Source organism: Scylla paramamosain, chromosome 3, assembly GCF_035594125.1.
Source record: "Scylla paramamosain isolate STU-SP2022 chromosome 3, ASM3559412v1, whole genome shotgun sequence".
Classification (NCBI taxonomy): Eukaryota; Metazoa; Arthropoda; class Malacostraca; order Decapoda; family Portunidae; genus Scylla; species Scylla paramamosain.
The window spans coordinates 22,367,085-22,439,173 of record NC_087153.1 but is presented as its reverse complement, the minus strand read 5'-3'; the positions used below and the strand labels follow the sequence as shown (position 1 = coordinate 22,439,173).

General features: G+C 33.5%; 1 protein-coding gene across 1 annotated transcript; it reads left to right on the top strand.

Annotated features, from left to right (window-relative positions):
• Positions 1-48,307: 48,307 nt before the first annotated feature.
• Positions 48,308-48,778, top strand: LOC135096458 (uncharacterized). Its single transcript, XM_063997963.1, has one exon. It carries the CDS (start codon positions 48,308-48,310, stop codon positions 48,776-48,778), a length of 471 nt encoding a protein of 156 aa, XP_063854033.1.
• Positions 48,779-72,089: the final 23,311 nt, after the last annotated feature.

Below are 72,089 nucleotides of genomic sequence, written 5' to 3'. Positions count from 1 at the left end.
GACCGTTCTATTGCTGCTGTGGTAGACGGTCACTGTTCTTCTCCTAAATCTATTAACAGTGGTGTTCCTCAGGGTTCTGTCCTGTCACCAACTCTCTTCTTATTATTCATTAATGATCTTCTAAACCAAACTTCTTGTCCTGTCCACTCCTACGCTGATGATACCACCCTGCACTTTTCCACGTCTTTTCATAGACGTCCAACCCTTCAGGAGGTAAACATAGCACGCAGGGAAGCCACAGAACGCCTTACTTCTGATCTTTCTAAAATTTCTGATTGGGGCAGAGCAAACTTGGTATTGTTCAATGCCTCAAAAACTCAATTCCTCCATCTATCAACTCGACACAACCTTCCAGACAACTATCCCCTCTTCTTTAATGACACTCAACTGTCCCCCTCTTCTACACTGAACATCCTCGGTCTGTCCTTTACTTATAATCTGAACTGGAAACTTCACATCTCATCTCTAGCTAAAGCAGCTTCTATGAAGTTAGGTGTTCTGAGACGTCTCCGCCAGTTTTTCTCACCCACTCAGCTGCTAACTCTGTACAAGGGCCTTATCCGTCCATGTATGGAGTATGCTTCACATGTCTGGGGGGATTCCACTCATACTGCTCTTCTAGACAGGGTGGAATCAAAAGCTTTTCGTCTCATTTTAGCTAAAAAAAAAAAAAAAAACTCGTAATACATGTTTCTAATAATGTCTTCTCGTTTCCCTATAGTTTGTACTTTCTATGAATTTTGGCGTTTTTCTACGTATTAAAGAACTAAAACACTCAAAATATTTGTTTTAGTAATTTTATTCTATTTCTCCATCAGGGGTCTTTTGCATGTGTTCTAGCATACACAAGTAGCGGACGAACGCAGACAAGAGACGTTATTGGTAATGATGTTTTGTTTTTCTGTATAGGGTGCTTTTCCTAGCTTTTAAGTGTTTTGGTGCCTAGCACGCGCATAAACACTCAAAAGACACGTTTCTGGAAATCTTTTTTTTTTTTTTTTTCCCATATAGGGTGCTTTCCATGCATTTTGGCGTTTTTCTAAATAACAAGCTCAGAAACTCAAAATATTTATTTTTTGATAATGTTATTTTCTTCACGATGAAGGGTCTTTTACTTGCGTTATTCCACTTTTGTACGAAAGTAGCTGATTAATACTGAAAAGTGAAGTTTTTGGTAATGTTTTGTCTTCCCATAAAGGAAGGGTTCTTTCCATACATTTTTTTTACCGATCTGGTACCTAACACGCTCAAAAAACACCCAAAAGACACGATTTTTGGAAACCTTATATGAAGAAACGATAAGATATTACGAGAAACGTGTATTGGCGAGTGTTTTTGAGCTTCTTTGGTACCAAAACGGGAAAAAGCATGAAAAGCACTCATTATGGAGAAGGATAACAACATTAAGAAAAAACGGGTATTTTTAAATTATGACACATTGTTAGGTAACAAAACGCCAAAATGCATGTAAAGCACCCAATATGAGAAAAGAATCGAGATTTGCAGAATTGTGCATTTTGAGTGTTTATGAACGTTTTAGGCACCAAAACGCTTAAAAGCTTGAGAGTATTTTACATTGTTAGGTACCAAAACGTCAAAATGCTGGAAAATTACCATATATCATGAAACAAAACGATATCAGAAATGTATATTATAAGTGTTTTAAAGATTCTTAGGCACCGAAATGCTAAAACGAGTGAATACCATTCAATATGAAGAAACAAAACACCATTACGAAAAAACGTGTACTTTCACTGTTTTTTTATTTTTTTATTATTATTATTAGGTAACAAAACGACAAAGTGCATGTAAAGCACTCTATGTGGGAAATGAAATGATATTACAAGGAAAGTGTGGAACCTATTCAGGAATAAAAGTCAAAATTAACAAAAACTTTTTTTTTTTTTGTGGGTGTTTTAATGCTTGTTTCATAGTACAATACTCAAATGCCTGCAAAATACCCTTCATGGACAAACATAATAACATTACCAAAATCGTGAATTTTGAATGTTTTTGAACTTCTTACGCCAAAAGACATGTGAAGTACCCTATGATGGGAAACGAAACGATTTTACCAGAAACGTGTATAATGATTGTTTTTGAGCTTCTCAGTTAACAAAACGCTAAAACAAGTGAACAGCACTTTATATGGAGAAAGAGAACAATAATACCAAAAACGTGTGTTTTAAGTGTTTTTCACCTTGTTAGGTAACAAAACGCCAAAATGCATGCAAAAGCACATCATTTGAAAAGAAGAACGTTACCAAAAACGTGTATCAAAACGCGAAAATGCATGTAAAGGACTCTATATGAGGAAATTAAAGAACATTATGAGAGTTATGTATTATAAGTGTTTTTGAGCTTCTTAGGTACCAAAACGCAAAAATGAATGAATAGCACTCTATATGGAGAAACTGAAAAAAAAAAAAATAAAAACTTGTATTTTGAGTGTTTTTCATAATGTGAGGTACGAAAACGTAAAAATGCACGAAAAACACCCTATTTTGTGAAACAAAACGACACCATCAGAAATGAATATTTGAAGTGCTTTTGAAAGTATTAGGTACCAAACGCTAAAAGAAAAAAACGTGAAATAAAACGATACATCCAAAATAACGTTTTATTTTATTGTTTTAAGCTTCTTAGGAACAAAAAAAAAAGTGTGAATAACACTCTATATGGAAAAAAAAAAAAATAACATCACGAAAAGCGTATATTTTTGGGTCTTTTTGAGCTTCTTAGGTATCAAAACGTTAAAAGCATTCAAAACACCCTATGTCGGGAAACAAAATAACATTACCGAGAATGTGTATTTTGAGTAATTTTGAGCTTGTTAGGTACAAAAATGTCAAACAAGACGTAATTACCAGAAATGTTTATTATGAGTGTTGCTGACCATAGGTAACAAAACATTAAACCGCGTGAACAATAGAACAATACAATCAAAAACATTTTTTTTTTTTTGTGTGTGTGTGTGCTTTTCGCATAGGTAACAAATCTCCAAAGTGCATGCAAAAATCTTTCAATGGAGAAACGAAAGGACATTGCCAAAAACTTGTTTATTTTACTATTTTTCATCGTTTTAGGCACCAAAACGGTAAAGTATAGAAATAACCAAAAACAAGTTTTTTTTAAGTGTCTTTACATAAAACGCAAAAATCCATTCAAGCACCATTTATGGAGAAATTTAATAACATTACCAAAAACGTATATTTTTCAGTGTTTTTTTTAGGTTCTTACGTACGAAACGATATTAGAACGATATTACAACGATACTACGAGTGTTTTTGAGTTTCTTAGGTACAAAACATTAAAACTACTGAAGAACACTTAACACGGCGAAACAGAACATTACTAAAAATGTCTATTTTGAGTGTTTTTATAATGTTAGGTACCAAAACGGCAAATTCATGGAAAGCACATTATATGGGGACACGAAAGTATACTACCAGAAAGGTATATTGTGCTTTGAGCTCCTTAATTACCAAGACTCTAAAATGCGTCAATATCTCGCTATATAGAGGAACAAAACATTACCAAAAACGTATTTTTCACAATGTTAGGTCCCAAAGCCCCAAAATGCATGCAAATTACTCTATATGATGAAAAGAAACGACATTACCAGAAAAATGCATTTTGGTGTTTTTTTAGTCTCTTACGCACCAAAACAATAAAATGCATGGAAAGCACTCTATATTGGAACACAAAAACAAAACAACAAAAGCGTGTCTTTTAAGTGTTTTTGATCTTTATGTACCTTATCGCTAAGACGCATGGAAAAGCATTCTTTGTGGAGAAACAATATAACATTACCAAAAATGTGTATTTTGAGTGTTTTTAAGCTTGTTGGCTACATAAAACGGGAAAAAGTATGCAAAGTACCTCATATCGTGAAATAAATCTCTATGAACGGAAACGTGTATTGTAATTTTTTTTGACCTTAGTTAACAAAATGCTAAAACGCGTGAATAGCACTCTATATGCAGAAACTGAATAGTATTACCAAAAACGTATGTCTTGATTATTTTTCACAATGTTAGATACCGAACGCAAAAAAAAAAAAAAAAAAATGTAAAGAACTTCATATGGGGAAACGAATCGACATTATCAGATACGTGGCTTTTCAGTTTTTTTTTTTTTTTTTAGTCATGGGCACAAAAACGCTAAAATATATATTGCACCCTATATTGAAATACAAAACAACATTATGAAAAATGTGTCATTTGATTGTTTTGTGTTTTAGAACATATTACGTACCAAAACGTTAAAAGGCATGCAAAACACCGTTCGTGGAGAAACAAAATAATATTACAAAATCGTGTATTTTATAATGTTTTGTGCTTGTTACGTACAAAAGTGCCAAAATTCATGGAAAGTACCCTATTTCGCATATAAAAAGATATTAAAAGAAACGTGTATTATAAGTGTTTCTGAATAGCACTTTATATGGAGAAACAGAATAACATTACCAAAAACCACTATTTTGAATGCTTTTTACATCAGTACCAAAACGCTAAAATAGATGCAAAGAACCCTATACGGGGAAAGGAAAAGACATTACAAGAAACGTGTATTATGTTTTTTTTTTTCAGATTTTTAGATACTAAAACTTAAAAACGCGTGAAGAGCACTTTATATGAAGAAACAGAACAAAATTACTAAAAGCGTTTATTTTCCGTGTTTTTCACTTTATTACGTACCAAAACGCAAAAAATGCGTGCAAAGCATACTGAAACGTGTAGAATGAGTGTTTCTGAGCTTCTAAGGAGCCAAAAGGCAATAGCGCGTAAAGAGCACTATATAATGAGAAAAACAAAACAATAAACAAACAATAAACGTTTATTTTATTTTTTTCAAATAGGTTCCAAAACGCTAATATCTTTTTTTTGAAGAACTCTTTATAAGGAAACGGTGTTTACTTATATACAAAATTAAGTTACCAAAAACGTGTATTGTGAGTGCTTGGAAACCTCCTTTAATGGGGAAATAAAAGGAGATTATGAGAAAAGTGTTTAATGACTGTTTTTGAGCTTTTTAGGAAGGAAAACGGAAAACAGTTCAGTAGCATTCTATATGGAGAAAGAGAACATTACCAAAAAAAAATGTGTATTTTGAGTTTTTTTTTTCTTTTTTTACATTATTAGATACCAAAAAGCCAAAATGCATGCAAAGCACCCTATGTGGGTAAAAGAAACAACATTTCTAGAAACCTGTCTTTTGAGTGTTTATGAGTTTCTAGGATCCAAAACACAAAAAGGCACAGAAATCTCCCCACATCGGAATACAAAATAGCATTAAGATAAATGTGTCTTTTGAGTGTTTTGAGCTTACATACCAACACGATAAAACACATGCAAAAAAAACCCTTTATGGACAAAGAATAACATTAATAAAAACAAGTATTTGAGCTTGTTAGCTACATCGGAATAGGAAAGTGTTAAGTGTCTTTTGAGCGTTTTTGAACTTCTTACGTACCAACACACTAAAATGCATGAAAAAAAAAAAACACTTAATGGAGAAAGAAAAATATTACTAAAAAGTTTTCTGAGCTTCCCGGATACGAATTCCGCCAAAATGCATGTAAAGTACCCTTTATAGGGTAACGATCATTACTAGAAATACGTATTATGAGTGCATTTGAGCTTTTTAGGTACTAAAACGCTAAGACGCATCAATAACACTCTATATGGAGAAACAACATTACCAAAAACGTGCATTTTGAGTGTTTTTCAATTTGTTAGCTATCTCAGTGCTAAAATGCATGCAAATCTCTCTGTAGTATATTAAAATCAAATTTCAAGAATCATGTCTTTTAAGTGTTTTTTGGAGTGTGTTAGGAACCATAACCCTAAAAAGCATGGAAAGCACCATATATGAAAAAAAAAAAAAAATTGTTTTTATTGTTTCTTAGGAATTTACGTAAGAAAATGCTAAAAGACACATGAAACATCCTTTACAGAAAAACAAAATAATTTACCAAAAATGTGTGTTTTGAGTGTTTTTGAGTTTGTTATGTACAAAACCACCAAAATGTATGGAAAGTACACTATATGGAGAAATAAAAGAACATTACGAGAGGTGTATTTTGCATGTTTTTTTTTTTTTTATTACCTTCTTAGACAGCAGTACGCTAAAAGGCATCAATAACACTCTATATGGAGAAATAGTACCTAACAATGTTTTTTTTCACATTATTAGGTACCAAAATGCCAAAATGCATGGTGAAACGAAAAGATATTTCCAGAAATATGTCTTTTAAATGTTTATGAACACGTTAGGCATCAAAATGCTGAAAAACATGGAAAGCCCCCTTAAAGGAAAACAACACTCCAAAAACGTGTCTTTGGAGAGATTTTGAGCTAGTTACGTACCAAACGCTAAACCACACGCCAAACATCTTTTTATGGAGAAACAGAATAACATTACCAAAAAAAAATATTTTGAGTGTTTTGGAGCTTGTTGCGTGCAAAACTCCAAAATGCACGCAAAATAACCTATATGGGAATACGAATGGATATTACGTGAAACGTATTTTTGAGGTCCTTAGGTACCAAAATCAGAAAACTTGTTAACACTCTACATGGAGAAACAGAACTTTACCATATACGTGTATTTTGAGTTTTTTTTTTTCACATTGTTAGTAAGAAAACAGCAAAATGCACGCAGTTCCCTAAATAGAAAAAAAAAAAAAAAACGACATTACAAGAAACGTATCTTTTAAATGTATTTGTGCATGTTAGACAATAGAACGCTAAAAAGCCTGGAAAACAATATAATATAGAAAAGCAAAACAACAATACCAAAAAAAGTGTCGAGTCTTTTTAAATCGCTAAAACACATTCAAAACACCCTTTATAGAGAAACAGTAACATTATAAAAAAAAAAAAATATTTTGAGTGTTTTTGAAACTGTTACGTACAAAAACGCCAAAATACATGAAAAAAAAACTATACATGGAAACGAAAAGAGATTACGAAAAAGATGCATAATTAGTGTTTTTGAGTTTCATAAGTACCAAAACGCTAAAACGCATGAAGACCTCTTTATATGGAGAAACAGAACAACATCACCAAAAATATGTATTTTGAGTGTATTTGTTAATGTTAAATACAAAAAAAAAATGCACAAAGAGCACCATATATATGAAAAGGAAAGAACATTTCAATTAAAGTGTCTGTTAAATGTTTATTTGATGTTAGGCACCAAAACGCTAAAAAAAAAAAAAAAAAAAACATTGGAAATAGCGTACATGGAAAAACCATACAACATTACCAAAAACGTCTTTTTTCAATGTTTTTAAGCAATTTACGTACCAAAACGCTACAACGCAGGCAAAGCACGGGTTATAGAAAAACAGTATAACTACCAAAACGTTATTTTTTTATAACTTGTTATTGAGAAAAATACTATAATACATGGAAAGTACTCGGAAATGAAAAGACACTAAGAGAAATCCTAAAACACATCAATAGGAAGCTATATGGAGGAATAATACATTACCAAAACACAAGTAATTTGAGAGTTTTTGAGATTGTTACGTACAAAAACGCCAAAATACATCCATGACATAAAAATGCAGTACTAGAAACGTGTATTATGAATAATTTTTATCTTCGTAGGTACGCAAAGGTGAAAGCGCATTAATAGCACTCAATATAAAGAAAAAAATATTAAAAACGTGTATTTTGAAAGTATTTCACATTGTAAGGTGCCATAACGCAGAACTGGTTGGAGAGCACTCTATAAGGAAAAAAAAAATAGATAAACGATATATCCACAAAACGTATCATTTGAATTTAAATAAGCATGTTAGACACCAAAACCGTAATAAGTAAAGAAAACACCCTATATGACGAAAAAGAACAAAACGAAAAACGTGTCTTTTGAGTGCTTTTTAGCTACTAAAACGCTTGCAAAACTTCCTTTTTACAGATGCACAATAACATTACCAAAACAAGTAATTTGAATGTGTTTGAACTTGTTACGTACAAAAACGCCAAAATGCATGAAAAGTACCCTATAATGAAAAACGAAAGGACATTATGAGTAGTGTATTATGAGTCTTTTTGGGCTTCTTAGGTGCCAAAATTCAAAAGCGCATGAATAGCACTCTATATGGAGAAACAGAAGAACATTGCCAAATCGTGTATTTTGAGTGTATCTCACATTGGTAAGAAAACATCAAAATGTACGAAAAAACACTCTATATAGGGAATATTTCGAGAAACGTTTGTTGTGAGTGTATGAGCATGTTATGCATTAAGAAAAAAAAATGGAAAGCACCACATATGGGAAAGGAAAACATTAAAAACACGCATTTTTTTCGGTGTATCTAAGCTACATACATACCAAAACGCGAAAACTCATGGAAAACACTTTTTTTTCTTTTTTGGAGAAACAATGAAAACGACTAAATGTATGCGAACTACGAAAATACGAATATATGGGAAAACGAAAAAACATTCCGAGAAAACTGTCTTACGAGAGTTTTTGAGATTCTTAGGTACCAAAACGCTAAAAACAATTGAATAGAAACCTATATGGAGAAGGAAACGAAATTTTCAAAAACGTGTTTTTTAAGTGTTCATGAGCGTGCTAACCACGAAAAAAGTTAAAAAGCATGGAAAGCACCCTATACTTGAAAACAAAACGACACTACCTAAAACGTCTCGTTTCAGTGTTTTGAGCTACTCACGTACCATAACGCTAAAACGCATGCAAATCATGTTTTATAAAGGAACAGAATGACACTGTCAAAAAGAAGTATTGTGAGTGTTTTAAAGATTGTTAAGTAGTAAAACGCCAAAATACATGCAAAGTATCCCATATAGATTCTTGAAATTTGATTTTAATATACTACAGAGAGATTTGCATGCATTTTAGCACTGAGATAGCTAACAAATTGAAAAACACTCAAAATGCACGTTTTTGGTAATGTTGTTTCTCCATATAGAGTGTTATTGATGCGTCTTAGCGTTTTAGTACCTAAAAAGCTCAAATGCACTCATAATACTTATTTCTAGTAATGATCGTTACCCTATAAAGGGTACTTTACATGCATTTTGGCGGAATTCGTATCCGGGAAGCTCAGAAAACTTTTTAGTAATATTTTTCTTTCTCCATTAAGTGTTTTTTTTTTTCATGCATTTTAGTGTTGGTACGTAAGAAGTTCAAAAACGCTCAAAAGACACTTAACACTTTCCTATTCCGATGTAGCTAACAAGCTCAAATACTTGTTTTTATTAATGTTATTCTTTGTCCATAAAGGGTTTTTTTGCATGTGTTTTATCGTGTTGGTATGTAAGCTCAAAACACTCAAAAGGCACATTTATCTTAATGCTATTTTGTATTCCGATGTGGGGAGATTTCTGTGCCTTTTTGTGTTTTGGATCCTAGAAACTCATAAACACTCAAAAGACAGGTTTCTAGAAATGTTGTTTCTTTTACCCACATAGGGTGCTTTGCATGCATTTTGGCTTTTTGGTATCTAATAATGTAAAAAAGAAAAAAAAAAAAAACTCAAAATACACATTTTTTTTTGGTAATGTTTTCTTTCTCCATATAGAATGCTACTGAACTGTTTTCCGTTTTCCTTCCTAAAAAGCTCAAAAACAGTCATTAAACACTTTTCTCATAATCTCCTTTTATTTCCCCATTAAAGGAGGTTTCCAAGCACTCACAATACACGTTTTTGGTAACTTAATTTTGTATATAAGTAAACACCGTTTCCTTATAAAGAGTTCTTCAAAAAAAAGATATTAGCGTTTTGGAACCTATTTGAAAAAAATAAAATAAACGTTTATTGTTTGTTTATTGTTTTGTTTTTCTCATTATATAGTGCTCTTTACGCGCTATTGCCTTTTGGCTCCTTAGAAGCTCAGAAACACTCATTCTACACGTTTCAGTATGCTTTGCACGCATTTTTTGCGTTTTGGTACGTAATAAAGTGAAAAAACACGGAAAATAAACGCTTTTAGTAATTTTGTTCTGTTTCTTCATATAAAGTGCTCTTCACGCGTTTTTAAGTTTTAGTATCTAAAAATCTGAAAAAAAAAAACATAATACACGTTTCTTGTAATGTCTTTTCCTTTCCCCGTATAGGGTTCTTTGCATCTATTTTAGCGTTTTGGTACTGATGTAAAAAGCATTCAAAATAGTGGTTTTTGGTAATGTTATTCTGTTTCTCCATATAAAGTGCTATTCAGAAACACTTATAATACACGTTTCTTTTAATATCTTTTTATATGCGAAATAGGGTACTTTCCATGAATTTTGGCACTTTTGTACGTAACAAGCACAAAACATTATAAAATACACGATTTTGTAATATTATTTTGTTTCTCCACGAACGGTGTTTTGCATGCCTTTTAACGTTTTGGTACGTAATATGTTCTAAAACACAAAACAATCAAATGACACATTTTTCATAATGTTGTTTTGTATTTCAATATAGGGTGCAATATATATTTTAGCGTTTTTGTGCCCATGACTAAAAAAAAAAAAAAAAAAACTGAAAAGCCACGTATCTGATAATGTCGATTCGTTTCCCCATATGAAGTTCTTTACATATTTTTTTTTTTTTTGCGTTCGGTATCTAACATTGTGAAAAATAATCAAGACATACGTTTTTGGTAATACTATTCAGTTTCTGCATATAGAGTGCTATTCACGCGTTTTAGCATTTTGTTAACTAAGGAGGTCAAAAAAAAATTACAATACACGTTTCCGTTCATAGAGATTTATTTCACGATATGAGGTACTTTGCATACTTTTTCCCGTTTTATGTAGCCAACAAGCTTAAAAACACTCAAAATGTTATATTGTTTCTCCACAAAGAATGCTTTTCCATGCGTCTTAGCGATAAGGTACATAAAGATCAAAAACACTTAAAAGACACGCTTTTGTTGTTTTGTTTTTGTGTTGCAATATAGAGTGCTTTCCATGCATTTTATTGTTTTGGTGCGTAAGAGACTAAAAACACACCAAAATGCATTTTTCTGGTAATGTCGTTTCTTTTCATCATATAGAGTAATTTGCATGCATTTTGGGGCTTTGGGACCTAACATTGTGAAAAATACGTTTTTGGTAATGTTTTGTTCCTCTATATAGCGAGATATTGACGCATTTTAGAGTTTTGGTAATTAAGGAGCTCAAAGCACAATATACCTTTCTTGTAGTATACTTTCGTGTCCCCATATAATGTGCTTTCCATGAATTTGCCGTTTTGGTACCTAACATTATAAAAACACTCAAAATAGACATTTTTAGTAATGTTCTGTTTCGCCGTGTTAAGTGTTCTTCAGTAGTTTTAATGTTTTGTACCTAAGAAACTCAAAAACACTTGTAGTATCGTTGTAATATCGTTGTAATATCGTTTCGTACGTAAGAACCTAAAAAAAACACTGAAAAATATACGTTTTTGGTAATGTTATTAAATTTCTCCATAAATGGTGCTTGAATGGATTTTTGCGTTTTATGTAAAGACACTTAAAAAAACTTGTTTTTGGTTATTTCTATACTTTACCGTTTTGGTGCCTAAAACGATGAAAAATAGTAAAATAAACAAGTTTCTGGCAATGTCCTTTCGTTTCTCCATTGAAAGATTTTTGCATGCACTTTGGAGATTTGTTACCTATGCGAAAAGCACACACACACACACACAAAAAAAAATGTTTTTGATTGTATAGTTCTATTGTTCACGCGGTTTAATGTTTTGTTACCTATGGTCGGCAACACTCATAATAAACATTTCTGGTAATTACGTCTTGTTTGACATTTTTGTACCTAACAAGCTCAAAATTACTCAAAATACACATTCTCGGTAATGTTATTCTGTTTGCCGACATAGGGTGTTTTGAATGCTTTTAACGTTTTGATACCTAAGAAGCTCAAAAAGACCCAAAAATATACGCTTTTCGTGATGTTATTTTTTTTTTCCATATAGAGTGTTATTCACACTTTTTTTTTTGTTCCTAAGAAGCTTAAAACAATAAAATAAAACGTTTTTTTGGATGTATCGTTTTATTTCACGTTTTTTTCTTTTAGCGTTTGGTACCTAATACTCTCAAAAGCACTTCAAATATTCATTTCTGATGGTGTCGTTTTGTTTCACAAAATAGGGTGTTTTTCGTGCATTTTTACGTTTTCGTGCCTCACATTATGAAAAACACTCAAAATACAAGTTTTTAATTTTTTTTTTTTCAGTTTCTCCATATAGAGTGCTATTCATTCATTTTTGCGTTTTGGTACCTAAGAAGCTCAAAAACTCTTATAATACATAACTCTCATAATGTCCTTTAATTTCCTCATATAGAGTCCTTTACATGCATTTTCGCGTTTTGATACACGTTTTTAGTAACGTTCTTCTTTTCAAATGATGTGCTTTTGCATGCATTTTGGCGTTTTGTTACCTAACAAGGTGAAAAACACTTAAAACACACGTTTTTGGTATTATTGTTCTCTTTCTCCATATAAAGTGCTGTTCACTTGTTTTAGCGTTTTGTTAACTGAGAAGCTCAAAAACAATCATTATACACGTTTCTGGTAAAATCGTTTCGTTTCCCATCATAGGGTACTTCACATGTCTTTTGGCGTAAGAAGTTCAAAAACATTCAAAATTCACGATTTTGGTAATGTTATTACCATGAAGGGTATTTTGCAGGCATTTGAGTATTGTACTATGAAACAAGCATTAAAACACCCACAAAAAAAAAAAAAAAGAAGTTTTTGTTAATTTTGACTTTTATTCCTGAATAGGTTCCACACTTTCCTTGTAATACCATTTCATTTCCCACATATAGTGCTTTACATGCACTTTGTCGTTTTGTTACCTAATAATAATAATAAAAAAAAAAGACAGTGAAAGTACACGTTTTTTCGTAATGGTGTTTTGTTTCTTCATATTGAATGGTATTCACTCGTTTTACCATTTCGGTGCCTAAGAATCTTTAAAACACTTATAATATACATTTCTGATATCGTTTTGTTTCATGATATATGGTAATTTTCCAGCATTTTGACGTTTTGGTACCTAACAATGTAAAATACTCTCAAGCTTTTAAGCGTTTTGGTGCCTAAAACGTTCATAAACACTCAAAATGCACAATTCTGGAAATCTCGATTCTTTTCTCATATTGGGTGCTTTACATGCATTTTGGCGTTTTGTTACTTAACAATGTGTCATAATTTAAAAATACCCGTTTTTTTCTTAATGTTGTTATCCTTCTCCATAATGAGTGCTTTTTATGCTTTTTCCCGTTTTGGTACCAAAGAAGCTCAAAAACACTCGCCAATACACGTTTCTCGTAATATCTTATCGTTTCTTCATATAAGGTTTCCAAAAATCGTGTCTTTTGGGTGTTTTTTGAGCGTGTTAGGTACCAGAACGGTAAAAAAATGTATGGAAAGAACCTTTCCTTTATGGGAAGACAAAACATTACCAAAAACTTCACTTTTCAGTATTAATCAGCTACTTTCGTACAAAAGTGGAATAACGCAAGTAAAAGACCCTTCATCGTGAAGAAAATAACATTATCAAAAAATAAATATTTTGAGTTTCTGAGCTTGTTATTTAGAAAAACGCCAAAATGCATGGAAAGCACCCTATATGGGAAAAAAAAAAAACAAGATTTCCAGAAACGTGTCTTTTGAGTGTTTATGCGCGTGCTAGGCACCAAAACACTTAAAAGCTAGGAAAAGCACCCTATACAGAAAAACAAAACATCATTACCAATAACGTCTCTTGTCTGCGTTCGTCCGCTACTTGTGTATGCTAGAACACATGCAAAAGACCCCTGATGGAGAAATAGAATAAAATTACTAAAACAAATATTTTGAGTGTTTTAGTTCTTTAATACGTAGAAAAACGCCAAAATTCATAGAAAGTACAAACTATAGGGAAACGAGAAGACATTATTAGAAACATGTATTACGAGTTTTTTTTTTTTTTTTAGCTAAAATGAGACGAAAAGCTTTTGATTCCACCCTGTCTAGAAGAGCAGTATGAGTGGAATCCCCCCAGACATGTGAAGCATACTCCATACATGGACGAATAAGGCCCTTGTACAGAGTTAGCAGCTGGGTGGGTGAGAAAAACTGGCGGAGACGTCTCAGAACACCTAACTTCATAGAAGCTGTTTTAGCTAGAGATGAGATGTGAAGTTTCCAGTTCAGATTATAAGTAAAGGACAGACCGAGGATGTTCAGTGTAGAAGAGGGGGACAGTTGAGTGTCATTAAAGAAGAGGGGATAGTTGTCTGGAAGGTTGTGTCGAGTTGATAGATGGAGGAATTGAGTTTTTGAGGCATTGAACAATACCAAGTTTGCTCTGCCCCAATCAGAAATTTTAGAAAGATCAGAAGTAAGGCGTTCTGTGGCTTCCCTGCGTGCTATGTTTACCTCCTGAAGGGTTGGACGTCTATGAAAAGACGTGGAAAAGTGCAGGGTGGTATCATCAGCGTAGGAGTGGACAGGACAAGAAGTTTGGTTTAGAAGATCATTAATGAATAATAAGAAGAGAGTTGGTGACAGGACAGAACCCTGAGGAACACCACTGTTAATAGATTTAGGAGAAGAACAGTGACCGTCTACCACAGCAGCAATAGAACGGTCAGAAAGGAAACTTGAGATGAAGTTACAGAGAGAAGGATAGAAACCGTAGGAGGGTAGTTTGGAAATCAAAGCTTTGTGCCAGACTCTATCAAAAGCTTTTGATATGTCCAAGGCAAAAGCAAAAGTTTCACCAAAATCTCTAAAAGAGGATGACCAAGACTCAGTAAGGAAAGCCAGAAGATCACCAGTAGAGCGGCCTTGACGGAACCCATACTGGCGATCAGATAGAAGGTTGTGAAGTGATAGATGTTTAAGAATCTTCCTGTTGAGGATAGACTCAAAAACTTTAGATAGACAGGAAATTAAAGCAATAGGACGGTAGTTTGAGGAATTAGAACGGTCACCCTTTTTAGGAACAGGTTGAATGTAGGCAAACTTCCAGCAAGAAGGAAAGGTAGATGTTGACAAACAGAGCTGAAAGAGTTTGACTAGGCAAGGTGCAAGCACGGAGGCACAGTTTCGGAGAACAATAGGAGGGACCCCATCAGGTCCATAAGCCTTCCGAGGGTTTAGGCCAGCGAGGGCATGGAAAACATCATTGCGAAGAAATTTAATACGTGGCATGAAGTAGTCAGAGGGTGGAGGAGAGGGAGGAACAAGCCCAGAATCGTCCAAGGTAGAGTTTTTAGCAAAGTTTTGAGGAAAGAATTCAGCTTTAGAAATAGATGTGATAGCAGTGGTGCTATCAGTTACGTACAAAAACGCCAAATGCATGCAAAGTATGTGGAAGTATGCGGAAACGAAAAGACATTAAGAGAAACGTGTATCATTATAAATGTTTTTGAGCTTCTTTTGTATCAAAATGTTAAAATGCCTGAATAGCACTCTGGAGAAACATAATAATACTACCAAAAACGTGAATTATCAGTATTTTACATTGTTAGGTACCAAAACGCCAAATATATGCGAAGTGCCCGATATTAGAAAATAAATTATATTTGAAGAAACGTTTCCTAAGAGTGTTTATGAGCGTGTTAGGCACCAAAACACTGAAAAGCATGGAAAACACCCTCTAGGGGAAAACAAAGTAACATTACTAAAAATGTCTCTTTTCAATCTTTTCGAGCTACTTTCTTTCCCAAACGCTAAAACGCATGCAAAACACCCTTTATGGGTAAAGCGAATAATATTATAAAAAAAACGACTGTTTTCATTTTTTTTTTTAACTTCATACGTACAAAAACACGAAATGCATAGAAAGTACACTATATGGGGAAACGAAAGAACTTTACGAGAAACGTGTATTATGAGTGCTTCTTATGTACCAAAATGCTTAAAAGCATAAAAACCACTCTATATGGAGAAATAAAACATTACTTAAAACGTGTAATTTCATAGTATTTCACAGTTAGGTACCAAAAAGCGCCAAAATGCATGGAATACGCCATATATGTGGAAAGGAAACGAGATTTCCAGATACGTATCTTCTGAGTGTTTAAGAGCGTGTTAGTCACCAAAACGGTAAAAAAAGCATGAAAAGCTTCCTATTTGGGAATACCCTACGAAAAACATGTCCTTTGAGTGTTTTGAGCTACTTATGTAATAAAACACTAAAACGCATGCAAAATATTCTTTATGAAAACAAAACTACATTTTTTTTTTTTTTGAGGTTCATACGTACAAAAATTCCAAATTTCATGAAAAGTACAATGTGGAAACGAAAAGACATTTCAAGAAACGTGTATTATGAGTTTTTTTGGGCTTCTTAGGTACCAGAACATTAAAATGAATGAGTAAAATTTTATATGAAAAAAATAAACTACAACATTACCTTTTGGTAATGTTGTAATGTTGTATTTTGAGTATTTCACTGTTACGTGCCATAACGTCAGAATGCATGGACAACTCCCTATATGGGAAATGGAAACATTTCCTGAAATGCGTCTTTTGAGTGTTTGTCAGCGTGTTAGGGGCGAAATCACTTAAAAACACGGAAAGAAATTATATTCGGGAAAAAGGAAACCACATTACTAGAAACGGGTCCTTTGAGTGTTTTTGAGCTACGTACGTACGAAAACGCTAAAATGCACGCAAAACACACATTAAGGAGAAACACAGTCACCTTACTAAATACCTGTATTTTTAGAGATTTTGAGCTTGTTACCAAAACGACAAAATGCATGAAAAGTACCTTATTTTAGGAAACGAAAGAACATTACTATAAACATGTATTACAATTTTTTTTTCAGCTTAATAGGTATCAAAACAGTAAAACGAATGAATAACACTCTATATGGAGAAATTGAACAACATTAACAAAAACGTGTATTTTGAATTTATTTTACATTATAAATTGCATGCAAAGCACCCCATGTTTGGAATTGAAAAGAAATTTCCAAAAATCGTGTCTTGTGATTCTTTATGAGCGTGTTATGCATCAAAACACCAAAAAGTATGAAAAGAGCCATATAGGAAAAAAACAAACAAACTAAAAACGTCTCTTTTCAGTGTTTTTGAGCTAATTACGTACCAAAACGCAAAAAAAAAAAAAAAAATTCAAAATCATTATGAAGAAACAGAATAATATTACCAAAAACAAGTATCTTGAATGTTTTTGAGCTTGTTAAGTAAAAAGAAAAAAAACGTCAAAATAAATGCAAAAGTCAAAGGTCCGAGTGATGATTTATAAAATAGGGATATAAATCTGATACACATAAGAATGCAGAACACTTTATTTCAAATTACAAGTACACAACTTTAAACTTTAAAGTTATTCATAATTCCAACTTCAGAAAAAAATCAATTCTACAATAATAATAATAGTACTATTACTAAGTTTGCAAAGAAATCCTTTCTAATTGCCAAAGAGAAATCCAAAGAAAATACCTTTTAAACTCATTATAATGCCGGTACTGCAATAACTGAAAACGTAAAGTTTGTAAACATTACTCAAGTACATTTGTCACAGAATGACTGAACTTTGCAAATGCTCATTAATGTGAAAAGTTACATTTCTTGTTCTTTGCAATGTCCTTGAACTTTGGAACAAAGGATGTGACAGCCAATCTCAGACATTGGTGAAGGTGTTCATTGGTCAGTTCTAGAGCGGTATTTGGTTTTCACAAAATTCATTGTAGAAAAAGCAGATTCACAACTGTAAGTAGATCCAAACATTGTCGGAACATGCACTGCAACTTTATGCAGACTAGGAAAAGAATCGTGTGATACCTTCTGTGTCCAGAATCTGACAGGATCATACTGAGCACTCTCCTCTTTTAGGATCATATTTTCATGCAGATCAATTAGTTCCATTTGAACTGATGCAGCATTTACCCATTTGAATGTCTGTTTTGCTTCGTGTGAAAAAAAGGTTACATTTGAAACCATGAAGGGGTTTTGAATAAAAAGCAACAGCAGACTTACTAGTGAAAAATTACCAAAACGATCTTTGAAGTTGCCAATCAGTTTATCAATAAATTCAGTATAATTATGACCTTTCTTTCCCTTGGTATGCTCCAAAAGTCTGGGAAAGTGATGAAGTTCTCCCTGCAAGTCATTTTTGAAAAGTTCCAGCTTCTTCTGGAAAGCTTGAACAGATGAAATAAGATCACACACTGTGTTGTTTTTTCCTTGTAGTTTGACATTGAGAGCATTGAGATGAAAAGTGATGTCTGTTAAGAATGCTGTCTCTTCCATCTCCTTTTCGTTTTCCAAAAAGTCTAAAAACTTATTTGCTTTGGCGGCACTTCGTTGGCTTCTAAGGAATTCTTGTACTTCTTTTCTGATACTCCAAAATCTTTCCAAAACCTTGCCCTTGCTAAGCCACCGTACATTGTTGTGCAGGAGTAGATCATCATAGCTGGCACTAACCTCACTTAAAAAGTTACGCAGTAGCCGATGCTGTAGTGATGATGATGCTCTCAAGAAGTTGGCTAACTTCATAATCTTTTCCATGATCACAGCATAGTCCCCTCCAAAACTAGCACAGAGGATGGACTGGTGAATTATGCAGTGGTATGATATTAAGTCAGGATGATCCTCTTTTAGCCGTCCAACTAGTCCCCTTTCTCTTCCAATCATTGATGGAGCGCCATCTGTAGTGATTGAAACTACGGACTTCAGATCAAGCCCCCGTTCTGTTAGCATCATTTTCATAGCCTCATAGATATCTTCTCCACGTGTTCGGGCTTCCAGGCTTGTCACACCAAGCAGATCCTCACGGAATCCCTTCTGTGCAATATCATAAAATCTGACAAAGACAAGAAGCTGGGCACTGTCAGTTGCATCTGTTGACTCATCTACAGCCAGAGAAATGCATGATGCATTTTGCATTGCATTATCAAGTTGTGACGTCAAATCTTCAGCTAGTATTGCAGTCCTTCTCATTGCTGTGGAATCTGACAGTGGGATCTGCTTAATTTTATCTTTAATGTCATCATTTTGTTTGCCCTCAAACAGTGTTTCAGTAACCTCCAGCATACATTCTTTGACCGTCTCTGCATCAGAAAATGTTTTTTTTGTGTCTTCCTAAAATTCACGCTACTTCCAGTGAACATTCAACTGCTCTTTCTTGGAAAGTCATGGAATTAGTGAGAACATTAGTAGACCTCTCGTACTGTAATTTGAGCTGATTTCTTTTTCTTGTGCGTGTCTCAGTGTTCTGGGATAATTATTTTCAAAGTTACTCTGTTTCGTTTCATAGTGGCGTTTCCCATTGCCACTTTTCACAACAGCAATGGATTCACTGCATATCAAGCAGACTGGCTTTGAACTTTTTGCAGGGAGAATGAAGGCATAGTTATCTGTCCATTCGTCTTTAAAGGATCTCTTTACCAAGCAAATCCTCCTGAAAATGGAAACAAATAGGAGATGTTAACAACAACTGTGTTTCCGCGTCTTTTCTCATGCCACAATCATCACCACCGTAGCACGCAAACCCCCATGATGATATCATACCAGTTTAGCAGTTAATTTTATCAAATTATTTTGAATACTGATGAGCTTACATACATAACACCGTTCTGCAAGTAAACAAACAGGTATTGGACCTGTAGTACGATTTTCTATTATCTGTTGAGTCATAGAAAACGGGGTGAATATCGATATTTCAGGTATAACTGAAGTTTTAGAAATTGTCGTGAACTACTTCATTAAGTTGCAATGCTTAATAGTTGCAAAGCAAGTGTCCTATTTTCGTCGTGGATGTGTTTCCCAAAACCAAGAGAGAGAGAGAGAGAGCGAGAGAGAGAGAGAGAGAGAGAGAGAGAGAGAGAGAGAGAGAGAGAGAGAGAGAGAGAGAGAGAGAGTGTGTGTGTGTGTGTGTGTGTACCGGGGTTCGCACAACAGCTATCGGCGGTCCGGATTTGGACCGCGGTCTGCCAGTTGAGTACCACTGCTATAGAGGGAAAGGAAACGAGATTTCCAGAAACCTGTCTAATGAGTTTTTTTTATGAGCGTGTTAGGGATCAAAACGCTGAATAGCATGAAATCTCCCTTTATGGGAATGTAAAACAACATTAGGAAAATCGTGTTTTTCGAGTGTTTCTCATCATTATTGTCATTACGTACGAAAACGCTACTACGCATGCACAACACATTTTATGGAAAAAGCAGAATAACATTACTAAAAACAAGTATTTTGAGTGTTTTTCAACTTGTTACGTACAAAAAAGTCATAATTCATGAAGAGTACCATATATATGGAAACAAAAAGACATTACGCTTATTATGAGTGTTTTGAGCTTCATAGGTATCAAAACGCTAAAACGCACGAATGGAAATATGGAGAAACAGAACAATATTACCAAAAACGAGTATTTTCTGTGTATCTCATATTATTATGTCCCTAAACGCCAAAATGTACACAAAGCATCCCATATGACGAAAGGGAAAGAGATATCCAGAAACGTGTCTTTTCAGTGCAAATTTTAAATTTACTCCATGAATATACCAAAAACGTGTATTTTGAGCGTTTTTGAGCTTGTTACGTAGAAAATGCCAAAATGCATGCAAAGTACTCTATACGGGTAAACGAAAAGCCATTACGAGAAACTCAAAAATATATGGAAAGCACGTTGATTGATGAAAGAGAACAAACTTATCAAAAACGTGTATTGAGAGTGTGTTTGACCTCGTTTGGTACCAGATCATCAAAATCCATGCAAATAACCAAATATAAGAAAACGAAAACTAATTACGAGAAATGTTAACAATATATATATATATATGTGTATATATATATATATATATATATATATATATATATATATATATATATATATATATATATATATATATATATATATATATATATATATATATATATATATATATATATATATATATATATATATATATATATATATATATATATCTTTTTTTTAGCTTCGTATTTACCAAACCGCGAAAAAAAAGAACACGTGAATAGCACGCTATAAGGAGAAACATAACAACATAACCAAAAACGTATATTTTAAGTGTTGTTGACATTGCTAGCTACAGATACCAAAATGCACGAAAAACAATGTATCAACAGCAACAATGTATCAACAACATTATCAGAAACGTGTCTCTTAAAATTTTTTTTTTTTTTTTTAGTGTTAGGTACCAAAACGCTAAACTGTATTGAAAGCACCATATATTAGAATAAAAAAAAAAAATTGGCTTTTGAGTGTTTTTTGAGCTTCATATGTACAAAAACGCTAAAACGCATGCACAATAATAACAGAATAACACTACCAAAAAAACGTGTATTGTGAGTGTTTTTTAACTTGTTAATTGCAAAAAACGGCAGAATGCATGCAAAGAACCTTATATGGTGAAACAAAACGTACTTACCAGATGCGTGTATGAACTTAGGTAACTAACGCTAAACGCGTGAAAAGCACTCTATATTTTGAAACTGAACAGCTTTGCAAAAAACGTGTGTTTTGAGTGTTTTTTTTTTCTCGCATTGTTAGGTACCAAAACGTGAAGAATGGATGAAAAGCACCTTTTATAGAGAAACGAATCAACATTACCTGAAACGTGCTTGTTCAGTTTTTAGCGTTTTAGGCACCAAAACGCTAAAAAGAATGGAAACCATTCTATATTAAAATACAAAATAATATTACCAAAATCGTGTCTTTTAGTGTTTTTGAGCTTCTTACGTACCAAAATGCTAAAAAGAATACAAAAAACCCTTTATGTCGAAACAAAATAACACTACCAAAAACGTCTTTTTGAGATTCTTACGTACAAAAACGGCAAAATGCATGCAAAATACCTTTTATGGGAAACGATATAATATTAAAGAAACATGTATTACAAATGTTTCTGAATTTCTGAGGTAACAAAACGGTAAAACGCATGAATCGCACTTTCTATGGAGATAAAAGAACATTGACAAACACGACTTTTCACTTTTTTTTTTTTTTTTTACATTGTTATGTATCAAAACGCCAAAATACATGCAAAACATCCATTATGGAAAAAACAAAAGGACATTACGAGAAACGTGTATTGTGAATGTTTTTAATCTACTTAAGTACCAAAATTCTACAATACGTCAATAGTACCCTGTATGGAGGAATAAAACAACATTATCCAAAAAAATCATATTGATTTTTTTTTTTACATTGTTAGGTACCAAAGAGATAAAATGTATGCAAAGCACTCTATATGGGGAAACGAAACGACATTACCAGAAACATGTGTTTAGAGTGTTTATGAACACCAACATGTATGGAAAGCATTCTATATTAGAATACTAAAGCACATTATGAAAAGCGTATATTTTGAGTGGTTTTGGCTTCTTACGTACCAAAACGCTAAAATGCATGCTAAACATCCATTATGGAGAAACAGAATAACATTACCAAAAAAAGTGTATTTTATATGTTGAAACAAAACGACATTACCGGAAACGTGTATTATTGTGTTTTTGACCTTTTTAGTATCAATATCCTAAAACGCGTGAACAGCACTCAATTGTAGAAACTGAACATTACCAAAAATACGTGTGTTTTGGGTATTTTTCACAATGTTAGGTACCAAAATGCCAAAATACCTACAAATCACTTTATATAAGAAAAAGAAACATTACCAGAAAAGTGTCTTTTCAGTGCTTTAGGCACTAAAACGATAAAATGCACAGAAAGCACTCTATATAGCAATACAAAAGAACATTACAATAAAAAAGTGTCTTTTGAGTGTTTTGTGTTTATGAGCTTTTTAAGCACCAAAACGTTAAAAAGAACGCAAAGAAGTTTTTTTTTAAACGAAATAGCATTACCAAAAACGTATATTTTCAATGTTTTGAGCTTGTTACGTACAAAAATGCTATAATATATATATATATATAAAAAAAAAATCTATTTTGGAAATGAAACGATATTGAAAGTGTGTATTATAAATGATCCTGAGCTTCTTTAAAACGCGTAAACAGCACTTTATACTGAGAAATATAAATTTTCCAAATGGTTTGTTTTGAGTGCATTTTACATTGTTAGGCGCCAAAACGCCAAAATATACACAAAGCACCTTATATGGGGAAACGAAGACATTACGAGAAACGTGTATTATGATTTTTTTTTTTTTTTTGAGATTTTTATGTACCAAAACTCTAAAACACATGAATATCACAGTATCTGAAGAAAGAGAACAACTTCACAAAAAAAAATAAATAAATAAAACTTTTATTTTTTGGTGTCATTTCGTTTTATTAGGTGCCAAACAACTAAAATGCATGTAAAGCACTGTATATGGTGAAACAAAAAAATCCATTACCAGAAACGTGTTGTTTGAGCGTATTAGGCACCAAAACATTAAAAAGCATGGAAGCCATCCTATATGAAAACATAAAACATTGCCAAAAACGTGTCTTTGGAGTGTTTACGAGCTTCTTACGTACCAAAATGCTAAAATGCATGCAAAGCATTTTAATGGAGAAACAGAATAACCTTACCAAAAATGTGTATTTTCAGTATTTTTAAAATGCATGCAAAGTACTCTATATGATGAAACGCCACGATATTATCAGAAACGTGTATTATATATATATATATATATATATATATATATATATATATATATATATATATATATATATATATATATATATATATATATATATATATATATATATATATATATATATATATATATATATATATATATATATATATATATATATATATATATATATATATATATATATATATATATATATATATATATATATATATATATATATATATATATATATATATATATATATATATATATATATATATATATATATATATATTTTATTCTTAGGTATCAAAATGCTAAAACGCGTGAAAAGGATTTAACATGGAGAAACAGAACATTACGCAAACGAGTATTTTGAGAGTATTTCACAGTCAGTAATCAAAACACCAAAAATGCATGGAAAGCACTCTATATTGGGAAATAAAAACCAGAAACGTGTCTTTTGAGTGTTTTTGAGAATATTAGTCACGAAAACATTAAAAAGCATGAAAGCACCCTATATGGGAATACAAATCAAGATTAACAAAAACGTATCTAATATGTTTTTAAGCATTTTGGCGTTTGGTACCTGAGAATGTCAAATACACTCGAAATACACTTTTTTTTCTAATGTTGTTCTGTTTCTCAATATAAAATACTATAAATTTATCGTTTTCAAAGCTAAAAAAGCTCAAAAATACTCATAATACACGTTTCTCGTAATGACTTTTCGTTTTCCTATGATCTGCATGAATTTTGGCCCTTTTTTACGTAAGAAACTCAAAACATTCAAATTTCTTGTTTTTTGGTACTGTTATTCTGATTCTGCTTAAAGAGTGTTTTGCGTTCGTTTTTTTTTTCTTTTTGCGTTTTGGAACGTAAAAAAGTTGTAAAACACTAAAATGACAAGTTTTTTTCTAATGTTTTGTTTTCCTTATACAAGGTAAATTTCATTTTTTTTGTTCTCTCATTTTGGTGCCTCGCACCCTCAAAACCACTGAAAAAAACGTTTTTGGTAATGTCGTTTTGTTTCTCTGTATAGGAAACTTTACCAGCATTTTTCATTTTAGTACTAACAATGTGGAAACTACTGAAAACACACATTTTTCTTAATGTTGTTCTGTGTCTCCATGTTGTGTGCTATTCATGCGTTAAAGCGCTTTGGTAGCTGAGAACCTCAAGAACATTCATAATACACGTTTCTATTTATGACTTTTCTTCATATATTGCATGTTTAAATTTTTTTTGGCGTTTTTTTTTTTTACGTAAAAAGCTTAAAAAAAATGAAATTTTGGTAATGTTATTCCCTTTATAAAGAGTGCTTTCCATGCGTTTTAGTGATATGGTATTTAAGTATCTCAAAAACACTCAAAAAGACATGTTTTTGCTAATGTTTTCTATCCCCATATAGAATGCTTCCCATGATTTTTAGCTTTTTGATGCCTAACATGCTAATAAACTCTCAAAATATACGTTTCTGGAACTCTCCTTTCATTTATCAATATAAGGTGCTTTCCACGACTTTTGGCTTTATTTGCGACTATAGACGTGAAAAAAACACTCAAAATACGTTTTTATTTATTTATTTATTTATTTTTTCATATATTCATATTTTTTTCCGCTATTCATGCGTATTGGTGCTTAAGAAGCTCAAAAACACTCATAATACACGTTTCTCGCAATATCTTTTTGTTTCCTCATATAAGTTACTTTGTATGCATTTTTGCGTTTTGCTACTTAAGCTCAAAAAATTTCAAAATTCTTGTTTTTGGTAATGTTATTGTATTTTCTCCTTAAAGGGTGTTTTGCATCACTTTTAGCGCTTTGGTAAGTAAAAAGTTCGAAAATACTCAAAAGACATTTTTTTTCGTAATGTTTTGTATTCCCATATGCGGCGATTTCCATTCTTTTTAGGATTTTGATGGCTACCACGTTGTAAAACACTCAAAAGATACATTTATGGTAATGTCGTTTCATTTAACCTTTTTTCATTCATTTTGGTTTTGATACATAATTACATGAAAAAAAAACTAAAAATACACGTTTTTGTTAATGTTTTGTTTCTCGATATAAAGTGCTATTAATACGTTTTAGCATTTTGGCCCCTAAGAAGCTCAAAATACTCTCATAACACGTTTCTCGTGATGTCTTTTCGTTTCCTCATATAGGGTAATATGCATTCATTTTGGCGTTTTTATACGTAGCTCAAAAATACTCAAAATACACGTTTTTGATGAAGTTGTACTTTTTCTCAATAATTTTTTTTTTTTTTGCATGCGTTTTAAAAACAGTAAAAAGACGTTTTTGGTAACTGTTTTGTTTTTTCATAGTGTGCTAACCATGATTTTTTTTTTAATCGTTTGTTGCCTATCTCGCTCTTAAACACATAAAAGACACGTTTGTGGTAATGTCTTTTCGTTTCCCCATATAGAAGGCTTTATATGTATTTTGGCGTTTTGATACCTAACAATATGAATTACACTAAAAAAAAAGAAAACACTTTTTTTTTGGGGGGGATGTTCTTTCTCGATATAGAGAGGTATTCATGTGTTTTAGCATTTTGGTACTTAAGAAGCCAAAAAAACACTCATTATACACGTTTCTCATAACGTCCCTTCGTTTTCCTAAATAAGGTAGTTTGCGTGTATTTTTGCATTTTAGTACCTAATGTGCTCAATCACACTCACAATACACGTTTTAGGTAACTTTGTTCATTTTATTCAAATCACTTTCCTTATATGCATTTTGACGTGTTGGTGTTGAATTAGGTGAAAAACACTTAAAAGAAACGTTTTTGGTAATGTTGTTCTCCATATAGAGTGCTTTTCACGCATTTTATTATTTTGGTATGTATGTTAAAATATTAAGTTTAAAAACACTTATTATATATATGCTGTGATTTGCATGCTTTTTAGCGTTTTGCTACGCAGGAAGCTCATAAACACAAAACACTCAAAAGACACATTTTCGTAATGTTCTTTTGCATTAGAATATAGGGTGTTTTCTGTTTTTTTTTTTTCTTAATTTGTCGACAAAAAGTCAAAAACATTGAAAATACACCTTTCTGGTAATGTCGTTTTGTTTCTCCATATAATGTGGCGTTTTGGTACCTAACATTGTTAAAACAAAAATATAAAAAAACACATTTTTTAGTAATGATGTTCAGTTTCTACATATGGAGTGCTATTCACGCGTTTTATAATTTTTTTTTCTTTTACCTAAAATCAAAAACTTATTATACATGTTTCCGGTTATATCGTTTTGTTTCACCATATGTTACTTTTACATGCATTTTTTTCCATTTCTGTACCTAACAAGCTCAAAAAAAAAAAAAAAAGTAAAAATACAAAGGAAGTTTTGCATGCGTTTTAGAATTTTGGTACGTTAAAAGCTCAAACAACACGGAAAAAAAAACACGCTTTTTGTAATGCATTTTTGTATTCCAGTATTGAGTGTTTTCCATGCATTATAACGTTTTGATGCCTAACAGGCTGAAAACACTAAAAACACATGTGTCTGGTATTGTCGTTTTTTTTCCTTCATTTGCCTGCATTTTGGCGCTTTCCTACCAAACAGTATGAAAAATATTCAAAATAGACGTTTTTGGTAGTTTTTTTTTTGTTTGTTTCCCCATATAGAATGTTATTGACGCATTTTAGAGTTTTAGTACTTAAGAAGATCAAAAACACTAACAATACACGTTTTTCTTAATGTCCTGTCGTCTCATATAGGGTGTCTCGCATGCATTTTGGCGTTTTAGTACTTAACAATGTAAAAAACACGCACAAAAAAAAGATGTTCATGCAATGTCGTTCTGTTTTAATAATAAAAAATAAAATAAATAAATAATAAATAATAAATAATAAATAATAAAAAATAAAATAAAATAAAAAAAATACTATTCACGGGTTTTACCGTTTCGGTATGTAAGAAGTTCGGAAACACTTGCAATAGGTAATTCTTGTAACACTTGTACGTAAGAAGCTCAGAAACACTCAAAAGACACGCTGGTGTTTTTGTAAACCATACAATATTTTTGTAATGTATTTTGTATGTATTTCATGCATTATTCCGTATATTTTAGCGTTTTGGTACCTAAAAGACTCAAACCACTCAAAAGACATGTTTCTTCTAATATCGTTTTGTTTCCCATATAGGGTAAATCACGTGAATTTTGGCGTTTTTGTACGTAAGAAGCTCAAAAACACTGAATATGCACGTTTATGCCATAAGGTGTGTATTGTAGTTGTTTTAGCGTTTTGGTACGTAAGAAGCTAGAAAAAAAAAAGCAATCAAATTTTTGGTAATGTTTTGTATTCAACATAGACTGCTTTACATGTTTTTTTTTTTAATATTTTAGTGCTTAAAACGCTGAAAACACTGAAAACGTACGTTTCAGGTAATGTCGATTCGTTTTTCTATAAAAAATTTCTTTGTGTGCATTTTACCGTTTTGATACCTAAAAATGAAAAAAAAACCCAAAACACGTTTTTTTTTTTTTTTTTGTGAAATTGGTCAGTTGCTACTTGTAGAGTGCTCTTAACGCGCTTTAGAGTTTATTTACTTAAGATCAATAACACTCATAATACACGCGTCTGGTAACTACGTATTTTTTCACCATATAGGGTACTACACATGGATTTTGCCGCTTTTGTATCTAATAAGTTCAAAAGCACTGAAAATGAACATTTTTGGTAATGTTATTCTGTTTTTCCATAATGTTTTTTTTTTTTTTTTCATGCGTTTTAGCATACTGATATGTAGGAAGCTCCTTATCAATAAAAAGACACTTTTTTTGGAAATATTGTTTTGTATTCCAATATTGGGTACTTTCCATGGGTTTCAGTGCTTTGTTGGAAAAAAAAAGAAAACGCTAAAAACACTGAAAAGACACGTCTCTTCTAATGTCGTTTCGCTTCCCAATACACAGTGCTCTGCATGGATTTTGGCGTTTTGGTACTTAACAATGTCAAAAAAAATAAATAACAAATAAATAAAAAAAAAAAAAAAAAAAAAACACTTATAATACACGTTTCTGATGATATCGTTTATATCATCATATAGGGTAATTTGCATGCATTTTGAGGTTTCTCTACCTAATAAGCTTAAATATACTGAAAATATACATTTTTCCTTATGTTATTCTGTTTCTTTATAAAAGCTCTTTTGCATGCGTTTTAGTGTTTTGATAAATAAGAAACACAAAAACACTCAAAAGACACGTTTTTTGGTTATATTATTTTGTATTTTTTAATGTGGGGTGCTTTTACATGCTTTTCAGCGTTTTCGTGCCTAACACACTCAAAGACACTCAAAAGACACGTTTCTGGTAATATGATTTCTTTTCCCCTGAATAGTGTTTTGCATGGATTTTGGCGGTCTGGTATCTAACAATGTAAAAAAAAAAAAAAAAACTCATATGTTTTTGATGATGTTCTGTTTCTCCATATAAAGTGCTATTCACGTCTTTTATAGTTTTGGTGCCTAAATAGCTCAAAAGCACTCATAATACACGTTTCTCATAATGATCTTTTGTTTCCCTTTATAGGGTACTTTGCAGGCATTTGGTGTTTTAGAACCTAAAAAAAGTTATTTCTGGCAACTTTGTTTTGTTTCTCCCTATTAAGTGCTATATATGCTCTTTAGCGTTTTGGTACCAAAGAATCTAAGAGACACTTATAATACACGTTTCTTATGATATCACTTTATTTCCTAAATAGGGTTGTTTCATGCATTTTGGCGTTTTTGTACGTAACAAGCTCGAAAAAAAAAAAAAACGTTTCTGGTAATGCCGCTTTGCTTCCCTTTATAGAATGCTTCGCATGCTTTTTAACGTGTTGGTACTTAACAATGAAAAAAAAAAAAAAACACAAAATACATATTTTTGTAATGTTCTGCTTTTCAGTATGGAGTGATAATCAAGCGTTTTTGTGTTTTGGTACCTAAGAAGCTCAGAAACACTTATTATGCACGTCTCTCATAATATCTTTTCGTTTCCCAACCAGTGCTTTACTTGCATTTTGGGATTTTTGGTACCTAACAAAGCGAAAACACTTTAAATAAAGTGTTTTTTTTTATATATATAATTGTTCTTTTCTTTATATAGACTGCTATTGACGCACTTTAGAGTTTTCCTAAGGTAGAAAAATATTTACAAAATACGTTTCCGGTAATGTCCTTTTCTTTCCTCATATAGGGTGCTTTGCTTGCATTTTGGTGTTTTAGTACTTAACAACGTAAAAAAAAACACTCGAAATAAATGTTTTTGGTAATGTTGTTCTCTTTCTCCACTAGTTTTAGCGTTTTGTTACCAAAGAAACGTTTCTTGTAATATCGTTTCCTTTCCCATAAAGGGTACTTTGCATGCATTTTGGCGCTTTTGTACGTCACAAGCTCCAAAACACTGAAAATACACGTTTTTGGTAATGTTATTCTGTTTCTCCATAAAAGGCTTTCGATGTGTTTTAGTGTTTTAGTTCGTAAGAATCTCAAAAAACTCAAAAGATACGTTTTCGGTACTGTTGTGTGTATTCCAATAAAGGCTACTTTCCATACATTTTAGCGTTTTCGTTGATAAAATGCTGTAAAACACTGAAAAGACAGGTTTCTGGTAATGTATTTTCGATTCTCCATAAAAAAAAGTGCTTTGGATGCACTTTGGCTTTTTGATATTTAACAATGAGAAAAAAAAACGTTCTTATTAATGTTAATATTAATGTTCTGTTTCTTTTTTTCTTTTTCCATATAAATTACGATTCAAGCGTTTTAGCATTTTGGTACATAAGAATATGAAAAAATACTCACCATACAATTTTCTGGTATTATATATATTTTTTTTTCGCCATATAGAATACTTTTCATGTATTTTGCCGTTTCTACACATTATATAGCTCAAAAACTGCTTTATTTCTTTCTCCATAAAGCCTATTTTGCATGCGGTTTAGCGTTTTGATACGTAAGAAGCTTAAAAACATTAAAAGACACCTTTGTTTTGTATTCTAATAAAGGGTGCTTTCCAAGTGTTTTAGCGTTTTGATGCCTAAAACGCAGAAAAAACGCTAAAAAGGCACGTTTCTATTAATGTAATTTCGTTTCTTTATATTAACCATGAGATTTAACGGTTTGTTACTTAAGAATGTGAAAAAAACTCTCAAAGCACAATTTTTTTTTAATACTGTTTTGTTTCTCCAAATTAAGTAAGTTTCACGCTTTTTAGCGTTTTTTGTACGTAAGAATCTCAAAAAAAAAAAAAATAAATAAAAACATTTATAATACCCGTTATATATATATATATATATATATATATATATATATATATATATATATATATATATATATATATATATATATATATATATATATATATATATATATATATATATATATATTTTTTTTTATGTTCATCATCTAGGGTACTTTAGATGAATTTCGCCGTTTCTCTACCTAAAAAGCTCAAAAATATTCAAAATACACATTTTTGGTAATCCTTTTTTGTTTATTCATAAGGTGTGCTTTTCACGCGTTTTAGCATTATGATACGTTAGAAGCTCCTAAACACTTAAAAGACACTTTTTTGGTAATATAATTTTCTATTCTAATATAGGGTGCTTTACACGCATTTTAGCGTTTTGGTGCCTAAAACGCTCAAAAACACTGAAAACACACGTCTTCGGTATTGTCGTTTCCTTTCCCCATATACAGTACTCTGCATGCATTTTGGTGTTTTGGTATCTAACAGTGTGAAAAACACTGAAAATACACGTTTTTGGTATGTTGTTCTGTTTCTTCCTATACAAAGCTATACAGGCTTTTTTTTTTTTTTTTTAATATTGGTAACTGATAATCTGAAAAACTCTCAGAATATAGGTTTGTGATAATATATATATATATATATATATATATATATATATATATATATATATATATATATATATATATATATATATATATATATATATATATATATATATATATATATATATATATATATATATATATATATATATATATATATATATATATATATATATATATATATATATATATATATATATATATATATATATATATATATATATATATATATATATATATATATATGGAGAAACTGACTAGTATCATAAAAAATGTGTTTTTGAGTAATTTTGAGCTTGTTAGAGAAACGTCAAAATACATGCAAATTACCCTATGTAATAACAAAATTATATATATATATATATATATATATATATATATATATATATATATATATATATATATATATATATATATATATATATATATATATATATATATATATATATATATATATATATATATATATATATATATATATATATATATATATATATATATATATATATATATATATATATATATATATATATATATATATATATGCCTAAGAAGCTCTAAAACAGTAAAAATACACGTTTTCGTTAATAAAGATTTGTTGAACAATATGAGGTACTTTGCATACATTTTCACGTTTCTGTAGGTAGCAAGCTTAAAAACACTGAAAATACACATTTTTGGTAACGTTATTCTGTTTCTCCACAAAGGATGTTTTCCATGTGTTTTAGCGCTTAGGTACAAACACAAAAAAAAAAAAAAAACACTGAGAAGACACGCTTTTTGTAAACTCTATATTGAAATACAAAATGTGTTTTTGTATTTCAATATAGAGTGCTTTCCATTCATTTTATTGTTTTGGTGCCTAACAGGTTAAAAAGAAAACAGTCAAAAGACATTTTTCTAGTAATGTCGTTTCTTTTCCTCATATAGAATGCTTTACATGCAATTTGGCGCTTTAGTACCTAAGATTGTGAAAAAAAAAATGTTATTTTGTTCCTCCATATACCGTGATATTGACGCATTTTAGTTTTGGTACTTAAGAAGCTCAAAAGCACAATACACGTTTCTCGTAATATCCTTTCGTTTCCCCATATAGGGTGCTTTCCATGTATTTTGGCGTTCTGGTACGTAACATTGTAAAAACACTCAAAAAAGACATTTTTTGGAATGTTGTTCTATTTCTCCATGTAAAGTGCTCTTCATCGTTTCGTACCTAAAAAAACCCAAAACAATAAAAAGAACACGTTTTTGGTAATGTTATTCTGTTTCTTAATAAATGGTGGTTGCATGCATTTTTGTGTTTTCCTACGTAAGAAGCTCAAAAACACTCAGAAGACACGTTTTTTCTTTAAAGACACTCAAAACACATGTTTTTGGTTATTTCCATACTTTTTAGCGTTTTGGTGCCTAAAACGATGAAAAAACACTAAAAAGGCAAGTTGTCATTTCGTTTCCCCATAGAAAGTTCTTTGCATGCATTTTGGCGTTTTGTGAAAAACACACACACAAAAAAAAGTTTTTGTTAATGTTGTTCTTTTTATACATATAGATTATAGAGCATTATTGACGCGTTTTAACGGTTTGTTACCTATGGTGAATAACACTCATAATAAACGTTTCTGGAAGTTAAATTTTGTTTCACCATATCAGGTATTTTGCATTCATTTTCCCATTTTTGTACCTAACTAGTTCAAAAGTACTCAAAATAAATCTTTTTGGCAATGTTATTCTGTTTGTCAATATAGAGTGTTTGCATGCTTTTAACTTTTTGATAACTAAGAAGCTCAAAAAGACTCAAAATACGCGTTTTTTGTAATGCTGTTTTTTTTTTTCTCTCCATATAGGGTGTTATTAAGGCGTTTTTGCGTTTTATTTTTTTTCTTGGTACATAAGAAGCTCAAAAACAATGAAATAAGAAGTTTCTGGAAGTATTGTCTTATTTCACTTTTTTTTTTTCTTAGTGTTTTGGTACCTAGCACGCTCAAAAGCACTTAAAATACTCTTTTTTGATAGTGTCGTTTGTTTCCCAATATAGAGTGCTTTTCGTGTATTTTTACAGTTTGGTACCTAACATTGTGAAAAAATAAAACACTCAAAATACACGTTTTTGGTAATATTTTTTGTTTCTCCATATAGAGTGCTATTCACGGATTTTTTTTTTTTTTACCTAAGAAGCTCAAAAATACTTATACACAATTTTCATAATGTCCTTTCGTTTCTTCGTATAGAGTGGTTTGCATGCATATTCGGGTTTTGATATCTAACGAGCTCAAACACAATTAAAATACACGTTTTGGGTAACTGTTTTATTTCTTCAAATGACGTGCTTTGCAATCATTTTGGTGTTTTGGTACCTGCTAAGGTGAAAAACACTTAAAACGCATGTTTCTTGTATTATTGTTCTCTTTCTTCATATCAAGTGCTCTTCACTTTTTTTTTTAGCGTTTTGTTACCTGAGAAGCTCAAAAACAATCCTTATACACGTTTCTGGTAAAATCGTTTTATTTCTCATTATAGGGCACTTTACATGCATTTTGGCGTTTTTATACGTAAGAAGTTCAAAAACATTCAAAATTCACGATTTTGGTAATGATATTATGTTTGTTCATGAAGGATATTTTGCATGCATTTGAGCATTTTGCTATGAAAGAAGCTTGAAAAACACACACACAAAAAAAAAAAAAAAACACGTTTTTTGTTAATGTTGATTTGTATTCCCGAATAGGTAGCACACTTTTCTGCTAATGCTATTTTATTTCCCCTCTTAGAGTGCTTTCCAACCATTTTATCGTTTTGGCACCTAACAAAAAAAAAAAAAAGTCAAAATACAATTTGTTCGTAATGTAGTTTTGTTTATCCATATTGAATGCTTTTCACACGTTTTGGCATTTCGGTACCTGAGAATCTAAAAAATCATTCACTTTCTGATAATATCGTTTTGTTTCATCATTTAGGGTAATTTCCAACTATTTTGACGTTTTAGTACACTGTGAAATGTTCTGTTTTTTCCATATATAGTGCCATTCATGTGTTTTAGCGTTTTGGCAAGAAGCTCAAAAACACTCAAACACACGTTTACCGTAATGTCTTTTAATTTCCACATATAGTGTACTTTGCATGCATTTTGGCGTTTTTATACGTAACAAACTCAAGAACACTCAAAATACTTATTTTTGGTTATGTTATTTTGTTTCACCATGAAGGTGTTTTTGCATGCGTTTAAACGTTCTGATAGGTGAGTAGCTGAAAAACACTTGAAAGACACGTTTTTTTTTTTTTGTAAATTTGTTTTGTTTCCCTATATAGGATGCTTTCCATGCTTTTCAGAGTTTTGGTGCCTAACACCCACGCACTCAAAAGACACGTTTCTGAAAAGGTCGTTTCTTTTTCAGATATAGGTTGCTTTACATGTATTTTGGCATAATGCTACCTACCAATGTAAAAAACACTGAAATTACATGTTTTTCGTAAAATTGTTTTGTTTCTTGAAATAGAGTGATACTAACGGGTTTTCGGGTTTTGGTACCATAAAAGCTCAAAAAACATTTATAATACCTACATGTTTCTGGTAATATCTTTTCGTTTCTTCATATAGAGTTTTTTATATGCTTTTTGCCGTTTTTCTACGTAACGACCTCAAAAACACTCGAAAATTGTTGTTTTTGGTAATGTTATTCTTTTTTTGCATAAAGTGTGTTTTGCATGCGATATATCGATTTGGTACGTATGAAGTTCAACAGCACTGAAAATACACGTTTTTCGTAATGTTATCTTGTATTCCCATATATCGTTTTGCTGCGTAACAGGCTCAAAAACAATCAAAAGACATATTTCTGGTAATGCCGTATTGTTTAACCACATAGGAGACTTTGCATGCATTTTTGCGTTTTGGTACCTAAAAATATGAAAAATACAAAAAATACACATTCTGTTTCTATTTATAGAGTGTTATTTATGCGTTTTAACTTTTTGACACCTAAGAAGCTCTAAAACAATCATAATACACGTTTCTCGTAATGTATTTTCGTTGCCCCATCTAGGGTACTTTCTATGGATTTTGCCGTTTTTCTACGTAAGAATCTAAAAAAAACCACTAAAAATACTTGTTTTTGGTAAAATTATTCAGTTTTTCCATGAAGGGTGTTTTACATGTGTTTTAGCGTTTTGGTACGAAAGACGCTCAAAAACACTCAACAGAATCTTTTTTTTTTTCTTTTAATATATATAGGGTGTTTTCATGCTCCTTTTCGTTTTAGTGCTGAACACTCATAAACATTCAAAGGATAGGTTTTTTGGAAATTTCGTTTTCTTACCTCATATATGACGTTTTGCATGTATTTTTGGCATTTTTATATCTAACATTGTGAAATACACTTAAAATTTGGTAATGTTCTGTTTTTTTTATTTTTTTCGTATAGAGTGATATTCATGCGTTTTAAGAACCTCAAAAACGCTCATAATACACGTTTCTCGTAAAGTTTTTTCGTTTCCTCATATAGGAGTGCGTTTTTTAAGTTTTTGTACATAAGCTGAAAACATTCAAAATACTTTCCATATGTTTTACATGCGTTTTAGCGTTTTCGTATGTAAGTAGTTGAAAACACTCGTCACTTTTTTTGGTATATTTTTTTCGCCATATAGGGTGCTTTTTCTTCATAAACACTCAAAAGACATGATTCTTGAAATCTAGTTGCTACTGATAATGTTTTATTTCCCCATATAGAGTTCTTTTTCATAGACTTTGGCATTTTGGCAGCTAAAAATGTGAAAAAGAAATAAAAATATAGATTTTTGGTGGTTTAGTTTCTCCTTATAGAATGTTGTTCACGCGCTTTTACAATTTGGTATATTATATTATACAATTATATTATACAATTTGGTATATTATATATATATATATATATATATATATATATATATATATATATATATATATATATATATATATATATATATATATATATATATATATATATATATATATATATATATTATAAACGTTTCTCATAAATTCTTTCCATTTACCTATTTTGGGTGATTTGCATGCATTCTAAGGTTTTGGTACCTAACGAGCTCAAACTCATTCACAATACATGTTTTTGTTAACTTTGTTCTCTTTCTTCAAATCACGTGCTTTGGATACGTTTTGGAGTTTTGGTACCTAAAAAGGTGATAAAAACTCAAAAGACACGTTTTTACTAATGTTTTTCTTTTTCTCCATATGGATTGCATTTTACGCGTTTTAGTGTCTTGGTACCTAAGAAGCTCAGAAGCACTTATAATACACGTTTCTTGTAATAACTGTTTGTTTTCCATATAGGGTACTTTGCATGTATTTTTACTTTTTTGTACGTAATACGCTGAAAACACTCAAGGGACACCTTTTTGGTAATGTTCTATTTCTCGATTTAGAGTGCTATTCATGCGTTTTACCATTTTGGTACCTAAGAAGCTCATAAACTCTCATAACACACGTTTCTCGTATATTCAAATATTTTCGCGTTTTAGTACTTTAAATCAATCAAAATATATGTTTCTTAAAGTATAGTTTTATTTCACATGATTTTTAGAGTTTTGGTACCTATAACGCTTAAAATCACCTTAAAACACACGATTCTGGTAAGGTTATTTCTTTTCCCCATATTGAGTGATTTTCATGTATTTTTACGTTTAGGTACCTAACAATGTGAAAACACTCAAAATACACGGTTTTGGTAATGTTATTCTGTTTCTCCATATAGAGTGCTATTCACGCAATTTTGATATTTGGTACCTAAAGAACTCAACAATAATTATTATACACGTTTCTCATAATGTCTTTTCTTTCCCTTATATAGTGGTTTGCATGCATTTTTGCGTTTTGGTACCTAACGAGCTCAAACCATCTTACAATACACGTTATTGGAAACCTTATTCTGTTTCTTGAAATCACGTGCTTTAGATTCAATTTAGTGTTTTGGTACCTAACGAGGTGAAAAAAAAAAAAAAAACACTCAAAATGCATGTTTTTAGGTAATGTTGTTCTGTGTTAATATACAGTGTTTTTGAGGCGTTTTAGTGTTTTGATACCTATGAAGCTCAGAAATACACTCATTATACACGTTTCTGGTAATATTGTTTCGCTTTCCCATTTAGAGTACTTTGCATACATTTTGGCGTTTAGTCAAAATACATTTTTCTAGTAATGTCGTTTCTTTTCCCTATATAGAGAGCTTTTCATGCATTTTGGCGTTTTGGTACCTAAGAATGTGAAAAAAAAGTTTTATTTTGATCCTCCATATAGCGTGATATTGACGCATTTTAGAGTTTTGGTACTTAAGAAGCTGAAAAACACAATACACGTTTCTCGTAATATCCTTTCGTTTCCCCATATATGGTGCTTTCCATGCATTTTGGCGTTCTGGTACGCAACATTGTAAAAATACTCAAAATAGACATTTTAATGAATGTTCTGTTTCTCCATATAAAGTGCTTTTCAAGCGTTTTCTACCTAAGAATCTCAAAAAGACTTGTAATATCGTTGTAATATCGTTGTAATATCATTTCGTACGTAAAAAAAACAAAAACAGTAAAAAAAAACACCTTTTATGGTAATGTTATTCTGTTTCGTAATAAATGGTGCTTGGATACATTTTTCTGTTTTCGTACGTAAGAATTTCAAAAACACTTTAAAAACACGTTTTTTTCTTTACACACAAAAGACATGTTTTTGGTTATTTCCATACTTTTTAGCGTTTTGGTGCCTAAAACGATGAAAAACATTAAAAAGGCAAGTTGTCGTTTCGTTTACCCATAGAAAGTTCTTTGTATGCATTTTGGCATTTTGTGAAAAAAAAGACTAAAAAAATACGTTTTTGATAATGTTCTTTTTATACATATAGAGTATTATTCACGTGTTTTAACGGTTTGTTACTTATGGTGAATAACACTCATAATAAACGTTTCTGGTAATTAAGTTTTGTTTCACCATATCGGGTATTTTGCATTAATTTTTCCCATTTTTGTACCTAACTAGTTCAAAATTACTCAAAATGCAATTTTATGGTAATGTTATTCTGTTTGTCAGTATAGGATGTTTTGCATGTTTTTAACGTTTTGATACCTAAGAATCTCAAAAAGACTCAAAATATGCGATTTTCGTAATGCTGTTTTTCTTTTTTCATATAGTGTTATTCAGGCATCTTTGCGTTCTTTTTTTTTGTACATAAGAAGCTCAAAAACAATGAAATAAGAAGTATCTGGAAGTAACATTTTATTTCACTTTTTCTTTCTTTTTAGCGTTTTGGTACCTAGCACGTCGTTTATTTCCCAATATAGAGTGCTTTTCGTGTATTTTTACGGTTTGGTACCTAACATTGTGAAAAACACTCAAAATACACGTTTTTAATAATATTTTTCTGTTTCTCCATATAGAGTGCTATTCACGCATTTGCTTTTTGGTACCTAAGAAGCTCAAAAAATACTTATACACAATTTTTATATTGTCCTTTCGTTTCCTTGTATGGAGTGGTTTGCATGCATATTCGCGTTTTGATATCTAACGAGCTTAAACACACTTAAAATATACGTTTTTCGTAACGTTGCTCTCTTTCTTCAAATGACGTGCTTTGCATGCATTTTGGTGTTTTGGTACCAGATAAGGTGAAAGACACTTGAAACGCACGTTTTTGTTATTACTGTTCTTTTTCTTCATATAAAGTGCTGTTCACTTGTTATAGCGTTTTGCTACCTGAGAAACTGAAAAACAATCGTTATACACGTTTCTGACAAAATCGTTTTTTTTTCCCCATTATAGGGTACTTTACATGCATTTTGGCGTTTTTATACGTAAGAAATTAAAAACATTAAAAATTCATGATTTTGGTAATGTTATTATGTTTGTTCATGAAGGGTATTTTGCATGCATTTGAGCATTTTGCTATGAAAGAAGCTTGAAAACATACAAAAAAACACGTTTTTGTTGATGTTGATTTGTATTTCGTAATAGGTTGCACACTCTTCAGGTAATGTCATTTCATTTCCCCACACAGAGTGCTTTCCATGCATTTTGACGTTTTGGTGCCTAGCATTAAAAAAAAAAAAGTCAAAACACACTTTTTTCGTAATGTTTCTCCATACTGAATGCTATTTACACGTTTTATCATTTCAGTACCTAGGAATCTTAAAAACACTCACTTTCTGATAATATCGTTTTATTTCATCATATAGGGTAATTTCCAAGCATTTTGGGTAAGTTGTTCAGTTTTTCCATATACAGTGCTATTCATGTGTTTTAGCGTTTTGGTACGTAAGAAGCTCAAAAAACACTCAAATACACGTCTACCGTAATGTCTTTTGATATCCTCATATAGTGTACTTTGCATGCATTTTGGCGTTTTTATACGTTACAAGCTCAAGAACACTCAAAATACTTGTTTTTGTTTATGTTACTTTGTTTCCCCATGAAGGTGTTTTGAATGCGTTTTAACGTTCTGATACGTAAGTAACTCAAAAACACTTAAAAGACACGTTTTTTTTTTTTTTTTTTTTATAAAGTTTTGTTTCGCTATATAGAGTCTTTTTCATACTTTTTAGAGTTTTCGTGCCTAACACGATGATGCCTAGTAGTGACATCACCTTGTACCACATACTGGACTCGAACTGGCTGCCACGGTCAGAAGTGAGGCTGAGAGGGACACCGAACCTGGAGATCCAAGTAGTGATGAAGGCACGTGCGACGGAGTCCGTTGTGATGTCAGCCAAAGGTGCAGCTTCCGGCCAGCGTGTGAAGCGGTCGACGCAGGTGAGAAGGTACCGGTAACCGTCAGAGTAGGGTAGTGGTCCAACGAGGTCGACATGCACGTGGTCGAACCGTGAAGAGACTGGAGTGAAGGCGGCCGCAGGAGAGCGTGTGTGTCGCCACACCTTGGAGGCTTGGCACTTGACACATGTGCGGGTCCACAGCCTGACGTCTTTGTTGATGCCAGACCAGATGAAGCGTGAGGTCATCATCTGCTGAGATGCTCGGATGCCAGGGTGGGAGAGGTCGTGCAGCTGACGAAAAACACGATACCGGTGGGTCTTCGGCAGGTAGGGCCGACAGGAATCGGTGGAAGTGTCAGCGTAAACGTGCACTGTGGTTCCTGGGAGTTGTATCTTCTTCATCTGTAGTGCTGGGTTGTCTTGGAGTTGCCCCAGCTCTTCATCGTTGGCCTGGTCAGCAGCGATGGCAGTGTAGTCGATGGGAGAAGATGACACAACAGAGATGTTGCGCGAGAGAGCATCAGCTGGGGCGTTGTGTTCACCTTTGACGTAGCGCAAATCCGTGGTGAACTGCGAGATGAAGTCGATGTGACGCAGTTGTCGCGGTGAACAGGAGGTCTTGATGTGCAGGGACTTCGAAGTGAGTGGCTTGTGGTCGGTGTATACATGGAAGTTGCGACCTTCCACGAAGTACCGGAAACGCTTGATGGCCTTGTAGACGGCGAGAAGTTCCCTGTCGTAAGTACTGTACTTGGATTCCGCCTTGTTAAGTTTCTTTGAGAAGAAAGAGAGCGGTTTCCAACCTCCGTCGACATACTGCTGTAGAACTGCTCCGATGCCGATGTCAGAAGCGTCTGTGGCGATAGAGATGATGCCATCTGGGGCAGGGAAGCTGAGAGGTGAGACGGAGCTGAGAGCTTGTTTTGCTGCTGTGAAAGCTTCCTCAGTGGCTGGAGTCCAGACTAAGGAGATGGACTGTCCTTTCTTGCAAGGCTTGATCATCGCGTAGAGCAGCTGAAGAAGTAGTGAGAAGCTGGGGATGAAGCAGTTGTAGTAGTTCAGCATCCCCAGGAATTGCTTGAGTTGGCGCTGTGTTGTAGGCTTGGGGAAGTTCTGGATGGACTCGCACTTTTCTTGCAGTGGAGTGATGCCTTCCAAGGAGACAGTGTGGCCAAGGAAGGTGATGGAGGGGACCCCAAACACAGACTTGTCGACGTTGACTTGCACCCCGTAGTCTTGCAAACGGGTGAGTACTTGCTGGAGGTGCTGTTGGTGCGTCTCTGCGTCAGGACTGGCGATGAGGAGGTCGTCGATGTACGCGAAGCAGAAGGGGAGACCTCGAAGGACTTCGTCAATGAAGCGTTGGAAGGTTTGAGCGGCATTCCTCAAACCAAAGGGCATCCTGACGTACTCGAACAATCCGAAGGGTGTGATGAGAGCAGTCTTCGGAATGTCCGCTGGATGGACGGGGATGTGGTGAAAAGCTTTCACAAGGTCGATCCTCGAGAAGTAGGTGCATCCGGAGAGCTGAGAAGAGAACTCCTGGATGTTAGGCACTGGGTACCTGTCCTCGACGGTGCGCGAGTTGAGAGCGCGGTAGTCTCCACATAGTCGTAGTTCGCCATTTTTCTTAGGCACGATGTGGAGAGCGGAAGACCAGTTGCTGGAGCTGGGCCGTATGATGCCTTGCTGAATGAGGGACTCGAACTCTGCCTTGGCTTGTCTGGCGCGCTCTGGAGCTAGGCCTTGGCGTGGGTAGGAGGTCCCTTGGTCTCGATGTGGTGCGAGACGTGGTGTGTGACCGGCTTGCTGGCTGAGTACGGCTGCGTCAGCGTAGGGAAGGACTTCAGCAGGGAGGAGAACTGGTGGTCTGGCTTGACGAGGGAGATCTGTGTGCTATCACCATGAGTGACCTGTCTCTTTGTTGTGACTGAGGTGAGAGGATCGAGCAGCTTCCGACCCTTGATGTCCACTAGGAGACCGAAGTGTCGGAGGAAGTCAGCACCTAGAATTGGTTGCGTGACAGCTGCTACGTAGAACGTCCACTCGAAGGTACGGCGGAGGTTCAGGTGAAGTTGCAAGGTGCGTCGCGTGTACACAGGAATCTCCGTACCATTGGCGGCGTGAAGGTGAAGGAGGGGATGCAACGTCCGGTGTACACCAGGGGCAGGGAGGATACTGACGTCTGCACCAGAGTCGATGAGGAACTTGGTCCGGGAGAGAGGGTCATACAACTTCAGTAGCGCAGACGAGGTGTCGCGAACACTATGCGCCGCTAGTGCTCGCTGTTGGGGTTTAAAGACTTGGCGAAGGTACAGGGAGCCTTACAATTTCTTGCGTCTTTCCCGAACTCTTTATGGTAGTAGCAGAAACTAGAAGTCTCCGGCGTCTTACTGTTTGAACGCTGGCGGCGCCGGAAGTGGTGTCTGGTGGAAGAACGCGAACGTGAGTATGAGCGTTCTCTGACCTCTCTCCGAAAATCTCTCACTTCAAGTCTAAGCTGGGAGACGAGCTCAACAAGTTGCTTGGTACTGTCTTCTGTTGAGATGGAGGCTACTGCAGCTGGTTGACCTTGTGGAAGGGTAGCCATGAATTCTTCGGCGAGAGTGGCAAGCTCGTCTACTGAGAGCTTGTTCTTGACAGTGAAGAGGCAGCGTTGAGTGTCAGGAGGCAGGCGTTGGTAGAACAGCTGTAAGAAGAGTTCCTTGTCGAAGGAGGTGTACTTGTCGCCAAGCAGCTTCTTCATGCGGCGAAGAAGGTCTGTGGGCTTTTCACCACCAAGTTCTTCTTTTGACAGAAGCTCCTGGAGGCGCCTCGACACTGTAGATTGTAGGCATTGCAGAACAGCAGCTTTGAGGTCTTCATAGGGCGAAGCAGAAGTGCTGGCAGCACTGACGACATCAGCAACTTGTGAAAGAACGTCAGCTGGTAGTACTGTAGAGGCCTTCACGAACTTGGTTAGACTTACTGTTATCTTGGAAGCCTTGAAGTTACATTCCAGGATGGAGAACCACGTGGAAGGGTCCTGGTTGATGAACGGAGGAGCACTGAAGGCTACGGAGTCGACGTCATCAGGCATTGTGCTGAGTGGACCACCACGTGACTGTGTAAAGTACACTACAGGCGCCGGAAAGTCCGGGAGCCACAGCGGTGAGGAGTGAAGGCGTGAGGCGCCGGTGTGACCGGGTGCCACAGCGGTGAGAGATGCCGAATTGGGGCAATGTCACTTCACTCACCACTGAACGAACTGTACGTTATCCTTGGCACCGCACTGTAAGTAACCCACGGATGACAGTGTTAATCCTGGGCGATGGACCGTAGGTAATCCCCAATGAAGAGCTGTAGATGGAGGCGGGACGAGGCCAGTGGGAGGGCTCCAGGTAACAGCAGGAAACTGGAGGGGCCGGCAGAAGTTACGTGGAGGAGCGTCCGCGACTGGGAGAGACTGCTGGCCAGTGGCGAGGGCCAGCTGGAGAGTGCCGCGGGGGGTGAGGCGCCGTGAGGGCGGCCGGGCGGCGGGGGGCGGCGTACGGGCGGCTGGGGGCGGCGGCCAGCGGGGTGGCGGCCGGGCAGCGTCGAGGCGGCGGCCGGGCAGCGTCGGGGCGGGGGCCGGGGTCTGCTGGTGGAGGCGGCGACACCGGCGAAGGGGCAGCTGCCGGAAGATTCGCCCGTAGCCGATCGCGTCGCCTTGGCCAAGTGGTTGGAGGATAGCAGCAGGGTGGACTTGGCTGCTCACTCCGGAAAAAAAAAACAACGGGGTCACCAATTGTAGCGAAGGTGAGGTGCTACTTGGCCGCCCGGAAGTTGCTCAAGCGAGAAGTGTAGGCTCCCAACTATGACTCTTGGTCATAGCAGTGTTTAGTCCTTGAAGGGTAACAATTTCCAGTGTCATAACAGTGTAGCTCTGGCAAAGGAAATTTAGCCTGGGTATTCTCTGTTTATTCAGCAAAAATATGAACAATATATACAAAAATTACTTAACACAATAAATGATATATATACAAAATTATGGAAAAAGAGAGTGTATGTGTGTGTGTATGTCTGTGTGAAGAAAGGAGTAATATGATGTATTGAGAAGATGTGTAAGCACAGAATGAGCGTGCACAGAATGTGTACAAGTAAGAAAATGTATAAAGTGAGGACAGAAGAGATGAAAGACAAAAGTCTGTGCAGTAGAGAGAGTGAAAACGGAAGGGTGAAAATATAACAGAAAACGGAGTGCTAGGAGCGGTGACTTGTGTCCCGCTACAGAATAATTTACATGCTTTTGCCGTTTTTCTACGTAACATCCTCAAAAACACTCGAAAATAGTTGTTTTTGGTAATGTTATTCTTTTTTTGCATAAAGTGTGTTTTGCATGCGATAAATCGATTTGTTATGTATGAAGTTCAACAGCACTGAAAATACACGTTTTTCGTAATGTTATCTTGTATTCCCATATATCGTTTTGCTGCGTAACAGGCTCAAAAACAATCAAAAGACATGTTTCTGGTAATGCCGTATTGTTTAACCACATAGGAGACTTTGCATGCATTTTTGCGTTTTGGTACCTAAAAATATGAAAAATACAAAAAATACACATTTTGGTCATGCCGTTCTGTTTTTACTTATAGAGTGTTATTTATGCGTTTTAGCCTTTTGGTACCTAAGATGCTCTAAAACAATCTTAATACACGTTTCTCGGAATGTGTTTTCATTGCCCCATAAAGGGTACTTTCTATGGATTTTGGCGTTTTTCTACGTAAGAATCTCAAAACACTCAAAATATTTTTTTTTTTTGTCAAGTTATTCTGTTTTTCCATAAAGGGTGTTTTATATGCGTTTTAGCTTCTTTGGTACAAAAGACGTTCAAAAACACTCAACAGAATCTTCCTCTTTTTTTTCATATAGGGTGTTTTCATGCTCTTTTTCGTTTTGGTGCTGAACACTCATAAACACTCAAAAGATTTTCCAGTTTTTTGGAAATCTCGTTTCTTTACCTATATATGATGCTTTGCACACATTTTCGGCATTTTTATATCTAACAATGTGAAATACGCTTAAATTTTAGTATTTTTTTTTTATAGAGTGCTAGCTATTCATGCATTATTCATGTTTTAATACATAAGAACCTCAAAAACGCTGAAAATACACGTTTCTCGTAAAATCTTTTCGTTTCCTCATATAGGAAGTTTTATATACATAGTTTTTTCTTTAAGTTTTTGTACGTAACAAGCTGAAAACATTCACAATACTGTTTTTTTTTGCTTATGTTATTGCGTTACTCCATATAGGGTGTTTTATATGGGTTTTAGCGTTTTCGTATGTAAGTATTTGAAAACACTAGTCATTTTTTTTTTGTATTTTTTTCCCATATAGGGTGTTTTTTCTTCATAAACACTCAAGACACGATTCTTGAAATCTAGTTTACTTTGCTTATTGAGGATGCTTTGCATACTTTTTTGACGTTTTGTTACCAAACAATATGAAATACACTAAAAATACACGTTTCTGGTAATGTTCTTATGTTTTTCAGTATAGGGTGCTATTCATGGCTTTTAGTGTTTTGTTACCTAAGAAACCTAAAAACACTCATACGAGAAATACACGTTTCTCGAAACGTCTTTTCGTTTCGCCATGTAGGGTACTTTGCATGTATTTTGACGTTTTTCTACGTAATAAACACAAAAAAACTTTTTTTTAATGATAATGTTTCTCCATAAAGTGTGTTTTGTATGCCTTTTTAGCGTTTTGGTACTTAAGAAGTTCAGAAAGACTGAAAAGCCACTTTTTTTTGTATTTTTGTTTTGTATTGTCATATACAGTAAATTCCATGCTTTTTAGCGTTTTGTGCCTAAGACACGTTTCTTTTAATGTCGCTTCGTTTTCCCATACAAGGGCTTTAGATGCATTTTGTCGGTTTGGTACCTAATAATGTGAAAAACACTTGAAATACACGTTTTTTTGAGAATATTCTGTTTCTCCATATAGAGAATTATTCATGCGTTTTAGCGTTTTCAAAGGTAATAAGCTCAAAACACTTTTAATTCATATTTCTCGTAATGTCTTTTCGTTTCTCCATACAGGGTACTTTCCATGCATTATGGCGTTTTTCTATCTACCAAGATCCGAAATACTCAAAATACTTTTTTTCTGTAATGTTTTTCTGTTAAAAGGTGTTTTGCATGCATTTTAGCGTTTTAGTACGCAAACAACTCAAAAAAAAATTGAAAAGTTTTTTTTGTTTTCTATTTCCATATAGAGTGATTTGCATGCTTTTAAGCGTTGTGGTGCCAACACGCTCAAAACACTGTAAAAAACACGTTTCTGGTAATGTCGTTTCTTGTTCCCATATAGGAAAATTTGCATGAATTTTTTGTGTTTCGGTATCTATGTAAAAAAAAAAAAAGTCAAAATACACGTTTTTCGTAATGTTATTCTGTTTCTCCATATATAATGCTATTCATGCGCTTTATCGTTTTGGTACCTAAGAAGCTCAAAAACATTCATAATACATGTTTCGACTAGTGTCTTTTCGTTTCCTCATAGCATCTTTCTATGTAAGAAGCCCAAAAACGCTCGAAATCTTGTTTTTTGATTATAATATTGTTTCTTCTATTAAGGGTGTTTTACATGCATTTTTTTTTGTACGTAAATAGCTCAAAAACGCTGTTTCGTTTTCTCAAGTAGGATGCTTTCCATCCGTTTTAATGTTTTGGTGCCTATCACGTTCATAAACACTCAAGAGAGAAGTCTTTTGGAAGCATCGTTTCTTTACCCTATATAAGGTTATTGGCATGCATTATGGCGTTTTGTTATCTAACAATGTGAAATGCACTCAAAACACTAGTTTTTGGTAATGTTGTTCTGATTCTTCATATATAGTTTTCAAGTTTTAGTAACTAACATGCTCAGAAACACTCAAAATGCTTGTTTTTTGGTAATTGTTTCTCCGTAAAGGGTGTTTTGCTTGCGTTTTAGCGTTTTTGTACGTAAGTAGCTTTTAGTAATTTATTTTCTTCATAAAGTTATTTTCTTCATAAAGGGTATTTTGCTTGCGTAAGAAATAAGTTCAAAAACACTCAAAAGATACTTTTTCATAATGTTGTTTTGTATTCCCATTTACAGGGATTTCCAAGTTTTTAGCGTTTTGATGCCTACTACTCTGTAAAAAGCTCATACACTCACTTTGCATGCATTTTGGTGTTTGATACCTAATAATGTGAAAAAAAAAACACAAAATACACTTTTTTGTTAATGTTGTTTTGTTTCTCAATCTGAAGTGATATTTATCAGTATTAACGTTTTGGCACTTAAGAATAAGAATAATACTCGTTTCTCGTGGTATTTTTTATATCGAGACACAAAACATTTAAAAAGAACGTGCATTTTGAATGTTATTCATATTTTTGTATATCAAAACACCAAAATGCATGGAAAGGCTTCTACATGGGTTAAAGGAAACGACATTACCAGAAACGTGTCTTTTGAGTGTTTTACATCGTGGTAGACGACGAAACCTTAAAACCATGGAAATCGCCGCATATAGGAATAGAAAACATTACGAAGAAAGTCTTTTCAGTATTTTTCAATTTATCACTTACCAAACGCTAAAACTGATGTAAAACACTCTTTACGGAGAAAATACAGTAACATTACCAAAAACAAACAAACATGTATTATTATTGTACCAACAACGTGTTAGATACCGAAACGCTAAAAAGCATCAAAAGTACCATATATGGAAAAAGAAAACAATATTAAAAAAAAAATAAATAAATAGATAAAACAAAAAAACATGTCTAGTGAGTATTTTTTAGCTATTTAGTGTTTTTGAGCTTTGTAAGTACAAAAAACGTCAAATGCATGCAAAGTACCCTGAATGGGAAACGAACAAACATTACAAGAAACATGTATTATGAGTGTTTTTGAGCTTCATAGGAACCGAAACGCTAAAACGTATAAATAGCACTCTATATGGAGAAAAGAAACATTACCAAAAACGTGTACTTTGAGATTGTTTCATATTGTTATGTGATATAACTCAAATGCAAAAAAATTAACCTAAATGAAAAAAAAAAAAAAAAAAAAAATTCCAGTAGCCTTCCTTTTGAGTACTTATGAGCATATTAGGCACCAATACGCTAAAAAGCATCAAAAGCCTAAGGTCAGACAGGAATCCCCACGAACTATGATGTTCGCAGACGACGTAGTGATCTGTCGTGAAAACCGGGAAGAAGTGAAGACAGAGTTAGATAGGTGGAGATATGCACTGGAGAGAAGGGGATTGAAAGTGAGCAGGACGAAGACTGAGTACATGTGTCTCAACGGAGGTGATGGGGAGACAATAAGGCTACAAGGTGTGCAAATGACAAAGGTAGACGAATTTAGATATTTGGGGCCCACGGTACAAAGTAATGGAGACTGTGGTAGGGAGGTAAAGAAGAAAGTGCAAGCGGGATGGAATGGGTGGAGGAGGACGGCAGCAGTGACATGTGACAGAAAGGTTTCCACAAGAACAACAGTAGTGAGACCGGCCATGCTGTACGGTATGGAAACAGTACCACTAACGAAAAAGCAGGAAGCGGAGTTGGAATTAGCGGAATTGAAGATGTTGCGATTTGCTCTTGGAGTGACGAGGATGGATAAAAATCAGAAATGATTACATCAGAGGAACAACACACATAAGTCGGTTTGGGGACAAAGCAAGGGAGGCTAGGCTGAGGTGGTTTGGACATGTCTGGAGGAGTGACGAGGGGTATGTGGGGAGAAGGATGCTGGACATAGACCTACCTGGCAGGAGGAGGAGAGGGAGACCAAAGAGAAGGTTTATGGATGCTGTGAAGGGAGACATGCAACAACAGAACAACATTGCCAAAAAAGTCCGTTTTGAGTGCTTTTTACATTGTTAGGTACCAAAACGTCAAAATGTATGCAAAGCAGCATATATATATATATATATATATATATATATATATATATATATATATATATATATATATATATATATATATATATATATATATATATATATATATATATATATATATATATATATATATATATATATATATATATATATATATATATATATATATATATATATATATATATATATATATATATATATATATATATATATATATATATATATATATATATATATATATATATATATATATATATATATATATATATATATATATATATATACATATATACGTAAAAGGAAAGGACATTATGGGAAACGCGTATCACAAATGTTTTTAAGATTGTTTGGTAACAAAACTCGTGAATGCGTGAATGCGTGAATAACATTCTAAATGGAGAAACAGAACAACATTACTAAAAACGTTTATTTTGAGTGTTTTCACTTTGTTAGTACCAAAACGCGAAAATGCATGCAAAACATTCCATATTAGGAAACAAAATGAGATGACCAGAAATGTGTCGTTTGAGGGTTTTGAACGTGTTAGGCACCAAAACGTTAAAAAGCATGGAAACTAAAACGAGTGAAAAACACTATATGGAGAAAAAAAAAAATTATTGTTTAATTTTGTTCTTTTCTCCATATAGAGTGTTTTTCATTCGTTTTAGTGTTTTTATAGCTAATCTCAAAAACACTCATTAAACAAAACGTGTATTTTGAGAATTTTCACATTCTTAGATACCAAAATGCCAAAATGCATGCAAAGCAAGTGATTTGAAAAATAGAAGAACGTTACCAAAAACGTGTATTATAGGGAAAAAAAACAGAACATTACCAAAAGCGACTTTTTTTTTTGGCTTTTTATTTTTTTACATTGTTAGGTACTAAAACGCCAAAATGTATGCAAAGTATTCTATATGGGGAAACGAAAGGACATTACGAGAAACATGTATTACGAGTGCTTTTGACCTTCTTACATACCAAAAAGTCTAAAACACGTGAATATCACTCTATATAAAGAAAATGAAGAACTGCCAAAAGTGTTTTTTTTTATTTTTTATTGTTAGGTCCCAAAACACAAAAATGCATGGAAACCACTCTATATGGGAAAACAAGAAACGTGTCTTTTGAGTGTTTTTGAGCGTGTTAGGCACGAAAACACTAAAAAGCATGAAAAACACCGTATATTGGAATACAAAAAACAATATGATGAAAAAAGTGTCTTTTGAGTGTTTTTGAGCTTATATCCAGAAACGCAGAAAGCGCATGTAAAAAAAAACCTTAATGGAGAAACAGAATAACATCAGCAGAAATGTGTGTTTTGAGTATTTTTAATTTTGTTAGGTAAACGTCAAAATTCACGCAAATTACCCTATGTAATTAAATAAATGATAATATATATATATATATATATATATATATATATATATATATATATATATATATATATATATATATATATATATATATATATATATATATATATATATATATATATATATATATATATATATATAAAACGTTTATAAAACGTGTAAAAAACGTGTAAAAACGTGTTTTTGAGATTCGAGATTTTGAGATTTGAGATGCATGCAAAGTACGTTATTCTTATGTAACAAAACGCTAAAACGTAGTCTATATAAAAATATTCTATATAAAATCATAGTCTATATAAAGAAACACAGTTATATTACCAAGAATCGTGTGTTTTGACTGTTTTCACATTGTTAGGTACCAAAACAACAAAATGTATGCAAAACACTTTATATGCGGAAAGTAAAAGACTAATAAAAACGTGCCGTTTCACTGTTTTTCAGCGTTTTATGCTCGAAAATGCTAAAACGCATTTAAAGTATTTTTATTGGAATACAAAACAGTATCAAAAGTGTGTCTTTTGAGTGTTTTTGAGCTTCTTACGTACCAAAAAGCTAAAGCATATGCAAAACACGTTTCATGGAGAAGCAGAATAACATTATTAAAAATGTGCATTTTGAGTATTTTTGAGCTTGTTAGGTGACGAAATGGAAAAATGCATGCAAAGTACCCTATGTGGAGAAACAAAACGAAATATCGTTATGTGTTATGTGTTCTTTGTAGATTCTTATATACCAAAACGCTAAAACGCGTTAATCGCACTTTATATGGAGAAACAGAACGGCATTACAAAAAATGTGTTTTCATTTTTTTTTTCTTTTTTTCACATTGTTAGGTACCAAAACGCAAAAATGAATGCGGAGAACTTTATATGGGAAAACAAAACGACATTAGCAGAAACCTGCCTTTTCAGTGTTTTTTTTTTTTTTTCAGCGTTTCAGGAAGAAAACGAAAAGGCATTAGAAGAATAGCCCCTTATATGAAAAAAAAAAAAAAAAATCAGTAATATTATGAAAAATGTGTATTTTAATATATATCACATTTTTAGGTGCCATAACGCCAAAATGCATGCAAAGCACTCAATATGGGGAAAGGAAACCAAATTTCTAGAAAAGTGTGTTTTAAGTGTTTCTAAACATGTTAGACACCAAAACGCTATATGGGGAAAAAAAAGGTAGTGTCTTTTAAGTGTTTTTGAGCTACCTACGTACCAAAATACTAAAACGCATGCAAAGTACCCATTCTGGAGAACGAGAATAACATTACCAAAAACAAGTCTTTCGAGTGTTTTTTTTTTTTTTAGTTTACATAGAAAAATGCCAAAATGCATTGAAAGTACATTATATGGGGAAACGACATTACGAAAAAAAACGTGTATTATAAGTGTTTTTGAGCTTCCTAGGTATCAAAATGCTAAAACGCATGAAAACACTATATATGAAGAAAAATTATGAAAAAAAAGTGTATTTTGAGTCTTTTTCACATTGTTAGGTACCAAAACGCGAATATTCTTGTCATGCCTCCTATACATATAGAAAGGAAACGACATTACCGGATACGTTTCTTTTCAATATTCTGAGCGTGTTAGGCACCAAAGCGATAGAAAGCATGGAAATCACACTACATTTTGAATAAAAAAAAAAAAAAAAACGTAAAATGTGTTTTTTGAATATTTTTGAGTTTCTTACGTACCAAAACGCTAAAACGCATCAAAATACCCTTTATGGAGAAGCAATAATATTACCGAAAACAAGTATTTCGATTGTTTTTGAGCTTATTGCGTAGAAAAGTGCCAAAATTCATTGTATTGTAAGTGTTTTTTGAGTTTCTCACGTACCAAATTCCTAAAGCGCATAAATAGCACTCTATATGGAGAAACAAAATATTACCCCCCCAAAAAAAAAGTGTATTTTGATTGTATTTCACAGTTAGGTACCAAAACTCTAAATTGCGTGCAAAGCACTCTGTATAAAAAAAAAATTCCAGAAACGTGTCTTTTGAGTGTTAATCAGCGTGTTAGGCACTAAAACGCTAAGAATTATGGAAAGCTGCCCTATATGGTAAAAGGATACCATTACCAAAAACTTGACTTTTGAGTGTTTTTGAGCTACTTACGTACCAAAACGCTAAAATGCACGCAAAATTTCCTTTATGAAGAAACAATATCTTGACAAAAAAAAAAAAAAAAAATGAAATTTTAGATCTTGTTACGTACATAAACGCAAAAATGCATGGAGACTACCCTATAAAAGGAAACAAAAGAACATTACAATAAACGTGTTTTATAATTGTTTTTGACCATCTTAAGTACCAAAAATCTAAAACGCATCAATAGTACTCTAAATAAAGAAACAAACCAACATTATCGAAACAGTGTATTTTTGGGTGTATTTCACATTCATAGGTACCAAAACGCCAAAGCATATATATATATGGGGAAAGGAAAGAAGATTTCTATATAACGTGTCTTTTGAGTGTTTATGAGCTTGTTAGGCACCAAAACGCTAATATGCATGGAAAGTACCTTACATAATAAAACAAAACAACATTCAGAAAAACGTTTTTTTTTTTAGGTACGTACGTACAAAAAATGCTAAAACCCATGCAGAACACCATTTATGGAGAAACAGAATAACATTACGAAAAAGAAATATTTTTTAATGTTTTTGAGCTTCTTACTTAAAACAACGCCAAAATGCATGCAAAGTACCCTATATCGTGAGACGAAAACACATTACGACAAACGTATACTATGAGTGTTTTTATGCTTCTTAGGTACCAAGACGTTAAAACATATAAAGAGCACTCTATATATAGACAACGAAAACAACATTACCAAAAAACATGTAATTTGGGTAATTTTGGGAAAACATTTTATATGGGAAAAACAAAACATTACCAAAAACATCTCTTTTCAGTGTTTTCAGGTACTTACGTAACAAAACGATAAAACGCCTGCAAAACACAGTGTGCAAAACAGAATAAGTAGAAAAAAACACACAAATATTTTGTGTGTTTTCATCTTGTTACGTGAAAGAAAATGCATTCAAAGTACACTATATTGGGAAAAGAAAAGACATTACGAGAAATGTATTATGAGTGTTTTGAGCTTCTTCGGTAACAAAAGACTAAAAGCTCTCTATAAGGAGAAACAGAACAAAATTACCAAAAAGCATGTATTTTGAGTGTATTTCAAAGTGCATGCAAAGCATCTTATATAAAGAAAGGAAACTACATTTCCAGAAACGTGTATTCTGTGTGTTTATGAGGGTGTTACGCACCAAAAAGTTAAAAGAGCATGGAAAGCACCCTATATGGGAAAATAAAACAACGTTATAAAAAAAAACGTGCCTTTTGAGTGTTTTTGAGTTACGTACGAAAACGCTAAAACGCAAAACCCTTTTAAGAAGAAGCAGTCACTTTAACAAAAAACCTGTGTTTTGAGTGTTTTTGAAGCTGTTACCTTTAAAAACGCTTAAATGCATGGAATGTACCGTATTTTGGGAAATTAAAGAACATTACTATAAACGTGAATTATAATTGCTTTTTCAGCTTATTAGATACCAAAACGCTAAAACGCATTAATAGCACTCTATATGGAGAAACAGATAAAAACATTACCAAAAACGTGAATTTTTGAGCGCATTTCACATCGTTAAAGTAGCAAAACACCAATATGCATGCAAATCACCCTATATTGGAAAAGCAAATTAGGTTTCCAGAAACGTGTCTTTTTGCGTATTTATGAGCTTGTTAAGCAGCAAAACGGTACACAGCATGAAAATCAACCAATATGGAAGAAGAAAAAAAAAAAAACGTTTTTTTGAGTTTTTATCTACTTACGTACCAAAACGCAAAGACTAATGCAAAACACCCTTTACAGAGAAATACAATAACATTATAAAAAAAACGTATTTTGAATGTTATGTAGAAAAACTGTAAAATACATGAAAAGTACCCTATAATGGGAAACGAAAAGACATTACGAGAAACGTGCATTATGACTGTTTTTTAAGTTTCTTAGGTACCAAAACTCGAAAACGCATGAATAACACTTTATGTGGAGACAGAACATTTTGAGTGCATTTTACATCCTTAGGTGACAAAACCCCAAAATGCACGCAAAGCACTCTATATTGAGGAAGGGAACGAGATTTCCAGAAAAGTGTCTTTTGAATGCTTAAGAGCGTGGTATCACCAAAACGCTAAAAAGCATGGAAAGCACCCTATATTTGAAAACAAAACATTAACAAAAAACCCTCGTTTCTGTCTGTTTCTGTCGTTTCTGTAAGAAAAAAAAAAAAGAAAAAAAAACACCAAAAACAAGGATAGTGAGTAATTTAGAGCTTGTTATGTAGCAAAACACCGCAATGCATGAAAGTAGCCTGTATGGGAAAACGATAAGACATTACGGGAAGCGTGTATTATGTTTTTTTGAGCTTCTTATGTACCAAAATGCTAAAACTCATGAATATATCGAAAAACAGAACAATATTACCAAAAAACGTGTATTTTGAGTGATTTTCATATTATTAGGTACCTAAACGCCATAATGCATGCAAAGCCCTTTATAATGGGAATGTAACATTTCAAGAAACGTGTCTTTTGAGTGTTTTTGAGCGTGGTAGGCACGAAAACGCTACAATTTTGGAAATCATCCTATATGGAAACAAAACATTACGGAAAACGTGTCATTTGACTGTTTTTTTTATCTTATAACTTATCAAAACGTTGTAACAAGTGCAAAACACCCTTTATGGAGAAACAGAATAACTTAACCAAAAAGAAGTATTTTGAGAGTTTTTTGAGCTTCTTACGTAGAAAAGCAAGAAAATGCATGCAAAGTAACCTATATGAGGAAACGAAAAGACATTACGATTATCGTGTGTTATGAGTGTTGTTGAGCTTCTTAGGCACCAAAACGTGAAAACGCGTTAATATCACTCTATATGGAGAAATAGAACATTACAAAAATAAAAATAAAAACGTAATTAGTTTTTTCACACAGGTACCAAAACGCAAAAATAACTGGAAAGTCCTTTATAATTGTATAGAGAAACGAAACGACATACCAAGAAACCTACCTTTTGATTGTTTTTGTGCATGTTAGGCACAAAAACCCTAAAAAATATGGAAAGCACTCTATATGAGAATATAAAATAACATGATAAAAAATGTCTCGAGTGTTTTTCAGCTTCTTACGTTACGTACCGAAACACTAAAACACATTCAAAAAGACTCAGAATCGAGAAAGAGAGTAACATGACCATATCAAGCATTTTCAGTGAATTTCAGCTACTTACGTACCAAAACGTTAAAACGCATGTGAAATACCCTTTATGGAGAAAGAGAATAACATTACCAAAACAGGTATTTTGAGTTTTTTTTTTTTTTAACTTCTTACGTACAGAAACGCCCAAATCCATGGAAAGCACCTTATAAGGGAAAACGAAAAAAAAAAAAAAAAAAAAAATTACAATAAAATGTTTTATGTGTGTTTTTGATCTTCTTAGGTACCAAGTCTCGAAAACGCATGAATAGCATGTTATATGAAAAAAAAAAAAAAACAGAATAACATAACCAAAAACGCGTATTTTAAGTGTATTTCAAATTGCTAAGTATAAAATCGCCAAAATGAATGTAAATCACCCTATATGGCATAAGGAAACGAAATTTCCAGAAAAGTGTGTTTTGAATGTTTGTGAGAGTTGTAGGCACCAAAATGATACAAAGTATGGAAAGCACCATATATGAAAAAAATAAAATAAAATAAAAAATAAAAATAAATAGATAAATAAAATAAAATATTACCAAAAACTTGTCTTTTGAGTGTTTTTGAGCTACTTATGTACCAAAACGCTGAAAATAAGCAAAAAATCCTTTAATGGAGAAACATTACAATTTTACGGATAACATGTATTTTTGAGAGTTTTTGACTTTGTTACTTGCAAAAAAACGCCAAAATGCATTCAAAGTACTCTATGTGAAGAAACGAAAAAAAAAAAAAACATTAAGAGAACCTTGTATTATGAGAATTTTTATTTTTTTTAGTTTCCAAAATGCTAAAACGCATGAATAGTACTCCATAGAAAAAAAAAATGTGTATTCCGAGTGTTTTTCACATTTTCAGGTAGCAAAACGTCAAAATGTATGCAAAGCACCCAATATGAGGAAACGCAATGACATTACTATAAACATATCTTTTGAAAGTTTATGAGCGTGGCGAGCGCCAAAACGCTAATAAAACATGGAAATCACCCTATATGGGTTATAAAAGAATATTACGAAAACCGTGTATTTTGAGTGCCTTTTATCAACGAAACGCTAAAATGCATGCAAAAATCCATTTCTGGAGAAACAGAATACAAAAGAATACCATTACCAAAAGTAAGCAAGCAGGGTGTGTTTGAGCTTGTTACGTACGTAAACGCAGAAATACATGCAAAGTACCCTATATGGAGAAACAAAAATACATTACGAGAAATGTGTATTAAAAGTGTTTTTGAGGTTCATTTCTACCAAAACGCTAAAACGCATGAATAGCACTCTATATGGAGAAACAGAACATTATCAAAAACGTGTATTTTGAGTGTATTTCACAATTTTATGCGCCCTAACACCAAAATGTATGAAAACGCCATATATGGGGGAAAGGAAACATTCTTTTGAGAGTTCATGAGCGTGTCATGCAGGAAAAAAAAAAAAAAAAAATCAAGAGCATGGAAAGAGCATGGAAAGAAAACATTGCCAAAAACGTGTCTTTTCAGTGTTTTTGAGCTACTTACGTACCAGAACACTAAAACGAATGCAAAACACGCTTTATGGAGAAAAAGAATAACATTACCCCCCCAAAAAAAAAGAAATATCATGTTGAAGATTTTTGAGATTCTCACGTACAAAAACGCCAAAATGCATGGAAAATACCTTATATGAGGAAACGAAACGTGTATTATGAGTGTCTTTGAGTTTCTTAATCACTAAAATACTAAAAGGCATAAATAGCACTCTATATGGAAACAGAACATAAAAAAAAAAAAAAAAACGTGTAGTTTGAGTGTTTTTCACATTCTTTAGTACTAAAACACCAAAAAAAGGCATAGAAAGCCCCCTATATGGTGAAACATTACCAGAAACGTGTCTTTTGAGTGTTTTTCAGTGTGTTAGGCATTAAAATCCTAAAAAGAATGGAATCCACCCTCTATGTGAATGCAAGAAACGTTATGAAAATCGTGTCTATTGGGTGTTTTTTTTTTATTTCTTACGTACCAAAACGCTAAAACACATGTAAAACGCATTTTATGGAGATAAAGAGTAACAGTACCAACAGCAAAAATTTTCGAGTGTTTTTGAGCTTCTTACGTAGAAAAGAGCCAAACTGCATGCAAAATATACAATATGGGAAACGAAAAGGCATTACGAGAAACGTCTATTATCAATGTTTTTGAGCTTTTTTTTGGTACCATTCGCGAAAAACTGTTGGTACCACTCTATATTGAGAAACAAAACAGCATTTCCAAAAACGTGTTAATTGTTTTCACATTGTTAGATACCAAAACGATGAAATGCATAGAAAGCCACTTATACAAGGAAACGAAACGACATTCCAGGAAATGTATTTTTTGAATACTTTTTTGCATGTTAGTCATCAAAACGCTAAAGATCATGGAAAGCAGCTTATACAGGAATAGAAAACAACATTACCAGAAAACGTATATTTTGAGTGTTCTTCAGCGTTTTACGTATAAAACACTAAAACTCATGCAACTCATTTTAGAAAGAAAAAAAAAAAAAAAAACAGAATAACATTACCAAAAACAATTATTTTGAAGTGATTTTGAGCTTGTTATGCACAAAAACGTATAAATGCAAAGTACTGTATATGGATAAACGAAAAGACATTACGAGAAACGTATTTGTCTGTTGTTTGAGATTCTTCGGTACTAAAACGAACTCAATATGGAAAAACAGAATAACATCACCAAAAACATGTATTTTTCAATGTATTTCACATTGTTAGGCACCAAAACATCAAAATGCATGCAAAGCACTGTATATAAGAAAAAGAAATGACATCCAATAACTTGTCTTTTGAGTGTTTAAGAGCGCGTCAGGCACCAAAAAGCTAAAAAGCATGAAAAAGCACCCTGTATTGGGAAACAAAACAGCTTTATAAAACACGTCTTTTTAGTGTGTTTGAGCTTTTTTTTTTAAGTTAAAGTACCCTCTGTTGGAAAAGAAAATATTTTACGAAGAACGTGTATTTTGAGTGTTTTCAAGATATTTTTTTTTTTTTGGTACCAAACGCAAAAACTCGTTAATATCACTCTATATGGAGAAACAGAATAACATTACCAAAAACGTGTAATTTAAGTGTTTTTCATATTAGTAGGTACCAAATCACCAAAATGCATGGAAAGCCCCTTACATGGCGAAACGAAACGACATTCCCAGAAATGTATCTTTTCAGTGTTTTTGTGCATATTAGGCACCAAAACGCTAAAAAGCATGGAAAACACCCTATATGGGAATGGAAAACATTATTCCAAAAGACGTGTTTTTTGAGTGTTTTTCAACTCTTTACTTAGCAAAAACGCATGCAATACACCCTTTATGGAGAAACAGAATAACATTACCAAAAACAGGTATTTTGAGTGTTTAAGGCCTGGTACGCATAAAAACGCCAAAATGCATGCAAAGTACCATGTATGGGGAAACGAAAAGACTTTTTCGAGAAACGTGTATTATGAGTGTTTTTGAGTTTCTTAGGTAACAAAACGCTAAAACGTTTCAATAAAAGTCCATATGGAGAAAAAGAACAACGTTACCCCTCCCACTCCAAAGAAAAAGTGTACTTTGGGTGTATTTAACATTATTGGGTATCAAAATGCCAAAATACATACAAAGCACCATATATGAGGACAAGAAACGAGATTAGTAAAAAAAAAAAAAAGTGCCTTTTTGAGTGTTTATGAACGAGTTAGGCTCCAAAATGCTACAAATCAAGTATAACATGCTATATTGGAAAAAAAAGTGTCTTTTGTGTGTTTTTGAGCTATTTACGTACGGAAAAGCTAAAACGAATTGAAGACACTTTTCTAGAGAAAAAAGAATGACATTACCAAAACAAAGTTTTTTGAGAAATTTGAGATTGTCACGCACAAAAAACGCCAAAATCCATCGAAAGTACCAAATATAGGGAAACAAAAGAATATTACGAGAAACGTGTATTATGTGTTTTTGATCTTTTTAGGTTCCAAAACATTAAAACGCTTGAATAGCACTCTATATGGAGAAACAGAGCAACATTACCTACGCCTTTTTAAATAAATAAATAATAAAAAAAAAAAAAAAGAAAAAAAAAAAAAAAAAAAAAAATATATATATATATATATATATATATATATATATATATATATATATATATATATATATATATATATATATATATATATATATATATATATATATATATATACATTGTTATACCTAACAATGTGTGTGTGTGTGTGTGTGTGTGTGTATATATATATATATATATATATATATATATATATATATATATATATATATATATATATATATATATATATATATATATATATATATATATATATATATATATATATATATATATATATATATACATATATATATATATCTATATATCTATCTATCTATCTATCTATCTATCTATCTATCTATCTATCTATCTATATATATATATATATATATATATATATATATATATATATATATATATATATATATATATATATATATATATATATATATATATATATATATATACACACACACACACACACATTGTTAGGTATGAAAACGCCAAAATGCCTGCAAAGCACACTATATGTGAAAAGAAAAGGAAATTTCCAGAAACGTATCTTTTCAGTATTTATGGGCGTGCCAGGCACTAACGCGCTGAAAGGCATGGAAAACACGCTAAATAAAAAACCGTTCAGTCTCCTCAGTGTCTTTGAACTACTGACGTAACAAAGCTCTAAAGCACATGCAAAAAACATTTCATGGAGAGATCTTGTTACTTAGAAAAATAGGAAAATGCATGCAAAGTACCCTATATGGAAAAACGAAAAGATATTACGATTACAAGTATTATGAGTGTTTTTTTTTAATTTTCTTAGGGACAAAATGCTAAAGCGCTTAAATAACAGAACATTACCATTAAAAACAGAACATTACCATAAAAAAGTGCAATTTAAGTATATTTTTCATTGTTAATGTCAAAATGCATGCAATGCACATTGTATGGAAAAAAAAAAAAACGAGATTTTCAGAAATCAGTCTGTTTATTGTTTATTAGCGAGATAAACACTAAAACTTTAAAAAGCATGGGAAGCTCACTCTATGAGAATAAGAAAAACGAAATTACTAAAAAACGTGTCTTCTGTGTGTTTTTGAAAATTTTCGTATTAAATTACTAAAAACTTATGGTAAATGCACTTTATGGAGAAAAGAATATATATATATATATATATATATATATATATATATATATATATATATATATATATATATATATATATATATATATATATATATATATATATTTTGAGTGTTTTGAGCTTGTTACTTAGAAAAACCCAAAAATGCATGCAAAGTACCATATACGGTGAAACGAAAGCAATACGACAAACGTGCATTACGAATATTTTTTTTTATTTCAGATTCTTAGGTACCTAAACACTAAACGTATAATTAGCACTCTATATGGAGAAACAGAACAATATTACCAAAAACGTGTACTTTCAGTTTGTTTTGATATTGTTAGGTACCAAAACACCAAAATGCAGGTAAAGCATCCGATTCAGGGAAAGGAAACGAGAATTCCAGAAACGTTTTTTTTTAAAGTGTTTATGAACGTGCTAGGCACAAAAACGGTAAAAAGTATGGAAAGCACCCTATATGGGGAAAAAATCGAAAAAGTCTCTTTTCAATATCTTTAACTGTTTACGAGTGTTTTTTCATGTATGCGTAATAGGCACCAAAGCGCTAAAAATCATAGAAAACAGCCTATATTGGAAAACAAAGCAATATAACGAAAAGCGTCTCTTTTCACTGTTTTTGAGCTCCTTACGTACCAAAATGCTAAAATGCATGCAAAACACTCTTTATGGATAAACAGAATAACATTACAAAAAAGTTGTTTGACTGTTTCTGAGAATGTTACCTATAAAAACGTCAAAATAAAGGAAAGGAAAACACTTCACGAGAACGTTTTTTTTTTTTTTCTGTTTTATGTAGGAGGGACACTGGCCAAGGGCAATAAAAATCCAATAAAAAAAAAAAAAGCCCACTGAGATGCCAGTCCCATGAAAGGATCCAAAGCGATAGTCAGAAATTGAAGGATAAGCGTCTTGAAACTCCCCTGTTCAAGGAATTCAAGTCATAAGAAGGTGGAAATACAGAAGCAGGAAGGAGTTCTCCCTCTAGAAGAGGAGGCAGTAGACACCTGCCGAAACGATAATTACTCCCAGTGAGGTCTAAAACACTGCTCAAAGGGTGCTGTGAAATTATCATTAAACCCAGCTGTGACCTCACTGAACGTTTCCCTTTGTGTCTCACAACACAAGGGGACAGTCACAGCCTGCCCTTTAAAGACAACTCTCTTCCTCCACACAAAACTACAAGCACCTAATAATGCACACACCCTTCACTCAAAAAATTTAAAATCATCATGGCGACTACTACACCAGCCTCGGAGTCCCCATCTGGGGAGGGGACCATAAATGTCCCCAGGTCGGACTGCGTTTCTGTCGACGACCCTACGTGTCTTGACACCCCACTCAACTTTTTCTTCATTAACTTCTACATCATTCGCGGTCTAAGATCTAGTTTTAAATCTGTAGAACACCACCGCTCCTCTTCTAAACCTCATCTTCTTTTCCTGACTGAAACTCAGGTATCTGAGGCATCTGACTGTAGCCTATTTTCTGTTCCCTCCTACTTCCTTTATCCTCATTTTCGATCCAAAGCTGGATGCTGCGTTTATGTGCGCAATTACTTAACTTGCTCTCGTGCCCACGCTCTTGAATCTTCCGAATTTTCCACCATTTGGCTACGACTACAGAGTCACTCTCAAACTAAATTTATCTGTGCTATATACCTCTCACCTAACTCCCCTGACTATAAGAAATTCTTTGACTACTTAACACCTAACACAAACTACTTTGACACCTTTTCCTGACCTCTAATCCTTCTGCTTATGCTGTCACCCTTTCTTCTCCATTGGGCTCCTCCGATCACAATCTCATATCTGTGTCTTGTCCTATCGCTCCAATCCCTCCTCAGGATCCCCTAAGCGAAGGTGCCTCTGGCGTTTTGCCTCTGCTAGTTGAGGGGACCTGAGGAGGTATTTTGCTGATTTTCCTTGGAATGACTACTGCTTCCGTGTCAGAGACCAGTCTTAGTGTGCTGAGCGCATAACAGAGGTGATAGTGTCTGGCATGGAGGCGTACATTCCTCACTCTTTTTCTCGTTCTAAACCTTCTAAACCTTGGTTTAACACAGCTTGTTCTCGTGCTATACATGATAGAGAGGTGGCCCACAAAAGGTACTTAAGCCTTCCATCACCAGAATCTCATGCACTTTATATTTCTGCCCGGAACCATGCCAAGTCTGTTCTCCAACTAGCCAAAAACTCCTTCATTAACAGAAAATGTCAAAACCTTTCAATATCTAACTCCCCTCGAGACTTGGCTTGTTCCTCCCTCTCTTCCACCTTCTGACTACTTGATGCCACCTATTAGAATTCTTCGCAACGATGTTTTCCATGCCCTTGCTGGCCTAAATCCTCGGAGGGCTTATGGACCTGATGGGGTCCCTCCTATTGTTCTCCGAAACTGTGCCTCCGTTGCCTAGTTAAACTCTTTCAGCTTTGTCTGTCAACATCTAACTTTCCTTCTTGCTGGAAGTTTACCTATATTCAACCTGTTCATAAAAAGGGTGACCGTTCTAATCCCTCACATTACTGTCCTATTGCTTTAATTTCCTGCCTATCTAAAGTTTTTGAATCTATCCTCAACAGGAAGATTCTTAAACATTTATCACATCACAACTTTCTACCTGATCGCCAGTATAGGTTCCGTCAAGACCGCTCTACTGGTGATCTTCTGGCTTTCCTTACTGAGTCTTGGTCATCCTCTTTTAGAGATTTTGGTGAAACTTTTGCTCTTGCCTTGGACATATCAAAAGCTTTTGATAGAGTCTGGCACAAAGCTTTGATTTCCAAACTACCCTCCTACGGCTTCTATCCTTCTCTCTGTAACTTCATCTCAAGTTTTCTTTCTGACCGTTCTATTGTTGCTGTGGTAGACGGTCACTGCTCTTCTCCTAAATCTATTAACAGTGGTGTTCCTCAGGGTTCTGTCCTGTCACCCCCTCTCTTCTTAATATTCATTAATGATCTTCTAAACCAGACTTCTTGTCCTATCCTAGTTTGGAAATCAAAGCTTTGTGCCACACTCTATCAAAAGCTTTTGATATGTCCAAGGCAACAGCAAAAGTTTCACCAAAATCTCTAAAAGAGGATGACCAAGACTCAGTAAGGAAAGTCAGAAGATCACCAATAGAGCGGCCTTGACAGAACCCATACTGGCGATCAGATAGAAGGTTGTGAAGTGATAGATGTTTAAGAATCTTCCTGTTGAGGGTAGATTAAAAAGCTTTAGATAGGCAGGAAATTCAAGCAATAGGACGGTAGTTTGAGGGATTAGAACGGTCACCCTTTTAGGAACAGGTTGTATGTAGGCAAACTTCCAGCAAGAAGGAAAGGTAGATGTTGACAGACAGAGCTGAAAGAATTTGACTAGGCAAGGTACAAGCATGGAGGCACAGTTTCGGAGAAGAATAGGAGGGACCCCATCAGGTCCATAAGCCTTCCGAGGGTTTAGGCCAGCAAGGGCATGGGAAACCTCATTGCGAAGAATTTTAATAGGTGGCATGAAGTAGTCAGAGGGTGGAGGAGAGGGAGGAACAAGCCCAGAATCGTCCAAGGTAGCGTTTTTAGCAAAGGTTTGAGCGAAGAGAAATAGATATGAAAGCAGTGGTGCCATCTGGTTGAAATAAAGGAGGGAAAGAAGAAGAAAACTTATTGGAGATATTTTTGGCTAGATGCCAGAAGCCACGGGGGGAGTTAGTTCTTCAAAGATTTTGACACTTTCTGTTAATGAAGGAGATTTTGGCTAATTGAAGAACAGACTTGGCATGGTTCCGGGGCAGAAATATAAAGTGCATGAGATTCTGGTGATGGAAGGATTAAGTACTTTTTGTGGGCCACCTCTCTATCATGTATAGCACGAGAACAAGCTGTGTTAAACCAAGGTTTAGAAGGTTTAGGACGAGAAAAAGAGTGAAGAATGTACGCCTCCATGCCAGACACTATCACCTCTGTTATTCGCTCAGCACACAAAAGTAATCATTCCAAGGAAAATCTGCAAAATACCTCCTCAGGTCCCCCCAACTAGCAGAGGGAAAACGCCAGAGGCACCTTCGCTTAGGGGGATCCTGAGGAGGGATTGTAGCGATAGGACAAGATACAGATATGAGATTGTGATCGGAGGAGCCCAACGGAGAAGAAAGGGTGATAGCATAAGCAGAAGGATTAGAGGTCAGGAATATGTCAACAATGTTGGGCGTATCTCTAAGACGGTCATGAATACAAGTAGGGTGTTGCACCAATTGCTCTAGGTCGTGGAGGATAGCAAAGTTGAAGGCTAGTTCACCAGGATGGTCAGTGAAGGGAAAGGAAAACCAAAGCTGTTGGTAAACACTGAAGTCTCCAAGAATGGAGATCTCTGCAAAAGGGAAGAGAGTCAGAATGTGCTCCACTTTGGAAGTTAAGAAGTCAAAGAATTTCTTATAATCAGAGGAGTTAGGTAAAAGGTATACAGCACAGATAAATTTAGTTTGAGAGTGACTCTGTAGTCGTAGCCAGATGGTGGAAAACTCGGAAGATTCAAGAGCGTGGGAACGAAAGCAGGTCAAGTCATTGCGCACATAAACGCAGCATCCAGCTTTGGATCGAAAATGAGGATAGAGAAAGTAGGAGGGAACAGAAAAGTTGCTACTCTCAGTTGCCTCAGACACCTGAGTTTCAGTGAGGAAAAGATGATGAGGTTTAGAAGAGATGTGGTGTTCTACAGATTGAAAATGTTGAATGGGGTGTCAAGACACTTAGGGTCGTCGACAGAAAGGCAGTCCGACCTGGGCACATTTATGGTCCCCTCCCCAGATGGGGACCATAGAGGAGAGGAGTTGATGAGACGAAAAAAATTTGATTCCACCATGTCTAGAAGAGCGGTATGAGTGGAACCCCCCCAGACACATAAAGCATACTTCATACATGGACGGATAGGCCTTTATACATAGTTAGCAGCTGCGGGGGTGAGAAAACTGGTGGAGACGTTTAAGTACACCTAACTTCATAGAAGCTGTTTTAGCAAGATATGATATGTGAAGTTTCCAGTTCAGATTATAAGTAAAGAACAGACTGAGAATGTTCAGTGTAGATGAGGGGGACAGTTGAGTGTCATTGAAGAAGTGGTGATAGCTGTCTGGAAGGTTGTGTCGAGTTGATAGATGAGTTTTTATGAGCTTCTTAGGTATCAAAACGCTAAAAGAATTGCACTATGCATGTAGAAACAGAATAACTCTACTAAAAACGTGTATTTCACCCACACGTGTATTATTTCACACTGTTAAGTACCAAAACGATAAAATGCATGAAAACCACTCTATATGGGAAAGGAAACGATATTTACATAAATATGGATTTTCAGTGTTTATAAGCGTCCGAGGACGAAAACGCTAGAAGGAATGGAAAGCACCCTATATGTGGAAACAAAACATCTTTACAAAAAAATGTATGTTTTTAGTGTTTTTTAGCTACTTACGTACCAAACCTCTATAATGCATGCAAGATTCCATTTATGAAAAAAAAAATAAATAAATAACATTAACAAAAACAAGTATATTAAATGACTTTTATCTTTTTGCGTAAAAAAAAAAAAACGCAAAAATGCATTGAAATTATATTACAAGAATCGTGTATTATGGGTGTTTTTGAGCTTCTTAGGTACATAACTCGAAAACGCACGAATTGCTCTCTATATGGAGAAACAGAACACTGACAAAAAAAAAAACGTATATTTTTAGTGTATTTCACATTGTTAGAAACCAAAAGTCCAAAATGCACTCAAAGAACCCTATACGGGAAAGGAAACAAGATTTCCAGAAACGTGTATTTTGAATGTGTATGAGCGTGCTAGGCACCAAAACGCTAAGAAAAGCATAAAAAATTCAAACTCCTCTTTTCAATGTTTTTGAGTGAATTAGGTTCTAAAAGGCTGAAACAGATGTAAAAAAAAAAAAACCTTTATGGAGAAACAATATAACTTTACCAAAAACGTGTATTTTGAATGTTTTTGAGCTTGTTACGTTGATAAATGTCAAAATGCATGCAAATTACTCTATAGGGAAAACGAGAAGACTTTACAAGAAACGTGTATTACGTGAATTTTTTTAGTATCTCGGGTACCATATTGCTAAAACACATGAAAAGCACTCTATATCAAAAGACGTATATTTTGAGTGTTCTTTTTATTTCACATAATAAGGTACAAAAACGCCAAAATGCATCCAAAGCCTCCTATATGTTGAACGAAAAAAAAATGTCTTTTGAGTGTTTTTCAGCGTGGTAGGCACCAAAACGCTAAAAAAAAAGCATGGAAATCACCCTGTATGGGAATACTAAACAACATTACGAAAAACGTGTTTTTGAGTATTTTTATATTATTTACGTATCTAAACGCTGAAACGCATGCAAAACACCCTTAATACAGAAAAAAAAAAATAATACCAATAACAAGTATTTTAAGTGTTTTTCATATTGTTACGTAGAAAAACGCCAAAACACATGCAAAGTACCTTATATGGGGAGACGAAAAGACATTACGAGAAACTAGTATTTTAATGTTTTTGACCTACAATACCAAAACATTAAAACACATGAATGGAGAAGCAGAATAACATTACCAAAAATGTCTCTTTTCAGTGTTTTGAGCTACTTACGTAATGAAACACCAAAACGCATGCAAAACAATGTATGGAAACGGAATAAATACGAAAAACAAATATTTTGATTATTTTCCTGCTTGTTACGTATAAAAACGCCAAAATGCATGCAAGTAGCCTATATGGGGAAACGAAACCACATTACGAGAAACGTGTATATTATGAGAGTTTTTGCGCTTCTTAGTTTAAGAGTGTTTTTAAGCTTCTTAGGTACCAAACGAAAAAAAAAAAAGTAACAACACGGTTCTATATGGAGAAACATATTATCATGACCAAAAGCGTGTATTTTAAGTGTATTTCACGGTTTGGGATCAAAATGCCGAAATACATCCAAAGCACTCTATATGGGGAAAGGAAACGAAATTTCCAGAAACGTGTCTTTTGAGTGTTTATGAGCATTCAAGGCACCAAGATGAAAAAAAAAGAGCACGGAAAGCACCGTATATGGTAAAAGAAAACAATATTACCAAAAACAAAAAGCCATTTTCAGTGTTTTTTTCAGCTATTAATGTACCAAAACTCTGAAAAGCATGTAAAATACCCTTAATGAAGAAACAGTATACCTTTACCAAAAACATGTATTTTCAGTGTTTTTGAGCTTGTTACATAGGAAAATCCCAAAATGCAATGCAAAGTACTCTACATAGTGAAACAAAAAGACATTACGAAAAACATGAATTATGAGAATTTTTGAGCTTCTTAGGTTTCAAAACGCTAAAACGCATACAGATCACTGTAAATGGAGAAACAGAATAAAATAAACAAAAAAACGTGTATTTTGAGTGTATTTAGGTACAAAACGCATCCAAAATGCATCCAAAAGCCTCCAATATTGGGAACCGAAATGGCATTACCAGAATCGTATCTTTCGAATGTTTTCATCGTCTTAGGCACCAAAACGCTAAAAAGCATGGAAGTCACTCTGTATGCGAATACAAAACAACATTAGGAAAAACTTATCTTTTGAGAGTTTTGGAACTTTCTACGTACCAAAACGACAAAACGCATGGAAAACACACTTTATAAAGAAATATAATAATATTACCAAAAAGAAGTAATTAGATTGCATTTTTAGCTTCTTACGTAGAAAACTGCCGCAAATACAAAATACTCTATATGGAGCCATTACGACTAACGTGTATTAGGAGTGTCCTTTAGGCACAAAAATGCCTTTAAGTACCAAAAAGTGAAAACGCGTTGATATCACTCTATATTTAGAAACAGAACAACATTGCCAAAAACGCGTGAATCGTTTTTCACATTGTTAGATAGATACCAAAACGACAAAATGCATAGAAAAAGCCGCTTATATGGAAAAACGAAACGACATTTCAAGAAACTTATACTTTGCATGTTTTTGTGCAAAAAAACGCTAAAAAGCATGAAAGCAGAAAACAACATTACCAGAAACATGTCTTTTGAGTTTTCTCAACTTCTTACGCACCAAAACGCTAAAACGTATACAAAAACACTCTTTAAGGAGAATAACATTACGAGAAACAAGTATTTTGAATGTTTTGAGCTTGTTACGTACAAAAACGCCAAAATGTATGCAACGTCCCCAAATAGAGAAACGAAAACATTACGAGAAACGTGTATTATAATTGTTTTTGAAATTCTTCAGTACCAAAACGCTAAAATTCTTCACGAGCACTCTATATGGAGAAACATAATAACATTATCAAAAATTAGCATTTTCAATGTGTTTCAAATTATTAGTGCGAAAACACCAAGATGCAGGTAAAGCACCCTAAATGGATAAAAAATCGATATTATTAGAGACGTGTCTTTTGAGTGTTTATAAGAACATAAGAAATAAGGGAAGCTGCAAGAAGCGACCAGGCTTACACGTGGCAGTCCCTGTTTGCAACACACCTACCTATTTCCATCTGTTATCCCCATCCATAAACTTGTCTAATCTTCTCTTAAAGCTCTCTAGTGTCCTAGCACTAACTATATGATTACTGAGTCCGTTCCACTCGTCTACCACTCTATTTGAGAACCAATTTTTCCTTATCTCCTTCCTAAACCTAAATTTTTCAAGCTTGAACCCGTTATTTCTTGTTCTACCCTGGTTGCTGATCCTAAGAATTTTGCTTACATCTCCCTTGTTATAACCCTTATACCACTTAAAGACTTCTATCAGGTCCCCTCTTAACCTACGTCTCTCTAAAGAATGTAAATTCAACAGCTTCAACCTCGCCTCGTAAGGAATACTCCTCATCCCCTGTATCCTTTTAGTCATTCTCCTCTGTACTGATTCTAATAGACCTATATCTTTCCTGTAATGTGGGGACCAGAACTGCACCGCGTAGTCTAGATGAGGTCTGACCAGCGCCAAGTATAACTTTAATATTACTCCCGGCCTTCTACTTTTAACACTCCTAAAAATAAATCCTAGTACCCTATTTGCCTTGTTTCTGGCTTCTATGCATTGCTTCCCTAGACGGAGTTCAGAGCTAACTATAACTCCTAAATCTTTCTCGTACCCTGTACCTACCAGAGTTTGGTTGTCTAATGTGTACCTATCGTGTGGGTTTCCTCTACCTACGCTAAGCACTTTGCATTTATTGATATTAAATTGCATTAGCCATCTATCCGTCCATTCATTCATTCTATCTAAGTCTGCCTGCAAGGCGATGGCATCCGATTCTGACCTAATTAATCTACCTATCTTTGTGTCATCCGCAAATTTACTAACATACGAGCGTGTTCGGAACGAAAATGCTAAAAATACAAAAAAAAAAAAAAATAAATAAATAAAAGAAAGCACCCTATATAGGAAAATAAAAACAATTTTACAAAAAGCGTGCCCTTAAAGTTTTTTTTTTTTTTTTTTTAGCTATTTACGTGCTAAAACGCTAAAACACATGCAAAACACCGTTTATTGAGAAAGATAATAACATTACTAAAAGAAGTATTTTGGGTGTTTTGAACTTCTTACGTAAAGTATCGCCAAAATCCATTGAAATTACTCTACATGGGAAAAGAAAGAACATTACGAGAAACGTATTTTGATTACAAGCTCAAAAACATTCAAAATACTTGTTTTTGATAATGTTATTTTGTTACTCTATAAAGGGTTTCAGCGTTCGTAAGCAACTCAAAAACACTAAAAAGAGAAGTTTTTGGTAAATGTTTTGATTTCCCCTATATGGTGCTTTCTATACTTTTTAGCGGTTTGGTGCATAGCACGCTAATAAACTCTCAAAAAAAAAAAAAAACATATTTCTAGAAATTGCGTTTCCTTTCCCTATATAGGGTGCTTTGCAAGCATTTTTGGCGTTTTAGTAAATAATAATGTGAAATAGACTTAAAAATACACGTTTTTGGTGTTGTTTTTCTGTTTCTCTATAATGAGTACTATTCATGCGTTTTTGAGTTTTGGTACTTAGGAAACTCTAAAACACTCATAATACACGCTTAGGTAAATTTCTTTCGTGTCCCCATATAGGATACTTTCCATGCATTTTGCATTTTTGTACATAAGCGGAAAAAAAAAAAAATTGAAAATACTTTTTCTTTGGTAATGTTGTGTTTCTTCATTAAGGATGTGTTGCATGCGTTTTAACGTTTTGGTACTTAAGTAACTTAAAAACACTTCAAAAGACACGTTTCTGGTAATGTTGCTATCTATTTCCACTTAGAGTGCTTTCCATATTTTTTTTTTTTTTTTTGCGTTTTGTGCCTAACATGCACAAAAACATTCAAAAGAAACGTTTCTTGTAATGCCGTTTATAATAAATATATATAAAGGGTTTAAAAAAAAAATGTGTTTTGTTATCTAACAATGTTCAAAGTACCGTACACGTTTTTGGTAATGTTGTTCTGTTTCTCTAATTAGAGTAGTATTAAAGCATATTCGCGTTTTTCTATGTAACAACAAGCTGAAGATACTCAAAATACTTGTTTTTTTTTTTGTAAGATTATTATCTTTTTCCAAACAGGGTGTTTTGTATGCGTTTTAGTGTTTTGGTACCTAAGTACCTCAAACACACTCAAAAGCCAAGTTTTTCGTAATGTTGTATTCCCATATGAAGTGATTTCCATACTTTTCCGTATTTTGGTTTCTAACACGCTGAAAAACACTCAAAAGAGGTGATGCTGGTTATGTCGTTTTCTTTCCCCGTCTAGAGTGCTTTGCATGCAGTTTGGCGCTTTGGCAATTAATAATGAAATACACTCAAAATACACGTTTTGTAATGTTCTGTTTCTCCGTGTAGACTGCTGTTCATACATTATAGCGTTTTATTACCTAAGAATCTAAAAAAAAAAACACTCATAATACACGTCTTTTCTAATGTCCTTTCGTTTCGCTATATAGGGAACTTTGAGTCCATTTTTCGGCGTTTTTATGTGTAACAAACTCAAAACAGTAAAAATACTTGTTTTTGTAGTTATTTTGTTTCTCCATAAAAAAGAAAGTGTCCTGTTTGCGTTTTAGCGTTTTGGTGAGTACGAAGCTAAAAAAAAAAAAAAAACACTCATGACACATTTTCGGTAATGTTGCCATCTATTCCCATAAAGGGTGATTTCCATGTTTTTTTTTCTTTTTTATAGT

What these genes read in the sequence shown, in the direction of transcription:
- LOC135096458 (XM_063997963.1), top strand. Translation starts at nt 48,308, where the DNA reads ATGATGTTCGCAGACGACGTAGTGATCTGTCGTGAAAACCGGGAAGAA.